Genomic DNA, 56403 nt, shown 5'->3' on the forward strand with positions numbered 1-56403 from the left:
GACTACTTACCCAACATGCCAGCTGATAACATTTGCTGTAGTCTTCTGTTATTTGAATGGTTGTAACAACATAAAAGGAGTAGAGAAAAAATCATCTGCTTTTTTCTCAATATGCTCTCACAGTGTCTACAAGATGAGTCATCAAAAGACTTTGCTTTCAGTTCATGTGACAATTATCCCAAAAGATCCCTTTTAAAATGTAAAATAGAAAGAAAAAAAAAAGTCAAACAAGCTTAGAATATAAACAAAGAAGATAGAAGAATTGAGAATATCTGACAACATTTTAAGGGAGAAAATAAAAGGACCTATGAATTGAAATACAGTTAAAAAAAAAAAAAAATCCCAAATGAGTCTCTTTTGGATTTGATGTCTCTAAAACGGCAATCAGTTTTTTTCTTTAAATTATCCATCTCCGTTCACACAGGATTAGGGCAGAACTACTCCTGATAAAAACATCAAACCTTCCAGATTTAACAGCAGCTCAGAAATCAGCAGCCACAACCCGATGAGCACTAATGCTCACAGAGCATTCAGACTATTTGTATACAAAACTGAAAATCAAAGTTTGAAAGGACTGTGAAACATCATAGTTTCTTGGCCTACCAAATTAACAGAAACATACTTCCTGGTATTAAAAGGTAATATACCAGAGGCGCCTGGGTGGCTCAGTCGGTTGAGCGTCTGATTTTGCCTCCGGTCATGATCTCCCGGTTTGTGAGTTCGAGCCCCGCATTGGCCTCCGTGCTGACAGCTCGGAGCCTGGAACTTGCTTCGGATTCTGTGTCTCCTTCCCTCTCTGCCCCTCCCCCACTTGTGCGCGCGCGCTCTCGCTCTCTCTCTCTCTCTCTCTCTCTTTCAAAAATAAATGTAATAAAAAATTTTTTTAATATAATATCTCATGAATCAACGAGAAGAAATCACACTCAAGAGAATCATAAGATAAGCGACAGACATTGGGAGAAAATATTTGCAAAAGATACATCTGATAAAGGACGGTATTCAAAATATACAAAAAACAAAGACCTTAACAGACACTTCACCAAGGAAGGGGACAGATGGGTGCTCCACATACCATGTCATCAGGGAAATGTAAATTAAAGCAACGAGATATTGGTACACACCTAATAAAATGGCCAAAACCCACAACACCGACAACATCCAATGCTGGTGAGCATGTCAGAGCAACAGGAGGTTTCCTTCACTGCTGGGGGGAATGCAAAATGGTGCAGCCACTTGGGAAGACAGTTTGTCAGTGTCGTACAAAACTCACATACCCTCTACTGTGCGCCCCAGCAATTTTGCTTGTTGGTGTTCACCAAAGGGTTGGAGACTTATGTCCATACAAAAACCTGTACAAAGATATTCACAGAAGCTTTATTCCTCATTGTCAAAACCTAGAATTAACTGAAATGGATAAGGCGCGTACACCCTGTTGAAAGATACACAGAGATATATTAAACTTGTGAAGAGTTCAACAAAAATCTGTTGGAACCCAGCAGCATCCAATCTAACAGATAAAAAGGAGCACTGAGGAGCCGTACAACATGAAAGACATAGACAGAAGGAAGCAGGAACAAGGGACTTACACCAGGCAAAAAAAAAAAAAAAAAAAAAAAAAAATCGGGTTGGTTATTGCAAGGTTATTTTCCTTTAGGGGATGGAAGGGGTCCATCAGGCAATTCCTGATCAACTAGCTTCAGATTCCATTTCCGGGAAAGCCGAACCAGTAATGGTGAAGGGAACTGGGGACTTAGCATAAACGAATTCATTTGGGGCCTAGCCTTGTCTTGTTTTTAACAATCTAGACAAGGGAATATTATTCAGCGCTAAGAAGAAGTGAGCTATCAAGCCATGAAAAGACATGGAGAGACTTTCAGCGCATCTCACTAAACCAAAGAAGCCAATAATGAAAAGGCTACAGACTGTATGATTCCAGACTGTATGAGATTCTGGAAAAGGCAGAACTATGGAAATGTGAAAAAGATCAGTGGTTGGCGGGCAGGGCAGGATGAACAGGAGGAACACGATGGGTTTTTAGGGCAGTGAAACTACTCTGTGACACTATACCGGTGGATCCATGTTATACATTCGTCCAAATCCACAGAACATGCACCAAAGTGAACCCTGATGTAAACAACAGACTCTGGGTAATGACGTGTCACTGGTGGTTCATGGATTATAGGTAACGTACCGCTCCCAGGGAATGTTCATAGTGGGAAAGACTACGCGGGAGTGGGGGTGGGGTGTCTGGGAAATCTCTGTACCTTCCTGTCAATTTTGCTCCGGAACCCAAACTGCGCTAACAATTAAAGTCTTTTTTTTTTTTTTAGGGGCACCTGGGTGGCTCAGTCGGTTAAGCATCGGACCCTTGGTTTTGGCTCAGGTCACGAACTCACCTGTGAGGCTCGAGTTGGGCTCTGTGCTGACAGTGCAGAGCCTGCTTGGAATTCTCTCTCTCCCTCTCTCTGCCCTCTCTCGCTCTCTCAAAATAAATATACTTTTAAAAAAAAGTATATTTTTTGAATATGTAAAAATAAGTCTATTTTTTTAATTCAATAAAGTAATTTAGTTCTGTTTAAAGAAACGAACAAAAAAGAAAACACACAAAACTTTAAGAGTCAGAGTATTTGCATGGAATGTTTCCATATTTCTTAATATAGACAATTCTCTTCTTAAGGAATAGGAGTTGTAGAGAGGCGTTGTCTGTATTTTCCTTGCTCCGAACTAAACCAAAAGAACCCAACCAAACAAGCCAAACAAAGCCATATTTTAATGAGGCATTAGCTTTTCAAACCTAATTACCTCTTTGGCATTACATCTGTCCCACTATTTGGCTGGAATTTGAGCCACTTTGCCCAAGACATCCATTTTCTTGGAAGACCAAAAGTAAGGCAAGCGGACACTTATGCCATATGACAAAGAATATTTTTTTCAGTTACAAAATCAGTGTCTCAGGGGCACCTGGCTGGCTCAGTCAGTAGAGTATGCAGCTCTTGATCTCGGGGTTGTGAGTTCAAGCCCCAGGCTGGAGTCTGCTTAAAAAAAAAAAAAAAAAAAAAAGCATAAAAAATAAAACATCCTTGAGGACAATTCGAAGGTCACCTGGGACAAAACCCTCCAGGGAAATCTCAGAACGGGAGAAATTGGAGACGCCCCCCTTTTAGAGTCAGGCATAGATACAGTTCTCAAGTACAAGCAAGGCACAATAGTTCTGAGTGTCGTGGCCCCCAAAGAAATGTCTGACTTTAAGCCCAGGGCTAGTTCATCTCAAGACCTTTCTCTCTGTAGGCTTTTCATCGGTGACGAAGAACGATTCCAGCCTTGTATTTTTTTTATTTAGAACTTTATTTATTTTTGAGAGAGAGAGCACACGAGGGAGGGAGGGAGAGAGAGAATCCTAAGCAGGCTCCACAACTGTCAGTGCAGAGCCCAACACGGGCCCCATGAACCGTGAGATCAAGACCTGAGCTGGACCCAAGAGTCAGATGCTCAATGAACTGGGCCACCCAGGTACCCCGTCCAACCTGATTTCTTTTTTTTTTATTTTTTTTTATTTTTGGGACAGAGAGAGACAGAGCATGAACGGGGGAGGGGCAGAGAGAGAGGGAGACACAGAATCGGAAACAGGCTCCAGGCTCTGAGCCATCAGCCCAGAGCCTGACGCGGGGCTCGAACTCACGGACCGCGAGATCGTGACCTGGCTGAAGTCGGACGCTTAACCGACTGCGCCACCCAGGCGCCCCCAACCTGATTTCTAAGACCCTACTTCACACTGCCTTGGGCTTGCCCTACAGGATTAACACAGCGGGCCTGAGACCACCATCTTTGAAAGGCTGTTGGACAGATTTGGTCCTTGACTGGCATGCGGGCTCTCAGAGCATTTCTACCCAACAGTTAATGGTGAGGGTGGCTCAGTGTATCTGGACTGTTGGGGCAAACGATGTGGCTTATGCTATTAAATGAATGCCAGTTTTCTCTCCGGGGGTCTGGGATCTCCATACGAGCCAGGCAGAGAGAGCCTGTGTGACCGGTGCCCAGTCAAATCCTTGGGGGCTGTGTCTCTAGCGGCCTTCCCTGGGCAGAAACTTTGCACATGGGCCACCACATTTTCCACGCTGGGGAAAGTGTGAGCTCTGGGTGACCCCTCAGGGTGAAAGAGGAAGTCAAGTCAACCACCTCCATCCCGACTTCAGGCGTACTTTCTAAGTAAGATCTCCTTTCTAGTGTATTCCTCCTACTCAGGCAAAAGGTCCTGCAGGCAAAGCATCCCAGGTGGAAACAGAGAACTAGCCCCTCAAGCATGAGGACGGCCCTAAGCCAGCAAGACCCCATGTGATTAGCCGCAATGATCAACCTGGCCTTCACTGCCAACCTGCACGTACCCACTGACCTCTGTTCCGCCTTTTCCTTATGCAAACCTGGAAGAGTTTTCAGCACTTTGGAGACACTGTCTTAAGAGATGCTATCTTCCTGCGGTGCTGGCCTCACTGAAATAAATTCCTTGTTTCCCCACAACTCATTCCTCTGGCTCTGGATTTTGTCAGCAGCAAGCGACCAAGCCTGGTCTGTTTGGGACCCCCAGAGCCCCAGCTACAAGGGGAGGGAAAGCGGAAGGAAGCCTGTGCCTGGATTCCTCCAGACTCTGCCTGGGGCTTTGTCCCCTGTGACCCATCCTTTCCACAGCACCATGATAAACCTTAGCCATGGGATGCTGGTAAGCTAAATCCCATGATTCTTTCTAGTAAATCTTCCAACTTAGGGGTGGTCCTGGGGTTCCGTGAAACACACTTAGGTAGCTCCCCCTAGTTTTTTATTATTTTTTAAAAGGGGCGCCTGGGTGGCTCAGTTGGTTAAGCATCCGACTTCGGCTTGGATCATGATCTTGCGGTTCATGGGTTCAAGCCCCGTGTCAGGCTCTGTGCTGATAGCTCGGAGCCTGGAGCCTGCTTCCGATTCTGTGTCTCCCTCTCTTTCTCTGTCCCTCCCCTGTTTGCGCTCTGTCTCTCTCTCAAAAATAAATAAACGTGAAAAATTTTATTTATTTTGAGAGAAAGAGCAGGGAAGAGAAAATCTCCACCATTCGTGGGGCTCAAATTCACAAACCATGAGATCACGACCCGAGCCAAAATCAAGAATCTACAGATTACTAGAGATCAGGCTATTGATGGGATTGCCTTTTTCCGGGAAATTGGTGGAGACTCTTACCAGTTTAACCCTTTCTCTGTCCTTTCCTTTGTCCTTGGGCAGCCAGAAGTGCCCGAGGAACATTTTGCCCTCAGGCTGCCTCACGCTGCCTCATCAAGTAGCATTAAGTACATTCGTGTTGTGCAAAAAGCAAAATTCTTGACTGAGTACATTTGAAGATCTACTTGGCTTTATCAAGAGATTCACAAACCAGGCAGGATCCCGTCCAGCAAGCAGAGGATTGTACAAAAAGAAAAGGTTTTTATGGGAGGGAGGGTGGGGCAAGAAAGTTGTTAGCAAAAGAAAAGGATTGTTTCAGGCAAGATCACCTTCTTTAGCTGGAAGGGCAAGCGGTCTCACCCTGGCTCCCTTCCGGGGTTTGGAAGAGGCCCACGTGACAGATGACCTCACTGATGCTGATCAGAAAATTCCTTACTGACGGCTAAGACAGCACTTGTGGGGAAGGTGGTTAGGTATTAAGTCCAGACTTGGTTCACGTGATGCCATTTTGGGCCTCTTGTTTTCTACCACCGTTAAACGCAGCTCCCCATTCCTTCACCCGCCTGGGCCCTGGCAACGACTCTTCTATTTTCGGTCTCTATGGATTTGACTGTTGTAGGTATTTCCCATACGTGAAATTGCGCGATACCTGTCCTTGGGTGACACACACGTTTCACCTAACATTCTGTTCTCCAGGCTCATCCGTGCTGCAGGGGCCGATACTTCTCACCCTCTAATATCTGAATAATACCCCGCCACGTGGGCACATCAGTTTTGTTTATTCACTTATCTGTCGATGGACGCTTGGGTTGTTTCCACCTCTTGGCCACTGTAAATAATGCTGCTATGAACATGCTACAAGTCTCTTCAAGTTCCTAGTTCCTGCTTTCAGTGGTCTGGGGTACGTACCCAGAAACAGAATTGTTGGGTCATACGGTAATCCTAGTTTTAGTTTCTTCTGGAACCACTAGTCCATAGAGGCTGCACCATTTTATATTCCCACCAAGGGTTCTCAAGCATTTGGGGAGGGGACAACTCTGAGGAGGGAGGAGGAGGGGGCGTTCTTCATACTAAGGGCGAAGACGTCTGTGACTCAAGAAAGGTTGCTCAAGGTCTGACCCAGTTTCAATATACACCGTGTGAAATGTTCGATGAAACACCAGCACATCCAAATTTACGCGCACACACCCCGCCAGGAGAAACCGAGCTAAGATTTTTTCTGCCCACAGATATGAAGATAAAATTATTTAACAGACTATATGGGACACGTATAAAAGTTAAATTCTTTATTTCATTCACGTTTCCTTTTTAGCTCAAATAACGAAAAAAATTTAAAAGAGGAGCTTCATGTTACCCATCGTCTAGAGAGACCGCCGAGATCGACACTATGTATAAACATAAAAAAAAAAAAAAAAAAAGAAACTGAGTAAAAGCCAAACCCCAAGAAACTGAACGCGAGTACAGAATTTCAAGCAGGTACTACCACACAGATCCATGGGACCCAGCCCGGAAGTCACATTCCTGGCCACGCACCTCCCTCCGTTTCATTTCCTTCTTGAGTTCCCAGGAATCCTCCCAGTGGGGACGAGACATAACGGCTTTCTTGGCGGAGGGCAGTCCGTGTCGCTCACGGAAGCTACTTAACCTCCTCCAGCCTCATCGTGCAGACCCGTTAGGAACACACGGGGCCAGGGATGTGGGAACGCAGGGCCCAGTGTGAGCTTAACTGTAAGAGTCTAAGCCGGGTGCGATAAGCAGCCTTGGACGATGGCGATGGTCCCGGGGGGTCCCTGACTCGCGGTACTCCCTCCCTGAGTAATACTCCCCTCCAGAGCTGGTGACTTGTGGCTAACAGAGAGAGAAGGGGCGGAACTGTCTCTAAATTTAGAGATGCAGTTACCAAAGACTGACCTCTGTCTCGCTAGCATTCCCTGGCTTTTCTCGTGTGCTTTCTCTGATGAAGACAGCACCCTAACGAGGAACAAGAGGGGTGGCCTTCGACCAACAGCCAGTGAGAAATGAAGACCCTTATCCAGCGGCCTGCGAGGCGCGGACTCTTGCCAACAACTGCAACAGTGAGCTGAGAAGAGGGTCCTTCCCCAGCTGAGCCCAACCCAGCCCCGCGACAGACCCTGAGCCCAGGACCCAGCCTAGCCACGCAGATCCCTGACCCACGGAAACCGAGAGATGGCAAGCGTGCGTGGTTTTAAGTGGCCAAGTTTTCGGGTCATTTGTTACACCACGATAGAAAACTCATACACCTGGGTCAGCGGTCACGTGCGTAAGGAGACCGCAAAATCATTTGTATGAATTCTGAAATAGCACTTACAAACTATTTATGTAGCATCAACGAACAATGGAATTTATCTCAACTCGGAGAAAGAAAACCAAAACTTTATACAACCAGGAACAAAGGAGCGCAGTGCTCCACATGAATGAAATTTCTCTAAGGATTCTGGCGAACTCCAAGGGTTTCTGACTCCCTGCAGTCTGAAAATCATACTCCCATCGAATTTCTTCGGGTTCGTATGCCAACTATAAACATCTCTAAATTTCTAGCAGGTTTTTAAAAAACAAGAGGAAACAAGGAATCATCTGTCCTCTTGGCTGAACGGACCTTGCCGTAAAACTTCATTTGTACAGTAAACCATCACAGTTAAAAGTGAGCTCTCCCGTTCGTAAGAAATGTCCAAACAGGGGCGCCTGGGTGGCGCAGTCGGTTGAGCGTCCGACTTCAGCCAGGTCACGATCTCGCGGTCCGTGAGTTCGAGCCCCGCGTCAGGCTCTGGGCTGATGGCTCGGAGCCTGGAGCCTGTTTCCGATTCTGTGTCTCCCTCTTTCTCTGCCCCTCCCCCGTTCATGCTCTGTCTCTCTCTGTCCCAAAAAAAAAAAAAAAAAAACGTTGAAAAAAAAGAAATGTCCAAACAGGCAAATCTAGAGAGACGGAAAGCACAGGAAGGTTTGCTAGTGCTAACCCAGGCAACGGGGAATGACTGCGAAAAGGCGTGGAGTTTCTTTTTGGGGTGATGAGAACGTTCTAGAATTAGATCGTGGTGATAGCTGTACAACTTTGTGAATAGACTTAAAAAAAAAAACAAAACCCACGAAACTACACTTTCAAATGGTGAATTCCATGGTTTCTGAATCATATGTCGATTAGAAAGAAGCCGCAAGCAATCTCTCACGGAGGAAAGTTAACGTTTCCATGTAAGCGTCTCCCCAAATAGCCGTACGGCGTTAGTCGTGGTGTCTGCTCTCTGTGACGGGAGCCTTGCTACCACAGAACTGCTGTCGCTTTTTTTTTTTTTTTTTTTTTTTTGCATTGCATCTTCTAGGACAATACTAGCCAAAATCCTCCTCTGGTAAATGTGTGTGTGTGTGTGTGTGGGTGTGTTTTCAATGCATTTTTGTTCATTTACACGTTAGATTCATTTTTAAGACTTTCGACGATTCTTACCTCATTTTATAATAACTAGCCAGTCCTTGCTATGAATGACAAGGTAGGACAACTTACCAAAACAAAACATTTAGGGAGGAAGAAAGTGCAAATCTTGTCAAAGATCCCACGCCAGCATCTCACGATTTATTTAAATGTCATTCCCAGACGCACATGTGGGGTGAGCATACGCTCCTATTATTACATAGTAGCACATACTCCGTACCCAGCAAGGATCTTCATATGACATATGGCCTCGTATCCTGAATCGGGGCAGGATCTCTCAAAGAGAACAGGAGGGAGAAGAAAACATTTACATTCTCTAACATGATTATAAGGAACTTGAGACAGATGAATGGAAAAACAACATCTTTGAACAATTATAATGAACAGAACGAGTCCCCCTCGTTCTGCTCGCTTTAAATAGCTGATCTCTGTAAACTTGAATACCAACCCTGGCAGATCGAGCAGTCTTAATTCCTTGATTTTCCGTACTGAATACCGTCCAACGCTCGGCGACGACGACAGGTGGCTACGTCAGCCGGGCCGTCGTCCGGCTGTGCCGCCCGGAGGGGCCCCGGATCAGATACTTCGGTAGTCAGAGCCCCGGGCTACGATGGCAGCGGCATCCCACTCCACGGAGAAGAACGAGATAGTTCCAAAAAACCCAAATATCACCATGACCAGGAGTTGCCAGTGAAGGAGAAGGTAGTTACTGTAGAAAAATGCCACGGCTGCGCAAATGGACTGAGACAGAACAAGACGAGTCAGAAAATGCACACAGATGGCCCCACGGCGCCACAAGGAGCCCACCACCCTCCGCCCCCTGGCTTTCTTTCTGTGACCGGCGGCGCACCTGCCCTTCCCGCATCCAGATAGGACTTCATCGGTCACTAGCTCGCAAACACACACCACATACTCCCGCTGAGAGCTGCTACCAACCACGTAAGCTGCGACCTGTCATTTAACGTAGTGTTTTTGGGAGGCGCCTGGGTGGCTGCGTCGGTTAAGTGTCTGACTCTTGATTTTGGCTCAGGTCATGACACCAGGGCCGTGAGATCAAGCCCTGGGTCAGGCTTTGCGCTGAGTGTGGAGCCTGCCTAGGATTTTCTTTCTCTCCCTCTGCTCCCCTCTCTTGCTTGTGCCTTCCCTCTCTCTCTCTCTCTCTCAAAAAAAAAAAACAAAAAAGTATCTTGTGAGAAACTGAGTAATAAAATAATGTACATATGCAGCAGAAATATGCTTGTCTGTATTACAAAGGAATTCGGGTATCGAAGGCAGGAAGCCTCTCATCTGAGAGGTTAAGACCGGAGCGTAAAATGGGGCACCTGGGTGGCTCGGTCAGTTAAGCACTCGAGTTTGGCTCAGGTCGTGATCTCGCGGTCTGTGAGTTCGAACCCTGCGTCGGGCTGTATGCAGACAGCTCAGAGCCTGGGGCCTGTTTTGGATTCTGTGTCTTCCTCCCTCTCTCTCTGCCACTCCCCTGCTCGTGCCCTCTCTCTTGCTCTCAAGATCAAACAAACCGGCGAACAAAACTTTAAAGACCAGAGTGTGAAACCTCTTAAATCACACTCCTCTCTGCCTCCTAGTTCCAATCAGAAATACCTGACAGGCTGTCCCTGGCTGTCATTTAAGAACCATTAGAAAAACACGGTTAAAAGCACTAAACAAAAAAGGGGAGTCCACTTAAGGCCAGTCTGCAGAGGAGCTTACCTGAACAAACTTGAAGATCGCGAAGGCTGGAGCGCTGTCTTCCGAATAGAGGAACCCTAAGATACTGAGCAGCTGGGTATTGAAGCAGCTGTCCCCCAGACCCAACAGGAAACTGCAGAAGATGGCGACCTCTTTGCTGCACAAAAGGCAGGCGGATTCAGAAGGGGCGCTCTGACCATTCTTGCTGGAGCCACTCCCAGTGGAAAAGCCACTACCCCACGAGAGCATCTCACTTTCAGGTTTTACGCACGATGGGACAAGAAGTAAACACCGGAGTCCCCAAAGTAAGAATTTATGCTCAGACACGCTCAGCTTCAGGGTCTGGCCAACGCTGGCCAATTAACTCTTTGGGAGCAAACACTGTGTTTGGGCAGGGCCGGCCCTGGATGGTGGATCTGGACCCAAATGTCTACATCTACAATGAATCTGAGTTGATGGCGATACAGTAAGATCCTCAAAACGGACAAAACCGACTGTGCACGGACTGGACGGCCCACCCAGCTGGCCGATCACCCCTCTCCTCACCACTCTTCACCACTCAGAAAGCAGACACATAAAATCACATCAGGTACTTATACGCTCTTTCACAGATCAAGAAAAACATCTAGGTGCGTCGAAAGGTTAAAACCGACCGTTTCAAAAAGAACTTGGGATTCTTCCTATGAGCTCCTATTTAAACTAATTCTGGTTCGACACTTGACAGGTCACCTCATAAAGATAACAGATTTTCAGATCATGATTAACTTCTCCGTTTTATAAAGATCTAGCCACCCGTTACCTGCCACCCTTCCTTGAATTACCAGAAAAACGACAGTCATCGCGTGCCTGGGTGGCTCAGCTGGTTCAGCGGCTGACTTTGGCTCAGGTCACGATCTCACTGCTCGTGAGTTCAAGCCCCTCGTCGGGCTCTGTGCTGAGGGCTCAGAGGCCGGAGCCTGCCTCGACTTCTGTGTCTCCCTCTCTCTCTCTGCCCCTCCCCCACTTGCCCTCTGTCTCTCTCTCTCAGAAATAAACAAACATTAAAAAATAAAATAAAATGCCAGTCACCATACCTGGATCTGATGTAAGCAGTACTATCCGTTCCTTCGACAGGAGCAAGAGGGGCGTCCCCAGGCATGTTGAGAAATATCAAATAGAAAGCTATAAAATGCACCACGATGCCCAACAACACAACTGGATTTCTACCAAAGCGATTATTCTTGCTCAGCAGGCCAAAGAGGCTTCCACCTACGGAGCCAATGACGTAGAGGACAGAAAAATTTAGTAAGTCAAATTTTTGATTCTTTGAAAAAAAATAAACCGATAAACCAACAGCCCATTTAATGAAGGGGTAAAGAAAGCACGGACACTAAAAGTAAAAAAAATAACCGTTGAAATAGAAGAAATTTTAAACGTCAGAACCGACTTCTAGGTCAGTGGGGTAACAGGGAGTAGATTTACCACCTGCCTAAAAAAGTCCAAAGTAATAATTTTGAAGACACAAGCTATGAGGTGACAAAGGGGCAGTGATCTCTGAGGTGGGGGAGGAAGCAAAGGAGGTGAACCCAGCTACTGCCCACCGGCTGGTCGAGAGAGAGGTTTAAGCTGGGCTGCAGGGAGGGGTGGGGAAGGCAGGTGGATCCCACAGCCTCCCTGAGAGGAGGAGACCAGAGCTCAGGGTCTGGGGATACATGGGTGGCTATAGAGTTCCAGAACAGGCTATCATTAGGGAAAGCTGCCCAGAGGGACAACTCCAGAGACCTACAGAGGGTCCCCCCTGAGTCTTCCCTAAGTGCCGATCAGCACTTAATGGGAGTAAATTAGCAGAGGCCCGCAAGAGAACCATCCAGGAGGGTTAGATGTATTAGCGCCCCGCCCTGGGCCAGGAATAGTGCCTCGTCCCCCCAGCCAGACAGGAAATCTTATGACTCACAGGCACTGGGTGTGCACAGAAAGGTCTTCCCTCAGGAGCGAGGAATAATTAGCCCTGCTCTGGTCCTGTCCAACAAACCTTAAAAGCAAGCCCTGAAAAAGTCATACTGTTTCCAAGTAAACGAACTGTAGCCAAGAACAAAGCTCGAGAATATTCACGAGAATAAAAAAACAGGCAGCACCCCACAAGGTTAAGTTCACAGAGTCTGGTGTCCCCACTGTTCCCAAGCAAAGAGGCATGAAAATAGGACCCATCACGAGGAGAAAAAGCAGTCGGACGTGGAGTTGTTATACGACCCAGCAATTCCAGTCCTAGTTACATACCCCAGAGAATTGAAAACGTTATGTTCACACAAAAAGTATACATACATGTTCACGGCGGTATTATTTACAACGGCCAAAAATGTGGAAACCCAAATGTCCATCGAATGGTGAATGGATAAGTAAAATGTGATCTACCTATGCAATGAAATATTATCTAGTGAGAAAAAAAGGATGGAATACTTCTATGTGCTAGAATATGGAAGAACCTTGGAAACGTCCTGCGAAATGAGAGAAGCCAGACCCAAAACACCATACGTTTTATGATTCCATTTCCATGAAGCGTCCCGAATAAGCAAATGTACAGAGAAAGGGGATTAGTGGTTGCCTGGAGAAGGGCAATAAAAATGTTCTAAAGTTAGAGGGTAGTGATGACTGTAAACCCCTGTGAACATACTAGAAAATACTGCCCTGGACGCCTTAAGTGGGGGACATATACGGCATGTGAGTTATATCTCAAGAAAGTTGTGTAAAAAACCAAACAAAACCAAAAAAACAAAAAAAAACCACCCCAGAACCGCCACAGATACTAGGATGAGCAGAAACATGAAAATCCATAGAACTGTATTCCACATGTTCAAATACATCTAAATACCTGGTACTGTTCTAGGTGTGGGCAGCAAAGCAGGACACAAAAAAACACTCAAGTCTGCTCTCTCCATAGTGTGATCCCCGTTGGCCATCCTAAGGGTCCTGTGTTTTTTTACGGTCTGGGTCTTTCCCCAAGGCCCTAAGTTTCACGTGGACAGGAAGTCTTTTCTTCGTGCAGTGGATGCACAGTTATCTGATGAATCTGGGAAGTTCCTCGTACGTGACAATGTCCGATACACGGGTGAAGGTCTCAAACGACCTTTGCCCGATACGGAATAGCCGCACTTGTGACGGGCACCGGGGAGCTGAGGGGAAGTGTTCAGCCCCTACACTGTACTCCTGAAACGAGTATGACACTGGATGTTAACTAACGGGAGTTTGAGAATATATATAAAAAGAGGAATCCCTAGTGTGACCCAGTAAAAACACACACTGATCTTTGCCTTGTTCCCCCTTCCTCCCCGCTTCCTGGCACAGAGCTCCTAGAACCCTGTGGCTTTCCTCGGTGTCAGGCATGTTTTTCGTTTGTGCTCCCTCGTACCTCCCTTTTGACCGGACCAGAGCTTATGCGAATGAGTTGGTTCTTCAGGGGGTTTAGGGGTCGTGTAGCTAGCCGGCTTCAGGATGCCCGCTGATTGCCAGAAGGACCAAGACTTGATCTGAGGGTTGGAATTTTCAGGGCCAGCCCCCAGGCTCAGGGCAGGTGAGGGGGGGTTGGAGATCCAGTTCGATCGCCATTGGCCAATGATATCATCAACCCTGCCTCGCTGATGAAAAGTCATAAAGACCCCTCAACGACAGGTTTGGGAAAGCTAGCCTGGTTGGCTGGTGGACGCATCCACGTACTGAGAGGGTGAGGTACCCTGACTCCATGCGGACCGAGGTTCCCACGCTCAGGACCCTCCTGGACTTTGCCCACGTGCCTCCTCATCTGGCTGTTCATTTGTATTTTTTATAAAAAGCTTTAACAGTAAGTACAGCATTTTCCTGGGGGCTCATGGGAACCTCCCAACTCATAGCCAAGTCAGACAGAAGTGCAGGTAGGTAGCCTGGGGACCTGGGACTTACAAGTGGCGTCTGAAGTGAGGGCATCTTTGTGGGACTGAGCCCTCGGACCTGGGGAGTCGGACGCAAACTCCAGTACTTAAGAGTTAGAAGTGAATGATCGTGCTGGACATCCAGCTGGTGTCAGATTCAGAAGGACAAGAAAGTCAGGGATTCCGAGACATTTTCCCGAAGTGTCTTAAGAGAAGAAGCTGGGAGGGACTGGATGTGTTTTCCTATTTACGGTTCTGTCTGTGAATCACATGGCAACTGCCTCATTTTAGAACAATGATAATAAAAAAACAAGGACATACCGATGTGAGTAGAACTAAGCAAGGAAACTAAAACATGAAGACAAGGAAGTGAATGAAGTACACTTACAGTATCTCTGATGACTACAAGCAACGGGTTTAATGCGAAAACCCACGGTTTTAAACCAACCTAAAATTTCTCCAATGCCAATGAAAATGCCAGAAAGTCCAATGAGGCTTTTCTCTTCTGTCCCAAATTTATTTACAGCACCAATACACGTTCCGTAGACACCAGAGAAGAAAGTCAATTCCAGACCTTTGGAGGAAACAAATCAGATTTAGTTACACATCCACAACCTCCGTTTCCTGGTTTTCTCCGTGGCTGGTGGCATTTGAGCTATATATGTATACGATCAAGTTCCCTCGGGGGACGGGTTACTCCCCCGTAGATGCCACAGAGCTGATGCAACGGAATTAGATGTTTGACATTTATTCTATTTCTCCGAAAAAGGTGTTTATACGTACAATGCATATAAAGGCAAAAGTAATCACTGGCACATTGCAGCGTCTTTTTTTTTTTTCTTTAAAAACATGACAGCCCTTCAAAAAAAAAATTTTTTTTAATGTTTTATGTTTGAGAGAGCGTGCGAACGAGTGGGGGGGAGGGGGAGAGAGAGAGAGAGAGGGAGACAGAAGATCCAAAGCAGGCTCCACGCTGACAGCGGCAAGTCTGAGGCAGAGCTCAGACCCATGAACTGCAAGACCACGACCTGAACCGAAGTCAGATGCTCAACCGACAGAGCCACCCAAGCGCCCCGATGGCATTTTTTTAAAAGGAAACCGATTTCCTCATTCTTAAGACCTCAGAGCGCTCCATCTACTCTCAGGGTTAAGCCACAGAGCTCGTTCTATTTCATTAGAAAGTATATGGAATCTATACAAAGTTACAAGGATTTACCCATGGTTATTTTCCGGACTGCTCCATTTTGCCCTAAAATCACTGGTTGGGATGAACCGGTTTTCAACCCCTGTGCAGAATTCTCCCACACTGAATTTGGGCCGACCCTGTGATATGCTTTCACCAATGAAATGCAGTGAAAGTGGCACTGGGCTCGTGCCAGGCCGAAGCATTAAGAAAAGCCTGGTCCTGGGGTGCCTGGGTGGCTCAGTCCGTTAAGCGTCCGACTTCAGCTCAGGTCACGATCTCGCGGTTCTGTTCATGAGTTCAAGCCCTGCACTGGGCTCTGTGCTAATAGCTCAGAGCCTGGAGCCTGCTTCAGATTCTGTGTCTCCCTTTCTCTCTGCCCCTTCCTCTCTCACTCTCTCTCTCTCAAAAATAAAAACATTTGGGGCGCCTGGGTGGCTCAGTCGGGTAAGCGGCCGACTTCGGCTCAGGTCATGATCTCGCGGTCCGTGAGTTCGAGCCCCGCGTCGGGCTCTGTGCTGACAGCTCAGAGCCTGGAGCCTGTTTCAGATTCTGTGTCTCCCTCTCTCTGACCCTCCCCTGTTCATACTCTGTCTCTGTCTCAAAAAAATAAATAAACGTTAAAAAAATTTTTTTTTTTAAATAAAAACATTAAAAAAAAAAAAAAAGACCATCAGTAGAACTATTCAGCTGAGCCCCGTCAGTGCACAGAACTGTGAGAATGAATAACACAGTGGTTATTTTCGGTCCTCACTGGCATTATGCAGCAACAGAAAACCCAAACCCCGTCATGAAGCCCATTACCTGTATAAGCAGTTGTAATACTAAGAAGGAGCATCTCCCTGGTGACACATAACTTAAGAGACTTTCCTGTAAGAAAGAAAACAATTTAGGAGTACTTAACTAGATTTTACTTACTCAAACAAAAATTCTAAACCATTTACTCAACCCAAACACCCCTCATCGATAATGCCAGGAGACAAAAAACAGTGGGACAGGGGCGCCTGGGTGGCTCAGTCGGTTAAACATCCAATTTTGGCTCAGGTCTGATCTCACCATTTGTGGGTTCGAGCCCCGTCTCGGGCTCTGTGCTGACAGCTCAGAGCCTGGAGCCTGCTTCAGATTCTGTGTCTCCCTCTCTCTCTGACCCTCCCCCACTCGCACTCTGTCTCTCTCTCTCTCTCTCTCTCTCTCTGATAAACAAACACTAAAAAAAAAAAAAGTGGGACAGAGGTTAATGATTCAGATGCTTAAGGGATGAACTACATCTGCCCTCTAAATAAAATGTTTATTTCAGCTGCGTAAATACATTCTAGAGTTGTGTTTTCCCCCACACACTCTCCAGCTCGGATTTCAAAAAACAACACGAAACGGAGAAAGCAAATAGAATCAAACAAAACGAGACTTATTTCAACGGACTTGACTGAAGGTTAGGCTGAGTCCACGGCTGGCAAAGCGCTAATGTACCCAAGGAATTATCGCAGAGTGGCTTGAAGACTGGACTAGATCAGGGAGGGAGCTTTCTGAGCAGACAGGCTGCAACACCACTTCCTGTGATTCTCAGTTCTCTAGATCTGAGGACTGAAACTTTAGTTCTTGGTGTTTGTTTACGACCACTTTAATGTCTGTTTTTATGCTGTTCAACGCAGTTGAAATCTGCAACGGAAAATGCATGTCTACAAACTGTGTATTTTTTTAAAATTTATTTATTGACAGAGAGGGAGAGAGAGAGAGACAGAGAGAGAAAACGACCAAGCAGGGGAGGGGCACAGAGACAGACGTAAAATCCCAAGCAGGCTCCACACTGCCAGCACGGAGCCCAACGCAGGGCTCAAACTCACAAACCGTGAGATCATGACCTGAGACGACACCGAGAGTCAGACCCTGAAGTGACTGAGCCACCCACCCCGGTGCCCCACACAAACTGTATTTTAGAACCTGCTCACATTTCATAATTTAAGGCCAATGACCTAGTGTCTTCAATGAACAGTCAATCCAGATTTTAAGCTCTCGCTCAACAGCTGACTACAAACGTTACACAAGACACGTACGCACGGTCCCGAATGTCACCGCCTGCAGAAGAGGATACCCTGTTCTCTAATTTCACTAAAATATGGTGAGACTAATACAGTGAGACATTTCACCACTTGCATGTATCTCCAGGAAAACTACACCATCAGTATGACGTTTAAAACAATTGTTTTCCTTTTTTTTAATGTTTTTCCTTTTTTGAGAGGAAGAGACAGAGAGTGAGCGGGGGAGGGGAAGAGAGAGAGGGAGACACAGAATCCGAAGCGGGCTCCAGGCTCCTGGCTGTCAGCACAGAGCTTGACGTGGGGCTCGACCCCACGAACTGTGAGATCATGACCTGAGCTGAAGTCAGACACTTAACCAACTGAGCCTCCCAGGTACCCCTAAAACAATTATTTTTTCTAAGTTTATTCATTTATTTTGAGAGAGACAGAGACAGCACGAGCAGGGGAGGGGCAGAGAGAGGGGGGGAGAGAGAGAGAATCCCAAGCAGGCTCCACGCTGTCAGCACAGGACCTGACGTGGGACTTGAATTCACAATCTGTGGGATCATGACCTGAGCCACAACAGAGAGCTTGACGCTTAATCGACTGAGCCACCCGGGTGCCCCAAAACAATCACTTTTAATAAAAAATAATTATATTAGCAAAGCACGTTCGTTTCTGAAAGATCGGAAGATTTAACAAAAAGAAATTTTAAAACATAATCCAGAGGGGCGCCTGGGTGGCGCAGTCGGTTAAGCGTCCGACTTCAGCCAGGTCACGATCTCGCGGTCCGTGAGTTCGAGCCCCGCGTCGGGCTCTGGGCTGATGGCTCAGAGCCTGGAGCCTGTTTCCGATTCTGTGTCTCCCTCTCTCTCTGCCCCTTCCCCGTTCATGCTCTGTCTCTCTCTGTCCCAAAAATAAATAAAAAACGTTGAAAAAATAAATAAATAAATAAATAAATTTAAAAAAAAAATAAAAAAAAAAATAAAACATAATCCAGAATACTATAACAGCAGCTACGTGTCATTACGCATTTGTCCCAACCTGTAAGAGGTACAACCTCCAAAAGCGCGCCCCCATGTGAGCTGTGGATTCAGGAGGATGACTGTGTGTGATCGCAGGTTCATCAACTATGCCACTTGGGTGGGGGACGCTGCGCACAAGGTGGGGGGGCCTATGGGAACTTTCCTCAGTTTTGCTGTGAACCTAAAACGGCTCTGAAAAATGAAGTCTACGAACAATAACAACAACAACACATCATCTATCTACAGAAATAGATACACCGATCCTAAAATTCACATGGCAATTCCAGGGGCTCACAACAGCCAACACAATCTTGAAATGGAACAAAGTTGGAGGGCTCACGCTTCCCAACTTCAAAGCTTGGCAGTAATCAGTGGATTACTGGCGTCAGGTCAGACACGTACGTCTAGAAATAAACTCTGCCGTATACAGTCAATTGGTTTTCAACAAGGGCGCCGATACGATTCAATGCGGAAGAACCGTCTTTTCAGCAGGACAACTACGTGGCCCCATGCAGAATGAAGTTGGACTCCTCCCTCACAACGCGCACGACAATGAACTCAGAATGGACCCTCCACCTGAAGGTAAGAGCTACAAGTATAAAACCCTTAGAAGAAAACACAGGAGCAAATCTTTGTGACCCAGGGGTCAGGCAAAACCTTCTGAGGACACCAAAGACACATGCAAAAGGTAACACAGATAAGTCGGCCTACGTCAAAAATGTAGGGCTCTTGTGGTTTAAGAGACACCATCAGAAAACGAAAAATCAATCGAAGGAATGGGAGAAAATACTTGCAAATCACATATATATGAGATTTTTTATACGGAATATATAAAGAGTTCTCACAACTCGATGATAATAAAAAGACACTCCAATTAAAAGCTGGGAAAAGGACCCGAGTAGACGGTTCTCCAGAGACGTGATGCAAACGACCCGCAAGCATGTGAAAATATGCTCCACGTCCTTAGCCACTAGGGAAATGCAAATCAAAACCACAGGATGACACTTCGCACCCACTTGGACAGCTGTCAACAGAAAGATAGTAACTCAAGGACGTGCAGAAACCGGAAGCCTCAGACACTGCCGGTGGGAACGTAAAATGGTGCAGCCGCGCGAGAAAACATCTGCTGGTTCCTCAGAAGGCTGAACACAGCGACCACGGGGGCGAGCAACCCAGCTACGACCAAGTGCGTGCACGGAGATGTGCAGACGAACGTCCATGCGAAAACCTGGACACGAATGTTCACAGCAGCGTGACTCGTGCCACCTACGAAGTACAAACAGCCCGTTGTCTATAACGCTCTAGAACACGGGGCGAGCCTCGACACCATGACGCTGAGGGCCAGGTCACGAAAGAGCGCACATAGCATGATTCTATTCGTACGACGTAATGTCCAGGAGAGGCGAAGCTCGAGACGGAAAGTGGATTAATGGATGCCTAGGGTAAGGGACGGGGGGAGTGGGGAGGAAAAGGAAGTGACTGCTAATGGGTACAGAAATTCCTTCTGGGGTGGACAGGTTCTATAACCGTCTGTGGTTAGAGATGCACAACTCTAGAAAGATACTAAATAGGACTGAATTGTACCCTTTAAGTGGCCGATCATATAGCATGTGAATTATAGCTCAATAAAGCTATTCTATTAAGGAAGAAACCCCACAATCTAAATAATGGGTCTCCGTCCGGACTTAAAAGGTTTTTTAATAAAAACAAATTTTACGGGGCGCTTGGGTGGCTCAGTCGGTTGAGCGTCCGACTTCGGCTCAGGTCATGATCTCACGGTTTGTGAGTTTGAGCCCCGCATCGGGCTCTGTGCTGACAGTTCAGAGCCTGGAGCCTGCTTCGGATGCTGTGTCTCCCTCTCTCTGCTCCTCCCCCACTCATGCTCGCTCTCTCTTAAAACTAAATAAAGCTTAAAAAAAATAATTAAAAAAAACACAAATTTTACTGTATATAAGTATATACATAGTATATGTATATAGTATGTAGTATATATATATACACATACACTATTTCTAAGTTTGTTTTCACATAAGAGAGCAAATATTTCCTAACATGCATCAAGATCATTTTTATGGCTAGGATAATCCGTCGTATAGATGTACAAAATGACGCCTTGTAGATGAACATTTAAATCACTTACATAAACATCTTAGTAATTAAATCTTGACAAAAATGCTTAGTTATTTCCTGAGGATAATCTTATTTGTGGAATTGCTGGGGTAAAGGTACAAACATTTCTAAGGCTTCTGACACTTGCAGACAAATTGCTCTTCAGAAAATAATACGAACGGGGGCGGCTGGGTGGCTCAGTTGGTTAGGCAACCGACTTCGGCTCAGGTCATGACTTTGAGCCCCGCATCGGGCTCTGCGCTGTCAGCTCGGAGCCTGGAGCCTGCTTCGGATTGTCTCCCCCTCTCTCTACCCCTCCCCTGCTCATGCTCTGTGTCTCTCTGTCTCTCGATAAGAAATAAATGTTAAAGAAAAAAAAAATTTAAAGAAAGTAACACGAATGTGTATTCCCATCAGCAGCATGGTCTTATGCGTGTTAAGTACTCACCATCCATAATACAGATGATTATTTTTTTTATCTTTTGAAATCTGATGGAAAACTTTCTTTTTTGATGCAACACTTTTAAATTTGCATTTCTTATACTTAAACAAATATTTTCCCTACCATTTTAACTCCATTAGGTTGTTCTGATACACTGAAGTTTTCCACTTTAAGCAACTTGAAAAGGGCATTCTTTTCCCTTATTGTCTGAATGACCTGTTTAAAAGGCATTGCTCTACCCAATTAGTCTCTTCAATTACTTTTGTAGTTTCATTTTTACATCGAATCCACCTGGAATGTTAGGATATATAAAGTTCGAGTCTATATTTTTCTACACTGTCTGCTCCCTAACTTCGCTTAAGAGTTTCTTTTATCGTATTTATTGTATTGCGGACAGGGGCCTCATTCTAGACTTTAGTTCTACTGCTCCTTCTACTCCAAAGTCTTCAAATGAATTCACAGAATTTAACATTTATTAGGGAAAGTCCTTTTTATTTTTTTTTTTTACTTTTAGAGAGCGAGCAAGCATGAGTGGGGAAGAGGGGAGAAGAAGGAGGGGAGAGGAAGGAGGAGGGAGAGAGAGAGAGACAGAGACAGAGACAGAGAGAGACAGAGAGAGACAGAGAGAGAAAGAGAGAGAGAGAGAGAGAGAGAGAGGGAGAATCTTTAACAGGCTCCACGCTCAGCACAGAGCCCAAGGCGGGGCTCGATCCCACCAACCCTGGGATCATGGCCTGAGCCCAAATCAAGAGTTGGGACGCTCACCCAGGCGCCCGTTAAATCCTTTTCAAAAATTCTCTTGGCTATTCTCAGACATTTATGCTTCCAGAGGGACTTCAGGATTGTTTCCTCAAGACCAAGAAATAAATTTTTAAAAATTTCAATGAAGTGTTCCAGAATCCCATTAAACATACACGTCCAGCTGAGGAATGGAGTGCTTTTTAGATGAACAGAAACCGTTTCTGCCCCCCATTCATCACAGCATCAACTGAAGGCATCTGATGAGTAAACAACGGATGACAGATGACTTAAAGCTTGGACACTCTTCTTTCTGTGCTCTCTCTGGCTTCCGCGCCACCTCGTTGCCTCCCGCCGCTCCCCACGGCCCAGGAACCGGCTCCTCAAACTGCCTGCCCTGTAGCACCTTTCTGGCTGCCCCTCCTTTCTCCCCAAACTAGACGGCACAACATCCCATCAGTCCTGAACTCTGCTCAGCAACCAACTAGTTCCATGACGAAACCGTGTGGTCCTAATCGTGTTAGCGCCTCATTTCACAGACAGGCTGAGGCAAAGTCTGTACATCCGGGAGAGACATCTTGAATCTGGTGTCAACAGGCAGCCAGGGAGAGGGGGGGCTGCATCGAGCCTCACCCAAGGCTGGACGGAACATCCCATAAGCCTGAAGATCACCCAGGCTAGCCCCTTTCCCTCGACTCCGTGGCTCGCCAAGTTAGCCATAGGGGGCTTTCTGGGCCCCGGATCACAAGAAGGGAGTATCTATGAAGGGGCTCGCTAAAACATATTAAATGCCATCATCAATGGTTCAGTTGTGACTTCTGTGGGTTTAGCTTGAGTCCTTTCCCCTCCGGCCCCTCTGATCAATGGTGGCGCTCATGACAGACAAGTTTCTAGGTCTGCAAAGCTGAGAGTCAGACCTCTGACTGCAGTGACCTCCCATCCTGCTGGGGGACAAGCAAGCTACATCCTTTCTAATTATAATGGGTAGCCCGAGTTGTAATTACGAACGCATTCCCGAAATGTAAGAAATACGTACAAGAGGGAGGGCAGGGTGGGTGATGGGTATTGAGGAGGGCACCTTTTGGGATGAGCACTGGGTGTTGTATGGAAACCAATTTGACAGTAAATTTCATATATTAAAAAATAAAAAAAAAATTAAAAAAAAAAAAGAAATACGTACAATAAAAGCCTGATTAAACAGCCTTAACAATAATATGCCATATATTCAAAGCTCAGAATACCACACCCCACAAGCCCTTTCTACAAAAGGAGACTACAGGAATTGCTGGCTAAAAGCTGGGTGCTTTCGGTCATCTGACTTAGGCCATGGCCGATTCGACCAAGAATTTGCACCCTGGCCCGAGGCAACCTGTCGGCTGGCCACAAGCACAGAAGAGCCTAAGGCCCAGGGTCCTAACTGAAACAACGTGGCCCCAAAAGGCTGCTCCCTTCTAGACGGTGTCAGAGTCTCTCCTTGGGAGACAAAGAGGCTGCGAGGGCTCCAGGCAGAAGCAAAGGACTGGCCCACATCAGGCCTTGTTAGAATCGGAAGCCGCGTCTGCCGCTTTCTGAAGGAGGCACAAGATGACCGTTATGGGAATCACTGGCTTTGCCGGTCACACCCTCTGGGCTCCGATCCCAGCTCGGCCGCATCCTAGCTACTTGACCTTGGGTAAATCATTTCTCTGAGCCTCGGTTTCCTCTTCCATAAAATGGAGAGAATGACAGGCGTGCGCTGTGTGACACAGAACCGTCGTGAGGAAGGACACGACGTGAACACGGAGGGAGGCCTGGCCGGGAAGAGCCCTCCGCGGAGGAGCACGACCGCGCCGACACACTCGGTTGAGGGGACAGCCCGTGCGTCCTCGCCTCCTGGCATCGAGCTCCAGCCCCCAAGCGCTCTGGCCCTCCCCGCGCCACCCCTGCAGGGCCCCGTCCACCCCGCGCGCCCCCCCAGTTCCAGAGGTACTGGCTGAGAAGACTAGCACGCTCCGGGGCGGCATACCTGGAGACACGGAAACACTGGGGGATCGTCAATCCAAAGTTAGCGGGGGGAGGGGGAAAGGCAAATGTCGTAGTTGTCCCCGAACAGCTCTGGCATTTCAGACCCAGTGTTTTCTAATACTTACTAAACGCGTCTACTGCCTTTGCCATGGTGTTCTGGGCAGACCTGAAAACATAAAAACAAGAGATCAAAGTGACTTCCCCTGAAAGCTGTAAAGGGAACAAAACAGCGATCGCGTTTTCACCGACGTTTGTCACAACACCGTCCTCTATGAGGTCTGGCAGATATTTCCGTTGCCGCACAATATGGGACCCTGTCCTCGCTGCAGAGGACGAGGGGAGAGCGTCCAAACCTGATTCTCTCATGCTAAATTTGTGGCTCACATCCACACACGTCCTGTTCAGAAAGGATACTTCAGGCGGGACAGAAGTCTGCCCACCCTGCTATTTTCATACTGTAAAAACAACTAGTAAAAATTCAATTTCCCTCCACTCTCCTTTGTTATTTTTTTCATGCTTATTTTTGAGAGAGAGAGGGGGGGACAGGGAGGGAGAGAAAGAGCACAAGCAGGGAAGGAGCAGAGAGAGAGGGAGACACAGAATCCGAAGCAGGTTCCAGGCTCTGAGCTGTCAGCACAGAGCCCGACGCGGGGCTCGAACTCACAAACCACAAGATCACGACCTGAAGCGTCCAAAGTCGGAAGCTTAACCGACTGAGCCACCCGGGTGCCCCCACTCTGACTACGTTAAATTTTTTTTTTTTACGTTTATTTATTTTTGATAGAGAGAGAGCACAAGTGGGGGAGGGGCAGAGAGAGAAGGAGACAACAGAATCCGAAGCAGGCTCCAGGCTCCGAGCTGTCAGCACAGAGCTCAACACGGAGTTCCAACTCAGGAGCCATGAGATCACGACCTGAGCCGAAGTCAGACGCTTAACTGAGTCGCCCAGGTGCCCCATACTTCTCTGGCACCTTCAAATAATAATATATTTTTGAAGTTTTTATTTATTCATTTTGAGAGGAAGTGAGAGCAGAGGAGGGGCAGAGAGAGAGGGAGAGAGCGAGAATCCCAAGCAGGCTGCTCCACGCTGTCAGTGCAGAGCCCGATCGATGTAGGGCTCAAACCCACGAGCCGTGAGACCATGACCTGAGCCAAAGTCGGCCACTTAACCGACTGAGCCACCAGGCACCCCTTTAAATAACATTACTTACAAAAAAGAAAAAAAAAAAAAAGAAACCTCATGGAGATCCAGTTGACTTATATAAGTGAATTACTGACACAAAAAAGGTAGTCTGTTCTAACGGACAGGAAAACCTCTTTTCACCATAAAAACGCATGCCTTGCCTGGAGGCAAATACTCTTCAGATTCCAAATGACTGATAGGACGCTTGTAGATGGATAGGCTCGGATGTAGGATTTTAGTATTTTACATTTCAGTACCCAAATAAGTAGGAACTGATTTATATACTCTCTAGCCTGTTAAAATACAAGCGAGCCAGCCAGCACTCGGGTGCAAATCAATGACCTATTAAAGGAAGCCATTTCTAGTAGAATTCTGAAATAAGACGAACCCCAGGTCCCGCAAGGAACGGAGCGGGCAAGAGTACGATCACTGCTAACCCCTCTCAAACCCTTCGACACCTTCCCATCTCATGCCCAGCCTACCTCTTTAAGGTCCTGACTTTGAAGAGTAGCAGAACGGGTCACCCCAAAACATGCCGCTTTGGTACACTGATTATGTCGAGCGGTAGGCACTAGAAAAACAGCACATGCGGGGACAAGCTTTCTCGGAACTTCCCTCATCTGCCTAAAGACAGATCCTCTAGAAGGAACCCAAATGTTATAAATCACCTCTGGAAGTTTCATCACATAGGGATGATGGACTCTTGTCACCAGAGGGGAGACCAGACATGGACAGCTTGTCACAAACTATGTCTCCCATCTATTCTTGCAAGGGTCCGCTCATCCTTCCGAGAAATCATTTACTCTCCCCTAAGACGCCTCTATCCTCCTCCCCTTTCCCGATTTAGACGGGTATTTAATGCCTAAATTCTGAGCCATCCAGGGAAATCACTCATTTTCCCCTGGGGTTTCTTCACGTATACACGAACCATACGTGTTAATAAGTTTCTGATTGTTTTTTTTCCCTCGTTCATCTTTTTTTTTTCAACTTTTTTTTTTTTTTTTAATTTATTTTTGGGACAGAGAGAGACAGAGCATGAATGGGGGAGGGGCAGAGAGAGAGGGAGACACAGAACCGGAAACAGGCTCCAGGCTCCGAGCCATCAGCCCAGAGCCTGACGCGGGGCTCGAACTCACGGACCGCGAGATCGTGACCTGGCTGAAGTCGGACGCTTAACCGACTGCGCCACCCAGGCGCCCCTCCCTCGTTCATCTTTTAATACAGGGGTCTCAGCTAAGGACACGAAAGAGTGGAGGGAAAATGATTTTTCGTCCCTGCGTCTTAAATGTTATCTTCTCAGCCTTCTCTGGCAACTCCATCTACAATTTTACGTGTACGTCGTACAAATTACATACACGTAACTACTATATCCTAGAATTGCGAAGCATCCCTGCCCCCCCCACCTCAAGCCCATACTTCTGTATCCTGCTCTGTTTTAGATTTCTATTTTCTAATACTGGATTGCTAAGAGGTACAGGATTCTCTGGGAGGAGGGTGATAAAAACATTCTAACATTGGTTGTGAACCTCGAGATCATGACCTGAGCCGAAGTCAGACATTTAACCGATGGAGCCCCCCAGGCGCCCCTCCTTCAGTGGCTTCCAATCACACCCAGAAAAGAACCCGCACTCCTGTCGCAGCTTCCCAGAACGGAATCCCTGCCTGCTGCAGACACTCCTACCTCCACTCCCTCCCTGGGCTGACTCCCACGGGCCTCCCTGCAGCCCTGGCACCCAGCACACCCCTGTCTACCACCTGGTCTTGGCAATCAGTGGCCATCAGCTGATCGTCCCTCCTCCCCAGTCAGGCCGCAGGGAGCCACCCAGCTCCCCACCCACCAATCCCCTTTCACTGCCTTCTTAGCATTTCCTTTGCGGTTTTACACACATGGAGTCTACACCCCCTCTAAAATGAAGTCCCTCCAGACCGGGGACTTCTCTGTCTTGTTTGCTGCTGTATCCCTCAGGTTGAGAGGGGGGCTGGCAGAGAGTCGGTGCTGTTTATAGACTAGAGACAAGGAAGCTTCAAGTTGGGGAGACCCTTCAGGAAGAGAAAATGCTAAAAAGGCTGATCGGCACTCCTCAGTACTGTGCCTTATCAGTTACACGATCCTCCGTCAGGGAAGTTCCCTAGAAAAAGGGAGGGGATTCTTTTTGTCTGCACAGCACACACAGCTGACACTTGCTAAAAGAACAGGTGTTCAATTTTCACTGAATCTGTGGTGTTCACGTTCATAGAATCTCCAACATCAGTTTATGCTTGGTATATACGTATACAGTTTATGCTATACGTACATGTTATATATATACGTATACATATGTACACATACACATGCATAAATACAGGTGTTCAAACCAAGGTCACGCCTCTCTTTTGCTTTAAACAAACAGTGAAATTTTGAGTGCTTAATGAACTGATGACTGGAGAGGTTTAGGCCTTTTGGGGATTAACAAGGCAGCACAGAACGCCCCGTGCAAACGTTCTAACAATACAGGAAGAGCAATAAGGCAATCTTCACAATTTACTGACTCACACACAAAGCAAAACGAGCCTGGCAAAGATTTCTCATTTCCTTCTCCTCCAACCTGGATGGTACCTGCAGAGAAATCGTCTGTGATGTTTTAGTTTTACTTATAACTGAAATATACTCAAGTTAATTTACAGTTTGTAGAAAAACACAAGGCCATTTACTTGTTTCCCCACTGGGACCACCCTGGGGAAGACCACCTACCTGTATAGGTTAGCACAAAACCAGGCACCTCACGTAAGAGACTGGGTGTGACCAACTGTTGATGGCCCTGCCACTCACATGTGCCACAGGAATGGGGGAATTTTAGGGGTTGGACCACGCAAACCATAACTGAGGGCAAAAACTGTCTCTAATGTAACTTGATAAGGCTGTACCTTTGCACATTAAACACACGGGACACCGGCTGAACTGAAGGAGGAAACTGAGACCCAGAGGAACTAAGGGGATTATTGCTATTGTCCAGGGTCATATAATTTGTCAGCCGCAACCTGGGATTGGGCTCAAATCCCCTGTAGGCTCTCCCCCTCCCTCTTCTGCCTCTCCCTTCCTTCTCCTCTTCCCTTCCTCCTCCCCAGAGCTACCCTTTATCTTCATTCTCTTGGCTTTAAAACTCTTTCCTCAGGGCACCTGGCTGGTTCAGTCAGTACAGCCTGCAACTCTTGATCTCAGGATCTCAGGGTCATGAGTTCGAGCCCCACATTGGGCATGGAGCCTACTTAAAAAAATAAATAAATACAAATAAAACTTTTTCCTCATGTCTGCCCAATGTTGGATTATCAGTTAGGATTATGAAAAGGTTACTAATCCCAAAACTAGCTCTACTCAAAATATATTTTTGGGGCACCTGGGTGGCTCAGTCAGTTAAGTGCCTGACTTTGGCTCAGGTCACGATCTCATGGTTTGTGAGTTCGAGCCCCATGTAGGGCTCTGTGCTGACAGCTCAGAGCCTGGAGCCTGCTTCAGATTCTGTGTCTCCCTCTCACTCTGCTGCTCCCCTGCTCACGCTCTGTCTCTCTCAAAAATAAATAAATATTGGGGCGCCTGGGTGGCTCCGTTGGTTAAGTGTCCGACTTCGGCCCAGGTCATGATCTCACGGTTTGTGAGTTTGAACCCCACATCGGGCTCTGTGCTGACAGCTTGGAGCCAGGGGCCTGCTTTGGATTCTGTGTCTCCTTCTCTCTCTGCCCCTTCCCTGCTTGCGCTCTGTCTCTCTCTCTCTCTTAAACATTAACAGGGGTGCCTGGGTGGCTCAGTCGGTTAAGCGTCCGACTTCGGCTCAGGTCATGATCCCGCGGTTTGTGAGTTTGAGCCCCATGTCGGGCTCTGTGCTGACAGCTCGGAGCCTGGAGCCTGCTTCGGATTATGTGTCTCCCTCTCTCTCTCTGCCCCTCCCCCGCTTGTGCTCTGTCTCTCAAAAATGAATTAAGTGTTAAAAAAAAAATTAAAAAAATAAACATTTATATATACACGTATACGTATACATGTTTTTGTTTTTTTCTAGATAGAAAGGAACATGCCAACTTCTTACTCGTTGACTTCCAGGTCCTGCTCATCAGAAGACTCATCTTCTCCCAGGACATTTTCAGACTCTGGTTGCCGAATGAGAAAGAAAAGAACTGTCCCCACCAGGCTAATCACCGTCAGGGCAATAAACACTGTTCTTCGGTCACTCTCTGGAGAAAAAAAGAGAAGAAAGCAGATAGCACCAACCGCGCACAATTTCAGAGTCCGTATTGTGTTCAGAGGCTGTTTATGACCATCCAAACATTTCCTCGTTAAATGTTTACTGCGTTAGTGAAAATCTCAAATAAAGAACTAAATAGAATACCTCCACCTTTGTCTTTCGGTTAAAGGAATACCAATAAGCCAAAAGAAAAACAGCACAAGAATTTTAATCATACTCTGTAGCCAAAGAAGCGTACAAAAGTCTAACATTATGGTCATACACAGCATAACCTTCTGTACCTTGAGACGCTGCTTGAGGCACAGGCCACGCACTAAAATCCTGGCTTAATACGAGGAAGAAAAGTTACTAACAGGTAAAATCTGAGAGGACTTCAGGCAGCACGGTTCACTGCCACGATACGAACAAAGCAATAATGGATACTCTGTGCATCTATCATCCTTGGAACATGTCTGAATAAAGCAAAGTGAATAAACAAACCTGATATGTGAGTTTTCCCTTGCCAAGCAAAATATATGTAGAGATTTCCAAAGAACAAGCTGGGGGAAGAAAAGGGAGAAGAGGATGTTGAGGACTTATTTCCATATTTACAGTTTTTAAAGCAATGTTTCCATTATTTGTTAAAAAGGGGGGGGGGCGGGATATATAATTTTAAAAGTAGCTACCTGCCTGGATCATTATCGACTCCACCTTGACCCTTTTCTGAAAACTGTCACTGACCCAGATGGAATTCAGTCTCCTCCCACGTGACAGTAACCTGATTCAGAACCACCCTACAAAGACTTGACTCGCTCTGAAACATGTGATTTATTGGCACTCTGGAAATGACTATGTGGAAGCAGGCTTATGCTACTTCTGAAATCCTGTATTTTAAAGAATCTCCGAAAAAAAAAAAAAAATCCATGATTTAGTCACCTGCATCTAATCAGATGCTTTACTTAACATACTTTCCTGGAGAAAGAACCTTTCGCTTACACTCCGGTTTCTTAACATACACCCCTTACACTAAAACATCTGCATTCGTGAAACCTTACCAACACCCCCATTTTGGGTGATATCCATGAGGGTAAATCCTCAGGACAGATTCCATGATAAAATGACTGTTTTTGCTTTCTACTTAGGAAATATATAACATGCTGTATGTTGCTCAGTGTTGATATAATTAGACTCACTTTTGAATTTTTTTAAATAAAATGTATTTATTTTTCAGTAACTCTACACCCAACGTGGGACTCGAACTCACAACCCTGAGATCAAGAGTCGCATGCTCTACTGACTGAGCCAGCCAGGCGCCCCTCACTTTTGAACTTGTTAATAGCTATCAGGTGTAGCTCAGTGGGAATGCCATGGTCTTTGGAATCCAGATAAGGATGGCTTAAATCACATCAGTTACCGGGACGCCTGGGTGGCTCAGTCAGTTAAGCATCCGACTTCAGCTCAGGTCATGATCTCGCGGTCCGTGAGTTCGAGCCCCACGTCAGGCTCTGGGTTGATGGCTCAGAGCCTGGAGCCTGCTTCCGATTCTGTGTCTCCCTCTCTCTGACCCTCCCCCGTTCATGCTCTGTCTCTGTCTCAAAAATAAATAAACGTTAAAAAAAAAAATCACATCAGTTACTGCACTTTTAAGCCTCTGTTTTCTCATCTGTAGAACAGAGATAATACTTTCTGGTGTCATGAGGTGGTGAGGATTACTGAAATTTAGTCATGAAGCCAACAGTCCCTGCCTGAAATATAGCAGGCGCTAAATACGTTATGGTTGGTATTATTTTCTATTTACTCGTCATGAATTACAATGAGGTAGGTCCATGCGTTTACGTAATTCCGTAAAATTTTTAATTTGAATCATATGCAGCTACAAACTCAAGTCATATAACACGGAAGATCTGAATTTTCAATACAACAAAGATCTAAAAAATGGTGTGGCAAAATAATTAAAGGAAAGATTAAGCTCCGGAAGGATTATTACCTAGATTGTAAGAGTGCCCAGAAAATTCCACTGTTTCTCCCAATAGTGTGCTCATCTGAATTGATTGTCAGGCAATTTCCTTGTGCCGTCCAAAGCACTAAAATTCAAACCGAAAGGTTATCAAGAGAATGTAATCACTTAGCTTTACATACTAAACACACGATACTCTTGGATAAATCCCAGAAGACAGAGAAAATAAGCATCAAGTAGCTTACCAGCAGCTGCGATCCCAATGAAGACAGAGGCTGTGTAGAAGGACCATGGGAAAGGCTGGATAAAAACGGCAATGTACATGCTAAAATATAACAGGTCAATGTATTACAGTCAAACAATACCTTAAATAGAATGCCAATTATGCCTTCTAGGAATCAATTTTGAGGATTCTCTCTCTCTTTTAATTCAACCTGTAAAGGACTTCTCCAGTGGTGGGGAAAAAGGGACAGACGTGACCTACTCATTTATTTATTTATTTTTTGTCTTTTAATTTTTGAGAGAGAAAGAGACAGAACGCGAGCAGGGGAAGGGCAGAGAGAGAGAGGGAGACACAGACTCTGAAGCAGGCTCCAGGCTCTGAGCTGTCAGCACAGAGCCCGATGTGGGGCTAGAACCCACGAACCGTGAGATCATGACCCGAGCCGAAGTCAGACACAACCGACTGAGCCACCCAGGCGCCCCGTGACCTACTCATTCTTAATTTACTGTTTCAAGTTTGTGAGATCAGACACTTGAACGAAGGTTTGTTTGCAATCGGCGTCTGCCAATTGCTTAGCACATGCTGGGACTGTAGTTCTACAACCCAGAAAAAAAGCTTAGTTCTTTCATTTGAACGAGATCTCTTTCACAGAAAGAGATTTTTGGATACTATTTTTATTAACAGTAAAACAAAAGGAAACACGCACATGTCCCAGGACATTTAAACAACATGGTATCCCAGGGCATCAAGGAGAGAACCAAATCCCTAAAATACTGCCTGTATTCTATGTAATCCAAGTGGGTAGATTCTTTTTTTTTTTTTTCTTTAGGATCTTTTTTTAATTTTTTTTTTTTTAAAGTTTTTTTTTTTTCCCAACGTTTTTTATTTATTTTTGGGACAGAGAGAGACAGAGCATGAACGGGGGAGGGGCAGAGAGAGAGGGAGACACAGAATCGGAAACAGGCTCCAGGCTCCGAGCCATCAGCCCAGAGCCTGACGCAGGGCTCGAACTCACGGACCGTGAGATCGTGACCTGGCTGAAGTCGGACGCTTAACCGACTGCGCCACCCAGGCGCCCCAGGATCTTTTTTTTAAATTTAAGTAATCTCTACACCCAGAGCGGGGCCTGAATTCACAACCCCGAGATCAAGAGTCGCACGTCCACCGACTGAGCCAGTCAGGCGCCCCCAATTTGGCACATTCTTGTCAAATATTTCCTACGTGTTTGAAAGGTGCTGAAGGTGTTTGGGTGATATGAAAGAAAATCATACTACTCACCTGTAAAATAAACCACTTGCAAACATAGAGAGCTGAGGTCCTACAATGGCAACCACTGATGGTGTAATCAAATTTGAAGCGGAGAACACTCCATAAATAATTGCCATGCTGTGCACATAACACATAAAAGGAAAAAACAAAACCCTTGAATCACTGTCTCAAAAGTGCACTTTTTCAAATCTACTTAAAGTGTATGGGTTTTTTTTTTGACATAAGCATTCATTTCTTTAGTTAGAGTTCATAATAATTCTCTCATTAAGCTGCATCTCATAATACAGTTTTCACTTATGCAAAATCTTGGGAGTCTCATCAAATTTCTCTTGGAATCAGCGTGCCCTGGACAGTAGTTTTTAATGCCCTGGTAAATTGCAATAAAAGCTAGCAGCGTGCCAAGTGTTTTCCATGTTTTCTTTATTAAACCTGACAGCTCTGTGAAGACAGTATTATTATTACCCTCATTTTACAGAAAAGAAGACCGGAACACAAGGGGGTTAAGTTACTTGCCAAAAGTCCAGCTGGATAGCTGGTGAATGGTTGGAGCCAAGACACCATCCCTGGTAAGCTCATTCCAGAAGCCCTGGTCAACAGTCTGCTCTACACACTTAGCTTACAACTCCTGGCAACAGCATAAAATTTCGCTGTTATATAAATAACAAGCACCGAGTTATCACTTGCTTAAACTGGAACTTATTTAACTCAACCTAATGGCCTCACTTGAACATCATTCAGCTACCGGAGACCCAGCCCTAGTATGTGTGTCTTGGAGCAAAGTATGACTGAAACCATTTTGAGGGTCCTCAACTCATTTACTAGCCTCTATTCATAAACCCAAAGTAAATTACTCTTTGGCTTCCATGAACCTCAAACAGCAAGCGTTCTTTGAAATGTACATGAAGACAGAGCGCTACAAAAAAACTACGGTATTATTAACCACTGAGAAAAATGGACATTAACATTGTTTTATTCTCAAATATCATACAGAAGATCCGTTTAGGATAGATAATAAAGAACCAAATAATAAGAGTTATGGGGGAAGGGGGTGTTGGTCATCACCTGAGAATTACAGAGAAATTAAGAAACCCGTATGCGTTTATATCCACGTATGCGTTACATTCCCCGCTCGGATCACAATGAAGGTCTTTTCATTTTTTTGTAAAATTGGGACTAAACACCTTAATAGAAATTCTAAAAGCTCCTGATGGCAGCATGTTAATCATTATGAAATTACAAAAACAGGAGGACCAAATGTTTCAAGAGTCGTATAAAACCTCCTCCGTTTAGGATTGAGAAGACATAATTAACGACAATACTTGAGTGTTTATTAAGTGCCAGGCACTGTGCCAAGAGCTTTACACGCGTCATCTGAGCAAGGAGATTGGGCTCACAGACAGAAGTAACTTGCCTAACATAACGCAGTGATTAAGTCATGAAACCAGGATCTCAGACCTAGTATGAAATTCTAGTGAAACCTGGACTCATCACCTTTATCCTACTATGTTCTCCCAAACAGCCCAGGGGCAGAGAAAAAGCAATCACTACCAATTCAATCACAACGTAACTGCCGTAGTATATAAAATAGAGCCGATCGCACGTACAGTACCTGGTATATCCACTGCCGTGAAAATCTGTGCTATTTAAGCTCCTGATGACAGTTTGCTGTGTGGAAGATAAAGCTAATCAATGAAAACACTTTGCAGTCTCCCTCCCCATCCCCACCAAAGTTTGTCTCCAAGAACTGAGAACGAGGTACTCGGTAAAATAAAATTCGGGATGCACCATGCCTGAATACTGAAAGTCAACCATGAGAGATGAAAAGGACTGCAAAACAGGAAAAGGCAAACCGGTGACAGGGAAGGGGGCAAAGAGCAGCTGTAACTATGCCTTAGTACTAGTACCCGTAGTAGTTACCAAGTATTCTCCCAGTACTAATGCAAACCTTAATACAGACAAGAAATAACAGGTCAACACATACAGACCCCAAGTCAGATCAGAAGAAGACCATACTGTTGAACACCCCGTCCCGATACCCTATTATTAGCAAGAAATGTCTGACACATCAAATTAAACCTAAGCATAAAAACGAGGAAGGGTAGGGCAGAAAAATAAAAGGTGCCGTTTAAGCGCGCTGTCCGATGTAATTAACGTTCATCACCATCTTTGGAACGCGTTTATGGTAGGCACTTCAAAGGAGGGAGAACAGATCCCGACTCACCGCCACATTTCCACAAGTTTGAAAGGCGGTGAACATAAACATAAAGGCAATTCCTAAAATAATAATGTTGAAAAGCTTTTTGGATTCCGGGGACATTTTGGCTCAACTCTGCCAGAGGTCAGCAGCGGCCCAGGGCGGTCGGCTCTCCTCGGGGCGAACCCACTGACGATCCTGGGGAAGGAAATGAGGCGGTGAGAGGAGCGGACGGATCCGGGAGCAAGGCTGCCGAGCTGTCAACTTCAGTTCTCGGATCAGAATCCCCGGCCGAGGGTGAAGTTGTCCCCACGGGCAATTAGGACATTCCTAGAGTCCGATCCGAGTATGGACGAGCCCAACACTCGGAGAAGTGCCAACAACGTCGCTGCTCCAGGTTGAGGGGCCCGCAAGGGGGATTAGGGGGCCACGGCCGAGGTGCAGCGGCCGGCGCGGCCCCGCCCGCCCGGCCCTGACTCACCTCGGGCCACGCGACCCGGTCACCTGACCGCAGCCTCGGCGCCGGCCGCTCGGCCCGCTGGGAAATGTAGTCCTGCGCGCCCCGAGACGGGTAGGGCGCGCCGGGAGGGGAGCGGGGCCGAGTCCGCGCGCCCCAGCGGAGGAGGGGCTACAAAGCGGAACCCGGCGGAGGAGTCGGGAACTGCGGGAGGGAGCCCGAAGGGCGACGGGGCCGGGTCTGAGAAGGCTGGAGACAGCGGGGCAAACGGGGGCGGGGGGAGACTCCCCCCCCTCTCCGAGAGAGGCGAGAACGTTCCGCGGGGGCCGGGGCAGAAAAGCTTCGCGGAGCCCGGATACGGGCATGAAAAGGAGGCGGAGCCTACAAGGGGAGCGCTTCCTGCCCCAACTGCGGGAGAGCGCCCGTCCGGCCTCGCTGCCGGAAAGAGCGTTTCGCGGGCTTTCCAACCGCTCGCCAATTCCGCTCCCCCCTCCCAGCAACAGTGACTCCGCGCTTTTCGGCCCGCCCGCCGGGGTCTGCGCAGGCGCGCCGGACAGGGGCGGGGCGCGTGGCCGCGGCGCGGCGGGGCGGGGCGGGGCGAGCCAATCAGGGGATTCATTTCCGGGTGGCGCGGGCGCCATTTTGTGAGGAGGGCTATAAACGGGCGCTGGGGCCGACTGCCCGCCCAGTTGTTTCTCTGGTGGAGTCGGCTCCGTGGGTGGCTCGCTCGCGTCGCCCCGTCCGGCCTCTCCCAGCGTCCCCACGCGGGAGCCGACTGCCAGAGGCGCGGCGCGGCGTCGCGTCGAGCCGGGCTAGTCCGAGGAAACCGCCGTCTCCGCCGCGCGCGCGGGCCCGCCCGGGGCGTTCGTTTGTCGGCGCGCAGTCGCGGCCCCCGGCCGACTCTCCAGGGCCATGAGTTACGGTCGCCCGCCTCCCGATGTGGAGGGCATGACCTCCCTCAAGGTGGACAACCTGACCTACCGCACGTCGCCCGACACCCTGAGGCGCGTGTTCGAGAAGTACGGGCGCGTGGGCGACGTGTACATCCCGCGGGACCGCTACACCAAGGAGTCCCGCGGCTTCGCCTTCGTCCGCTTCCACGACAAGCGCGACGCCGAGGACGCCATGGACGCCATGGACGGGGCCGTGCTGGACGGCCGCGAGCTGCGGGTGCAGATGGCGCGCTACGGCCGCCCCCCGGACTCGCACCACAGCCGCCGGGGCCCGCCGCCCCGCCGGTACGGGGGCGGCGGCTACGGGCGCCGGAGCCGCAGGTGAGCGGGCCGGGGGAGGGGGGGGGGCGGCGGCGGCGGCGGGCGGGGTCACAAAGGTCCGCGGGACACGTGGCGGCGGGCGGGCGGCCGCGGCGGGGAAATGGCGTCCGGGCGGGCGGGCGGGCGGGCGGCGCGGTAATGGCGGCCGGGGCGGGCGGGGCGCGCGGCCCGAGGCCCCGCCGGCCGCCCTGACGCCCCGCCCGCCCGCCCGCAGCCCTCGGCGGCGCCGCCGCAGCCGCTCCCGGAGTCGGAGTCGCTCCCGGTCCCGCAGCCGCTCCCGCTACAGCCGCTCCAAGTCCCGGTCCCGCACCCGCTCGAGGTCGCGGTCCACGTCCAAGTCCAGGTCGGCGCGAAGATCCAAGTCCAAGTCGTCGTCGGTGTCCCGGTCCCGTTCGCGCTCCCGGTCCCGGTCCCGGTCCCGGAGCCCGCCGCCCGTGTCCAAGAGGGAGTCCAAGTCCAGGTCGCGCTCCAAGAGCCCCCCCAAGTCTCCCGAGGAGGAAGGAGCGGTGTCCTCTTAAGCAAATGGTAATGTCCGTGGGCGTCCGAGGCGCACGCACCTCCCGAGCGCAGAGATGGGGTTTGCGGTAGCCGTTTGTGGTCCGTGTTGGTGGAAGAGCGACTCCCGACGTCGGGGGCGCGGCCGTGAGCTAACTCGGCTTTGGGAGTGATTCTGAAGAGAGGGGTCTGCAGAGAGGATGTGCGTGAAGCGTAGATAATAATGGCTGTGTCGTGAACTGTTTGAGACCTATTAATGAAAATGACTATTTCTTGCTGTTTTTATCCAACGTCTGCATTTTCCCCCTTTAAAGCTGCGGTCTCCTGTTTGATAAAAGAATATTGGCCAGTATTGCAGATTTTAACTGATTTGGCTGATCCTCCAGGGACCAGTTTCTGTGGGCGTGTATTGGAGCAGGTTTGTCTTTAAATGTTAAAGATGCACTATCCTCTTAGAGAAAACAATCAGTTCAACTATTGTTGTACTGACTGGGACCTCGTATTCTAACGGATGTGGCAAACGAATTGCAAAGCGGAGCAATGAACTTTTGGAACCCCAAAAAAGTTTACAGGTATCGCGCTGGGTGGGGAAAGGATAGTGTGTCTTTAACTCTTAAATTGTTTGGTCCTATTTTTTAAAAGGAAAGGGCCCTAAGTAGCTCGAGATATTTAAAGCCTTTATTCTCAATTGACAAACGTTTCATTTGAAAGCTAAACGTTTATCGTAAAATAGACTGTCTGATTTCAAGTTTTGGTTTGGATACGGTCCTTTTTTTTTTTTTTTTTTTTTTTTTTTTTTTCCTCCTGCCCCTCTCTCTTCCTTTTTTTTTTCCCCCTTCCCCCTCCTTTTTCTTTTTCCCTCCCTTATTTCTCACCTTGGTTATTTGGCCAAGATTGCATAAACACAAATTTGTAAAAGCGGATGGTTAGTCTTTGTGAAAATTTCCCAATTGGGCCTTTCTTTAAAAACACTGATAATGGCTGGGTGGAACCTTTCCGTAACCTACTTGTTTCACCAGAGCCTTAGTCAGTACATGCCTGAAACTGAAACCATGTGCACTTTGGGTAACTTCATAGCGATGGAAGGTAAACTGAACTTTTTTCTTTTCAAACCTAGATGTGTCCTCGAGCAGCGTAACTAAAGGAAGACTTGGGGGAAAAGGACCACCTACTCAGTCCATCGAAGAGTCCTTGGAACAAGCAACTGGCTATTGAAAAGGTTATTTTGTAACATTTTGTCTAACTTTTTACTTGTTTTAAAGCTTTGCCTCAGGTGGCAAACTTCATTTTATGTGCCATTTTGTTGCTGTTATTCAAATTTCTTGTAATTTAGTGAGGTGAACGACTTCAGATTTCATTATTGGCTTGGATATTTGAGGTAAATTTTCCTTTTTGTTTATATAGTGCTGACTTTTTTTGTTTGAAATTAAACAGATTGGTAACCTAATTTGTGGCCTCCTGACTTTTAAGGAAACGTGTGCAGCCATTACGCACAGCCTAAAGCTGTCGAGAGATTGACTCAACATTGCCTTCATTCCTTAAAATTAAAAAGCTACAAAAGTTGGTGTCAGTTTGTTTGTATATGTTATTTACCTTCAGATCTAAGTGGTGATCTGAACCCAAATTTGTGTAAAGACTTTTCAGGTGAAAAGACTTGATTTTTTGAAAGGATTGTTTACCAAACACAATTCTAATCTCTTCTCTTGTGTATTTTTGTGCACTAGGCGCAGTTGTGTAGCAGTTGAGTAATGCTGGTTAGCTGTTAAGGTGGCGTGTTGCAGTGCAGAGTGCTTGGCTGTTTCCTGTTTTCTCCCGGTTGCTCCTGTGTAAAGATGCCTTGTCGTGCAGAAACAAATGGCTGTCCAGTTTATTAAAATGCCTGACAACTGCACTTCCAGTCACCCGGGCCTTGCATATAAATAACGGAGCATACAGTGAGCACATCTAGCTGATGATAAATACACCTTTTTTTTTCTCCCCTTCCCCCCAAAATGGTAAATCGGATCATCTTCATGTATGAACTTAAAATGCGGAAAATGTTAAGGAAGCAAATGGTTTGTAACTTTGTAAGTACTTATGACATGGTGTATCTTTTTGCTCATGAATATTCTGTACTATAACCGTTGTTTCTGTAGTTTAATTAAAACGTTTTCTTGGTGTTAGCTTTTCTCAGAATATGTCTTGGTCTTTTTTTCCCGTTTATTTGAAAGACCTGTGCAATTATCTTGTGAATTGTTACTGACTGTTGTAGTATGAGAGCGAAATGTTTAGTACTTGACCTTTTTTTCCCTAAGTTAAAAAGTGGAAACCCCGTTTCAGCACCCACTACCCCTAAAATCCATGCTCTAAGGTAGCACTTTGTGGAGGTTGTGGGTTACCCCCCTTCTGTCATAGTCTAATTTATGTCGTATTTTTATTGATTTTTAAAGAACAGTCCAAGTCCTTTTTCTTACAGGTGTGTTTATTTTTGTTTTCATGGCTTTGTAACCCACGAGTGTTGTCCAGGTGACCCACCACAATCTTTTCAGGCCGACAGATCTGACCATCTTCAAAGCCAGTGCTTGTACTCGCTCCCAAGAAGCTAAAATGGTCTGAGTTCTAATTGGCACGATAGGTTGCAAATCAGTGTTGACATTGCCCCAGAACAGCCTGTGTATGTAGGTATGATTCAGAGACTGTCCTTTTTTGCAAAGGAGATGACCAGCATTTCAACAGTATGTCTTCCTGGGAGGGCAGATTCTGCTATATCTTCCTTGTCTGCACCAAAAGACTCCAGAGGAATGTGGACACATTTCATATCCCACTTGTAGAGCAAAGCTTCAAGTGACCAGTCAGCACTGAAAAAGAAATAAATTGTTTTTTTGAAATTCTGCTTTTCCTGTTTTGCTTCAGATATATATATATATATATTTTTTTTTTTTTTTTTTTTTTTAAAGGTTTTTGTTTGTTTGAGACACAGAGTATGAGCAGGGGAGGGGCAGAGGGAGAGCGAATCCAAGCAGGGCCTGAACGTGGGGCTCGATCTCATGGGCCCCGGGAGACGGTGACCCGCACGGGGAATCCAATTCAATCTTTAACCCAGAGTACAATTTAGAGTAAAGCCAGGATTATGCAGGCTTACCTTCTTACCTGGTAAGTAGACCACAGTTGGACCTTGGGGTTCTTTTGCATCAAAAAGTATACTGTAGTTAAGATGTCTTCAAAGTCTGGGAAGAAAGGACTTTCCTTAAAAGAACTTAAATCACCTTCGGCCAAATTTATGACTGAAGAGCAAAAACACGTTTACCTTCTGGTTCAAAGAACACATCAGATGCGAGAATGATGTCTTGTGGTGGCAGAGCCAGGAGATCGGGACATACGTGGCCCCACGTTAGTCCTACGACACGCACCTGTGGCAGGTTGTTCATTTCCCGGCTCTGACGGCATATTTCTAGGCAGTGAGGCAGCTCCGGACTGTCGGACAGTATTACCTCGGCGCCACATTTTGCAGCCACGATTCCTGGAAGGCTCACTCCGGCCCCAATCTGATGAATATAAAAGATCGCATTTCAAAGTTTTCCTTAGCATCGCAGGGAATTTGGGGTTTTAGTTTCCCTGAGTATAGGGTCAGGGAGTTCAGTATACTCTTGAGCTCATGTATGCACAGTGTGCCATAGACATTGCCTTTGTATGTGAAGCTTAGGTTTTTGGGTTTGTAGAAATCAAGTGGTGTCTCTTAATTGGATTGAAAGGTTAAGTCCCATACAGGGCCCTAAATTCTGCAACTGACAATATTGCCTCCAAATTCCCATGGGCATCTCTGGCAGTTTATTGCTGAATATGCCCCAGGCAGTTTGGACACTAGCGGCATTTAGTTCTCTCACAGTCCATAAAAGAGCTCCTAATTATATGGGACACTGGGTCTCCAGAAGCTTGATGGGTGACTTCCGTGCATACAGCCATTCTGGCTGTTACTACCAATTGTAACCTCTTTTATGTGGCTCTAGCCTGACCGATCTTCAGGGTTCATTACTAAAGGGGATTTTCCAGTTGGGACTTCAAAGTGCTGAAGTCTCAAGCATACTAAGGAATAAGGAATGCCTTTAGTGTGTATTTGGTTGAAGCACAAGTTTCCCATTTTCCAGTTTTAAGGCCAGGTGGGGAGATTCTCAATCCGAATGTCTACAAATTGCCAGGTACAGCATGCCAAGTCCCTTCACGCCATTCATTTACGTGGTTCTGCAAAAGTTCAGAGGGGTGACAGGTTTTGGATTTGTCTTCAGCCTTAGGGTTTAAGCATTGTACCATCTGCAAACTTGACAAAAGTTTTTTTTCTCTAAGCCGTCCGTGGTCTCAAGTGGAGTGATAAGGAAAAGTAGAGGACACTCAAGATTTCCAAAAATGGAAAGGGCCGTTTTTTGAGAAACTGCGCATGTCACAGTAGACCCCAAATGACCCAGTTGGGACACCCTGGAAAGAGGGCCTTAGGGATTGCTTCCATACCAAGATTCTAGAACTGAAATTAGTCAATCAATGGGCTTCACTTAGAGTAAGGGTCGGCAAACTGTAATGGGCCAGATGAGAAGTATTTTAGTCTTGGTGGGTCTCCTGTGGTCTCTGGTATACGTTCTTTTTTTACACAACTTAAAATGTAAAAAGCGTTCTTAGCTCATAGAACTTACAAGCGGGCCAAGTCATCCGATTTTAAAATATTAAACAAAAGCCAGTAACCAGCACATAGACTTAGATCTGAACATAGGATTCTTGGAAACCTCAGGGGCACTTGTACCTCTAAGACAGCCTTGCCTGGCAGAGATCTTCTGTGAAACCACAGGTACTGAGCCAGGACCACCGCACAGGGCCACACATACATTCCGTACTGGAGGTGCAGGACCTGAAAAGAATTTTTTGTAAGCCAAAAATAACTCATCTGCTGGAAGTTGGAATATTTATTTTTACAGCAATTACTGAGTGCCTGACACTGGCATCTATTACAAAAACGACTCCCTGCTGTAAAGTTCACATCCTATGGGGCATATAAAACTGCAATACCACAGGATAGCCACTCTCATTCACTCAACAAGCATTTATTTCAGGGACTGGGGGTGATTTAGTGGGCTATGGATGTAAAGCTCATGGAATACACATGTACATACCCTACTAGGAAGAGACAAGCCACAAGTAAGCAAATATGTTTTTGGCTGGTGTGGATGCTAACACAACAAAACCGGGTGATGGGAGTGGTGGGGGCAGGGAACAATGGGGGGGGGGGGGGGGACAGTGATCACAAGGTGGCTGTCCTAGATAGGGAGAACGGTTCAGACAGCACCCCCAGCAAGCGCATGGGGGCTGGAGGCAGGGTTGTGGTAGTACAAGCAGAGGTCAGAGGGAAGGCAGGGACCAGACCTGTGTGGTCTTCTGGGCCACAGGAAGTTTAGCTTTTACTGTAAGTGCAGTAAGAATGTATCCGAGGATTATAATCACAGGCACAATTTGGTATGGTCCTGGGAAACAGGCTAGGGAGACATTCCAGAAGAGGTTTGAGTGCAGCTCAGTTCTGGAGTTAGGAAGGCAGGCAGCATACAGAGCCTTTGCAAAGACACAGAATTGCGAGAGGCAAATTAAACGGCTCACGCCTTTGGAACGAGCCTGCCTGAGTTCAAACTCCAGATATGTAACTGACTACCTGTGGGACCTCACCTGCCATTCAGCCTGTCCGTGCTTCAGTTTCCGCCACCGCAAAACACTATCCCATAGGGTGATGGTGGAAGATTCGACGCAAACTTAGTACAGCACCAGGCACAAAATGAGCGCACACCTTGAGCGGTTATTAAAAGACTGCAAAACCGCAAGTCTGTTTTCTAGAGCAAAGGGTGCTGCCAGTGGTTGGAAAGGGCGCTCAAGTTTTCAAAGTACCAAAGGTGAAGGAACTGGAAGTTTGAACTCAAATCATTCAATTCACTCTCCAAAATTTTAGTGCCTAAAATATGCTAGGCACTGGTTCTTAAGTGTAGGGAGTGCATGGTGAATAAAATGCCTGCCCTGGTAGATTTCACCCAAGATACATTAAAGGGTTTCTGATCACAGCAGTTGAGTTTGCCGATTTGGGTGTAAAGAGGTCTTTCTTCTCACACGGAGTATCTTCACCTCCTAAATGCAGGAAGAAATCAAGTGGGTATTTCAACGGGAAGGCATTTAAAAACTATTAGAAACGGTTTCACTCGAGACTTTACCTCCTCTTAGCCATTTATCATCTTTAAAATATTTATCTATTTTGAAACAGAGAGACCGCAAGTGTGAGTGGGGGAGGAGCAGAGAGCGGGAGAGAGAACCCCAAGCAGGCTCTGAGCTGAGATGACGACCCGAGCCCAAATCAAGAGTCGGACGCCCCTTTGAATTGTTTTGCTAATACCTACCTCACACACTGCTGTTAAAATCTAAACACGGCCACGTCAAAATGCTTCGAAAAACCGGACGCATAAAGCATTACTATTATTACTGAGAGTTTGGGGCAGCTGTAAACCGGAAGGAACGGGTGCCAACCCACGGAACTTTATTCGGATAGTGAGGGTAGAATTCCCGATCCTAGATAAAGCTGAATTAAGAAGCCCTTCTACTAGGTCAAAGGAAGTGTCCGGTGTCCAAAATGTCACTTTTCGGGCAGGAAATATTTGATGCGGAGGGCTCTCTTCCTGGCAGGACCCCCAAGTTTCTTACTTCAAGACTGTCAGAGGGCTTCCCACCGCGATCCTTCCCGCTCGGAAGCCCTTCCTCAGGCAGGGTAGCCGCCAGAGCCCGTCCCCCACCCCCTCCCAACACCCCCCCCCCGCCCCCCCCCCCCCGGGCCGCTGAGAACAGCTCCTGCCCCGGGCGCCACCGCAAGGGGCCGGAGGCGCCCCCCGGCGGGTGCCGCTGCACGCACCTGCGGGACGCTGACCTCCAGCACCGTCCCCTCAGCCCCCAGGCCCGGCTCCTCTGAGAACCGAAAGCGCTGGGCCCGAACCACATGCCCTCGAAGGCCACGCTCGCCCGTGGGGGAGTCGGTGGCCCCCCGGCGGGCCGCGAGCAGCGGAGGGCGCCAGGTTGCCAGGCTGCGCACGCGGGGGACCCCGGGGCCGGCTGGAGCCGCCTCGCCGGCGCCACGTGGCCCTTCGCGGGCCCCGTCGGGTCGCAGCAACGGGACAGCAAGGGCGGGGAACACAGCCCTCGGGGGACGATGTGGCCGTGCGGCAAGAGACCAGAGACCTGGCAGAGAAGACGGGAAAGACAGGTGGCCTCGGCTGCTCGCACGCCGGAAACGGGCGGCGGAGTGAGCGCCCGCTTCCGGAAGTGACGTACACAGCGGAAGCGGGCGCGGGAGAGGCGGGACCGCAGTGAGGAGGCGCCTCCATCGGCCTGACCTTCCCAACATGGCGGCGAGCCGGGGAGTGTGAGGGCGGACCCCGGAGGCGCCCAAGCCAATGGCTCACCGCGAGAGGCCCGGGGGCGGGGAAGACGGCAGCCGCGTGCCCAACCCGAGGCCCGGGAGGTGGTTGCGGAGTGAATCTTCTGGAAGGCGACTTTAAAGGCGCCGGGCCAGAGCGAAGGGCGTTTCGGTGCCGCCGCCGCCGTCGCCGCCGCCGCCGTCGCCGCTGCCCGGGCCGGGGAGGGGGCGCGTTGGAAGCAGAAAGCGAGCTGCGCCGAGGTGGTCGCGGGAGCAGCTGGTGACGCGCTCAAGATGAACCACAAGAGCAAGAAGCGGATCCGCGAGGCCAAGCGGAGTGCGCGGCCGGAGCTCAAGGACTCGCTGGACTGGACCCGTCACAACTACTACGAGAGCTTCTCGCTGAACCCGGCGGCCGTGGCGGTGAGCGGGTCGGGGTCGCGGGCCGGGCACGGGCGTCTCCGGGCGGCCGCCGACCCCTCCGGGCGCGTCTCCCCCGAGTTCCGATGGGCTCACCCGCACCCCGCGGAGGTCGGGGTCATCGGGGGCCGGATTCCAGGGCCGACCTCCTTCCGCCCGCGCCGTGGCCGCCGCCTGTCCCGGGGCAGCTGGAGGCTGACGCCTCTGGCGCCCTCAACAAGAGCTGTCGCCCCTAGACCCCTTTGGGCGGCGGCGCCCTCTGGGACCTGGCTGTCAAGGCCCACGAGTGGGAGCTGCGTAGCCCCCCTTCCCCTGGTGGGGCGGCGCTGGGTGCGACGTGTCAGTCCGCACGCAGGTCCTTATCCTTTCCCCTCCATCCCACCCCCCCTCCCCCCGCAAGATAAGCCGGAACAAGAATCTGGCTTCTTAGGTATGTCATAGCTAACCGGACCTGGGGGACGCCGTCTTCTACCGCTGGACTTTTTGTTTTGTTGCTTTTGTCTTTTTCTAACTGGATCGGCCTTTTCTGATTCCCCCAGGATAACGTGGAAAGGGCAGACGCGTTACAGCTGTCCGTGGAAGAATTTGTCGAGCGCTACGAAAGACCTTACAAACCCGTGGTTCTGCTCAATGCCCAAGAGGGCTGGTCTGCTCAGGAGAAATGGACCCTGGAGCGCCTCAAAAGGAAATACCGGAACCAGAAGTTCAAGTGCGGTGAGGATAACGACGGTTACTCCGTGAAAATGAAGATGAAGTACTACATCGAGTACATGGAGAGCACTCGAGATGACAGCCCCCTTTACATCTTTGACAGCAGCTATGGTGAACACCCCAAAAGAAGGAAACTTCTGGAAGACTACAAGGTGCCCAAGTTTTTCACTGATGACCTTTTCCAGTATGCCGGGGAGAAACGCAGGCCCCCTTACAGGTAAAGTACTTGGGGGTGAAGCCCTTAGGCTCTCCTGTAGGACAGGATGTGCCACCTGAGCGCGGTCAGCCGACCTTTTTCCAGAACACTGAGTGGTCCTCCTTGGCTGCACATGGAACTTAGGGGGTCACTGCTGCCTGACCAGGCCCTGCCGCCACAGACGGGTTTCATTGGTTTGGGTTGCCCCCTAGGCATCGAGATTTCAGAAGGCTCCCCAGCTGACTCGAACATTCAGGCCGAGTTGAACCACTGATCTTTAAGGGTGGCTTCTAATTTTTTTTTTTTTTTTTAACGTTTCTTTATTTCTGAGACAGAGAGTGAGCAGGGGAGGGGCAGAGAGCTGGAGAGACAGACTCCCTTGCAGTCTCCAGGCTCCGAGCTGTCAGTTCAGGGACTTAAATCCACGAACCGCGAGATCATGACCTGAGCCGAAGTCGGATGCTTAACCGACTGAGCCACCCAGGCGCCCCAAGGAAAGTTTTAATAGTTAAAGCCCAGTAGGAAGCCACATCAGTGATTTTTATTTTTTCTGTTATAGAGCACTCCAGGCACGATTCGTTCAGCGTTCCCTCGTGGCAGGGTCTGCGTGATCTCTGAAATAGAGGTCACGTAACATGTTTTACGAGACCAAGAACTCACGGTCTTGTAGTATGTGTGTGCAGAGTCAGTTTATCCTTCACATCTTGGACGTTTCTGTCCTTCAGGTGGTTTGTGATGGGGCCGCCACGCTCTGGAACCGGAATTCACATCGACCCTCTGGGAACCAGTGCCTGGAACGCCTTAGTTCAGGGCCACAAGCGCTGGTGCCTGTTTCCTACCAGCACGCCCAGGGAACTCATCAAGGTGACCCGTGAAGAAGGAGGGAACCAGCAAGACGAGGCCATTACCTGGTTTAGTATCATCCATCCCCGGACGCAGCTTCCCACCTGGCCGCCCGAATTCAAACCCCTGGAGATCTTACAAAAACCAGGAGAGACTGTCTTCGTACCAGGTATAGAGGAACTGAGAGAAAGCACATTGTTTGGTTTGTTTTATTTGTCATTTCGGAGCAGAAGCAAATGCAGAAGGAGTCAAAGAGATCCCCCTGCCTGCTGACTCTAAATGAACGGACTGGGGCCCGCCTCGGACAGTGAGGTCTGTCGCTGTGCCATCAAGCACTTAGGGGGCTGCTGTCCACATTTCTTGTAACCTGAATCTATAGTGGCTGTCGGGAAATTTCCCGTATGTAAAGAGTGTGCCCATCTCTGTCCCTGGTAGTTCCCTAGTGTCTTTGTGACTTGTGTGTATTTCTGCAAATCGGGTTTTTAATACAGTGTAGCACTGGCTGGGTTGAGTCAGGAAATAGGAGCTTGGGGCCAAGATGCAGGAAGTCCCATACCTGAAAACTACACTTCAGAAAAAAACAAAAAAACGACATTTTGTTATGATAGGTTAAGTGTCGAGGGCAAGGGTGTTTAATATTTAAGATAGGTCTTATGGGGTGCCTGGGTTGTTCAGTCGGTTGAGCGTCCGACTTCGGCTCAGGTCATGACCTCACAGTTCGTGGGTTCGAGCCCCGCGTCGGGCTCTGTGCTGACAGCTCAGAGCCTGGAGCCTGCTTTGGATTCTGTGTCTCCCTCTCTCTCTGCCCCTCCCCCGCTCATGCTCTGTCTCTCTCTGCCAAAAAAAAAAAAACATTAAAAAATAAATTTAAGACAGGTCTGAATAGGTGTTGAGATAGAAACTGAAGAACTTACTGCTTTTATAGTTTTGGTCACAGTTTTGGATCAGCAGGGGTCCACACGCTTTTTCTGTAAAGGGCAGAGAGTAAATATTTTAAGCACGGGGGTTGGGGGGCAGACAGTGTTTATTCCAACTGTTTAATTCTGCCCTTGGAGCAGGAAAGCAGCCACGGACAGTCTGGAAATGAGCAGGCACAGCTGTGCTCCAGGAGAAGTTTACACGGATTAGTTGTGATTCCTGGATCAGGAGAAGCATTTACCACTCTGGGTCTTCTGTCCCTGAGTCCCTCCCCGTAGATTGGAACCTGCTGTTGGCAGGGTTTTTGTCATTCGTGATTTTGTACGGAACCCAGCCCTGTTTAACTGCTCATTTGTTGGATTTCAGGAGGCTGGTGGCACGTCGTCCTTAATCTTGACACCACCATTGCCATCACCCAGAATTTTGCCAGCAGCACCAACTTCCCTGTTGTATGGCACAAGACGGTAAGAGGAAGACCAAAGTTATCGCGGAAATGGTATAGGTGAGAGACGTTTCCTTCTTCTTTTGCTTTGTTCCAACTCCGACCCCAGAGGCGAAGTAAAAAAAGTCCACTGCTGCAGTAACGTGTGCTGGTCTGAGGCCTGGGAGAGCTGGGGCTGCAAAACCTCATGGGCAGAGGCCAGGGGGTCCAAGGTCAGGGCTAGTTCTCAGGATGCTTGCCAGCCTCGAGGCGACAGGGTAAGACTCTGCATGTTTGATCAAAGTCAGTCCGTCAAAACATGGCCATGATCGGGGTGTTTCTTTTGTTTTCTGTTTTGTTTTGTTTTCGATTTTTGTCCTCCCCCCCCCCCGCCCCCCCAAAGGCTAGCATTTAGCAAAGGAAGCCATGTTGTTTGGGTTTTATTTTGGTTCTTTGTTTTTCTTACCCAGAAGCATTATGCCCCTTTGAACTTACTACCTTCAGTTCTTGTGAGCGAGGTGACTGCCCTGGAGACTTAGCTCCTCTGTTTATCCACAGAACAGATACAGCACGGGCAGCGGCAGTGCAAGCCACCCCCAGCCACCCCGTGCCACTGTGTCCCAACCCTGACCTGGAGGGACCAGCTCTCGGGGTAAGAGAGGGATCCTGGCTTGGTCAGTGCTCAGCTTCCCTGCTGAGAGGGCCAGCAAGGGTGGTGGCTTTGTTCTCCCCGGACCCTCGGGCACCTGCGGCCCACTTACTTTGTCCCACCGGCCGCTGTATGCCGTGACTCGGTCGTTCTAAAGGCCTTAACTGCACAGCAGGTGCTTTGTCCCTGGTTAGTGCGGACGCCAGATTAGGTCCCTGAGGGGAGGGTTCCCGCCTCTGAAAGTCCGGTTCAGGTTTGTCTTCGAGCGAGGGGAACCCTCTCTGTTACTCGACGCTTCTTATTTCTTACAAATCTGATTGTTTCTCCGCTTACGAAGGGAACTTAACCGAGCCCGACTGCAGTCACTAAACGCTGTGTTGTGGAAAGGAAGGGTTTAGAAAATCCACTAGGAAAGGTTCAGGAGGAAACAAACAGAAAAAAACCACAAGGAAGAGAGACTTTTTCTCCCAGGTGGACGAAAGCGCAGCCTGACTCAGGGCATCTGTGCCTCACACGTTGGCACTACGGCCGGCTCCTTCGCGAAGGTCAGAGTGAGCCGCGAGCAGCCAGTTCGCCTTTCCGGAGAGCCTGGGCGGCAGGCACGCGGGGGCTTCTGCTCCCGGCCTGCGGGTGCGTGTGTCCTCACCACGTCCCCGTCCGGCACTCCCGGGCGCTCCCGAGAGAGGCAGGCCTCAGCTCCGGGTTCGGGGTTAAATGTGCTCGGTGTGCTCGCCGGTCCCAGCGCTGGGAACGATGTTTCTTGTCTCTCAGGATCTTGAAGCAAGAGCACCCCGAGTTGGCGGTCCTGGCCGACTCGGTTGACCTTCAGGAGTCCACGGGGATCGCATCTGACAGCTCCAGTGACTCCTCCAGTTCCTCCAGCTCCAGCTCATCCGACTCGGACTCGGAGGTGAGGCCCTGCTCCCTCCCCAGGCCTCCCGGGAGGTCACTGGCAGGGGGACTCATCTGCAGCCTTCCCTCCTCCTGGCCCAGAGGGAGAGAGAGCCGATTCCGCCAAGAGCTCCGGCTGCCACCCTCCCTGCTGTGTGGTGAATTCCGCCCAGTTTGTAGCCTCGCGCGTGCGTGGGGGGTCATCGCAAGAATTTTGGGAGGCGAACGGAGTGTGGGGGCATCTGGCTAAGTGAGCGGCCCAGGATCACACGGCTAGCAAACGGCAGCATGGGCGTTCGGACGCAGAGCCTCGCGAGCTCAAAGCCCGTGCTGAGAATTTTCCCTGCGGATGTAACCCGTGAGCCTGGGATCCGCGCAAGCTCAGCGGCTTGTTAAAAGCTAACGGGATACCGGGGAAGAGGGACCTGTGCCCTCAGCGGGCGAAATTGCCGTCCTACCGCTTCGCAGAATCTGTCGATTTGGTGTTGCCCAGGGGGCGGGGGAGCGAGACTGTGAAGGGCCCTATGTCCCCTCTCTCCCGCCTCGGGGTCTGTGTCCGCGCAGCGGGATCGCATAATACGGCGTCAGAGCACCGGCGGTAGACCGTCCTTAGAGCCGCGTCTTGATTCTAAACCCGTAAGCCCCCCATCAGAGAACGCTGGCGGGCCCTCCGGCGTCTGGGGGCAGCCGCGGTGTTTGCGGGGCCGTGTTGCGGAGCCGGCAGAAGCGGCTGCTTCGCTTCTGGGAGAACCCGGACATTTGTGCCGTTTCTGGGGGGTGGAGGTTTGTTGACAGACCGGGTTGCATCCGGTCGAATTCCTGCTTTTCTCCTTCCGTGTCCAGTGTGAGTCCGGGTCTGAAGGGGACGGGACGACGCACCGCAGGAAGAAGCGGAGGACGTGCAGCATGATGGGAAACGGGGACACCACCTCCCAGGACGACTGTGTGAGCAAAGAGCGCAGCTCCTCCAGGTGACCACGCACGGCCGCCGTCTGCGTAGGAGGGACGTGGCCACACGAGGGGCGGGGCCCTGGGGAGGTCAGCCTTTCGGATCCGCGGTCAAGGGGAGGGCCGGACAAAGGCAGAGAATGAGGGCGCTCTCGGAACACGAGTCCGTTCACTCGGCCTTTGCTGCGGTGGCTTTTTTCACCGCTACCGGTGCAGATTAACGTGGCTTCTTTTACGCGGAAAGGCAAGAATCTGTGTGGATGGTGCCAAGGACACCCTTAATGTTATTTAATAAAAATTAAATCCGTTTTCTATCCTTGCCATTTGTTCCCCTCGAGAATACCAGAAACCCCCCCCCCCCTTGTTATTCTCGCGGCCTTGGGGGACAGCAGGGACTCCGCTGGCGTGCGCGCTCGGCAGGGAGGCGATGGTTACAGCTGTATAGGCGGCAGCGCGGGAGAAGCTCCCCGTGCCTCCTGAGGGCCTGAGGTGTGGCCTCCTGGCGTTGTCCCCCGCTGCCGTCGTCCCTTTGAGCGCTCACACCGAGGGAGATGGCGGTGCAGAACTCGGGTGTTTTGTGAGGTCTCTGGCCCGTCTCCCACGCTCGTTCAAACCAGAGTGGATCTCAATAAGCGAACGCTTAAAGTCACTAAGGTCATTTCTGCCGGTAGTGGCCCTGTGCTGGGCACCTGACGGGCTTACGGGGAGGGGAGTTGGTGGCTGCCGTGCGCCCCGGGGCCCGGATCCCAGAGCCCCTTGCCACGGAGCGAGTTGCAGTGCGTCTGCAACGGGGAGACGGGGAGACGTTTCGGGAAGGTAGTCAGATACTGAAGCTCCCATGACTTTTTAAGTGTCTGAGGCCCCGGCAGTGCCGCGGACGACGTCCCTGTCGCGTCCTTTGTATCTCTGAGCAGAGTGTTGTCTTCGGTGTGTTAGGAAAGTTTAGGACCCGTGTTCCTTTCTGTCTGTTTCCCTCGTCCTCTGCAGTCACACTGGAATCCCACGAGAAGTTCAGGTGTCCTGTTCACCTGAACTTGTGGGACTAGAACGTGCATTCCTCGACCCCGTTGCCCTCTTCGGGCCGCTCTTAGATTTCACTTCTTGCCTTTTTAAGGCGTCTGTGTTGTCGCGGACTCACTCCTACCTGCCCCCGCCATGTGTGACTTTGTAACTTGGAAGGGAAGGTCGTAGGGACAGCCCTGCCCTTAATGCCACGTGGGGTCCTGGGGTTCGGCTTTAACGTTTCTTTCCAGCTTTGCACCCGCTGTGCCGCCTACATGCTGATCACAGGCAGTCGTACTTTCCTTGGCAGGATTAGGGACACTTGTGGAGGCCGGGCTCACCCCTGAGCAAAGAGAGAGACTGTCCCTGAGGTGGTTCCTGCGTACGTGGTTGGCGGCCACCTGACTCAGTTTTCACGTCTTCTGCTCCCTCCTTCTCCTCTGTCTTCTTTGAATTTGGATCATCCTTCTCTGGTCCAGGCTTCTGTCTTCGGTCAAATGCTGTTTTCACTGCTTCCTAAGAATAGATGGCCAAGAAGTTTAAAAGCTCACGACCCTCAGTGAAACCCCGCAACGCTGCAAGCCCGTGGGCTCCTGGGTGACAAGGCCTGTGCTGTCTCTGAACCACGCTGCTCCGCCCCGAGGCCGGAGGGCCGCCATCCCGGGAGCGGCCGGCTGCGTCTGACCCCTCACCGACCGTTGGTGCGGAACCTCTGCCGTCCGAGAGCCGGCTGCCCACCAGCGGGCCCTGAGGGGCGAGCGGACTCGGATTTGCGTGCGAGCCAGTTACACGTACGAAGTGCCGCGTGTGCGCCACCTCCCCGTGTCACCCTTTGTCCGAAGCCGCGTGGCGGTGACCCAGCCGGCACGTGTGGCACCGCTCACCACCGCGAGCACTGTCTTGTGACGCGTTCCCTTCTCTCCGCCGTCGGAGGGCCTCGTGCGTCCCGGCGGTGTGTGTGTGCCGAGCGTCCTGGGGGGAAGGACACCGCGTCGGGGTTTGGGTTGGGGACAGAGCAGGAAAGGTGTTCAGTGCATTCTCATCACGGAACGTGAATGAGGAACGGGGCTGCCACCTGACAGACGTGTCCTGGTCTTTCCTGCCGCGTGATCTGCTCCGCGAGAGACGTCGCGATGAGTGTCCCCGTTCGTTTGACCGGCAGACACGAGGTGGGCGCCTCGGGCTGCACGTCTGGAGTGAGGTTGTATACGGTGCTTCTCGCCTTTGGGATCTTGTCTGGGCTTCCAGACGACTCTGCCGTGAACGCTTGGGGATTGACCAGCAGGTTCCACGTCTTGCCCTCTTCATTCTTATCTGCTTGCCTTAATCCGTCCCTGAATTCAACTAAACTTAAAAGTAAAAGGGGGCTTGGCAGGGACGTGCCGTCTTCTGGGTGGGAACGCGGGCCAGGGCACGTAGCAGCCGGAGGGCAGAGGAGCGAGCGCTCACCGTAGTCTCCCGGGCGAGCCGCGAGGTGTGTGCACGCATCCTGGAATCGTATGGTGTCGCCTCCCCCAGATCCTCCCGACACGTGGATTTAATCTGGGGGACCCAGGTCTCTTCTGTGCAGAGGTTACATTTTTAACAGAGTGGTTGTCATTTCTTGACACTAGGTCGGTCGAGTGGCTTTACTCTAGGAGGTTGGGCCCCTATTTTGTGTTTTCTGCATCCTCAAATGCCAATCCAAAGAAGCGGCCGGATGGGATGGAGAACGTCTGCCACCTTCCTCAGCGCTGGCGCCCGTCACCCGCGCTCCCTTCCCCGCCCAGCCACGGGGCTCAGGCGGCCCCGGGCTCCAGGGTGTGTGTGCGTGTGAGTAAAGTCACACACGGAACTTGTAACCTGTTTGTATTAATACCTGAATGGTGTTCCTCCTCCTTTTTAAAATTTTCTTGCCATCTTCAAAATAATTTTTTCATCTCCCCAGTATTGCTACGGGGCGATCGCACCTTCCTCTCAAATTCCTACCAACTTCTCTCTAAGCCTCGGTTTAAAGGAAAACCAACAAAAGCAAAAGGCTATTTGCCGCCAGGGGGCGTGTAGTGGCTGCGACGACAGGGTAGTTTAAATTGGAGAGATTAGCCCCCCCCCCCCCCACCACCAGAGGCTCCAGCGATGGGTGATTCCTGTTTGACAAACAATACTCAGAAATAAGGGATCCAGCTCATCTGGCAGGCTCGCAGTCCCTTCACCTGAAAGCATCTGGCTCACACAGATTACATGCTGCCACTGGGCTCTCGCCGGCCCATGAATGACCATGGGACAGTCTTTGTTTTAGCCAGGCCGGGATTCAGCACCTCCCACGCCTCCCCTTTTACTGTCACCGTGGGCCAGCCGAGCACACCAGTATGGAAAGAAAGCAGGGATGGGGTGCGGAAACTGAGAAAGGAGTGGAGTGATGGCCGGGTGCTCAGGACAAGGTAGAAAGTGGGGACCAGGGCCATCTGTTCTGACGTCAACCCTTCTGCCCTCGTGGCCTGAGCTACTCCGCGTGCCATCAGCAGTAGTGAGAGGAGGATCCGCATGAAGCTATTTTCTAGGGATTCTTCAACTTAAAACCCAATGCGCTGGGTCCCGGAACGAGGGCTCTTGGGCCGGTAACTGATGGGAGCAGGTGGATGAAGACACTGGGGGGGGGGGGGGGGGGGGGGGAGCCTCTGGGGCTTCGGGAGTGAGCACCAAGGGTTCTACCGTCAGCCTGAGTATCCAGGGCCGCACACAGGTGCCTCTGGGGTCATCAGTAGTGCTGGGATATTCAGGGTGACACCTTTGAGGGGAGAGCCACCAAACGCAGGGACGGTGTTCACATTTGGCTCAGGCTCGCAGATGCCCATTGATTAGTCATTCTAGCACCCAGCCTGCGTTTGAGTGCCAGCCACCGTCGTAGGTGCTGGAGATGAAGCAGTGACGAGTCCAGGTCCCTCCTCTCGTGGAGCTAAGGGACAGTGAGTGTGCCGTGGTTCCAAGGGTCGCTGGTCGGGGTAGGTAGAGTCCGGCATATCCATTTCCACGGCCAGAAAAGCAAGTTCAGACTTTACAAAATACAAGTTTATGAGCTCTTCATAAAAGAACGTAATTAACATCATAGCCGTGTTCTTAGTATTTGGTTTCTCTTTCTAAATTAGCTAAAGCTATCTGAAGGTAAGCAAGAAAGTTGCTGGTGTAAGTTGCTTCATGAATTTATTAGAGGTTCCGCCTGGATGTGATTTAGGGCCTCAGATGAGCGTGTGGGACAGAGCGGGAGTTTTGCGGTAAGTGTCGTAAAAAGTGCTTTCTAAGGACGTAGGCGTGTAAGTGCGCAGCTGTAGGTTCCTCGAATCCTGTGTAGCGTTTCCACAAGTAAGTCGTTTGTCACGTGTGCTGGTACTGTCGATGGTTCCCCGCGGAGTCTGGTTCCTCCTCACACTCCCCTCCCCGCCTTCTGCCACAATGTTCCAATGATGTCACATTCTGTACAGCCAAACTAGACAGACCTCGTGCCCCGGCCCCTCAGGTGGTGGCTGTCATCGGTAGTTCAAAAACGTGACACTCCTCGTGTCCCCTGAGCACTGGCCCGGCCGGCTGTCTCCAGGGTGACCGGACAGTGCGGAAGGCCGGGGACCGTGTGCCGAGTTGAGTCCTCATGCCTCCTGCAGCTGTCACACGCACCCAGCAGCCTCCTACGTCTGCTTTCATCTCGCCGTGGGCTCCGCCACCAAATGCCTGTGGCTCTGCCATTTGACTGGTATTTTTAACTTTCACTTGGATGAAACTTGGTCATCATTTTAAATAAAGCAACTTGATTTGGAGTTGGGTTTTTTGCATTGTTCTGTTCTTGTTTCTTTCTGTTACTCATCTGAGAGTTGATACAGAACGTGACCGAGTTTGCACAACGGGCCCTCTTACGTAGCAACTTTGAAACAGTCAGGACAGGGGACAAGGAAGAAGACCCACTTAGCCCATAAGTCCCCTTGTGGTCAGAAGCCAGTAGCTAAGACCTAAGCCCCACTCCACATTTTGCAGTTACGGGCTGTTTTTCATCGGTCACCACTGAAATTCCTTTTGCTTGTACCTTCATATTATGTGATGCGGCAGGATTAAGCTTGCCTTTTGCCCGTTGGTCATAACTGGACCAGGAGGAAGCCTGAGCACATGCTAGCATCTTCCACTTAAACAGCACTCCATCTAGGGGCACCTGGGTGGCTCCGTTGGTTAGGGACCTCGGCTCAAGTCATGATGTCACAAGCCGTGGGTTCCAGGCCCGCGTCGGGCTCTGTGCTGACAGCCTGGAGCCAGGAGCCTACTTCCAATTCTGTATCTCCCTCTGTCTCTGCCCCTCCCCTGCTCATGCTCTGTCTCTCTCTCAAAAATAAATAAACATTAAAAAAAAATTTAAACAACACTCCATTCTAGCTTCTTGGCTCCCACCAGATGTCAGCTCGGGCACTGTAATTTTTCCAAAACAGCAGTAAATGTATCCAAAGCAAAAACCGGCACCCTGTTTTTTCAGCTGGTACCTGACACACTTCGTCCGCCCTGTGTTTATTGGGAGCGGGGGAGAAATACTGTTTCGGGTTACAGCGTAGTCATCTCAAACACACACTGTTCAGCAACAGAGCCCTGGAAGGATCTGGAGGAACAAAACCAGCACACTTCCCTTCGTTCCACCTTCGCTACCTTCCAGAATTACTCCAAGAGGAAGAGCCAGTAGGGGACCAGAGTGGACACAAGGCACCTGGAGCTGAGTTCCAGAAACAGCCTTTGGGGGGCAGCCACGTTACAAGGACGCCCGTGTGGAAGGCTGCTGGGTCTCAGCCCAGAAGGGGCATCCAGCGGCCAGGCTCGGGCAGTGTCCTCTGAAAACGCTGTGGACGTGTCCGGGGAGTGGCCGGGAGTAAAGCGGGATTGACCTTCGCTTTGCACCATCTTGCCGGCAGTCCAGGGCCACGGTTTAGGCGAGCCTTCCGGCCTCACCGGGCCTCGGCATTCCGCTGGCGGTTCCAAAGTGCTGTGAGATGGCCTTCTGTACCGGGCGGAAATGCTGCCGAAAACGACGGTAATCTGAGGGC

The 56403-nt window shown here is 49.3% G+C and overlaps 4 protein-coding genes and 1 long non-coding RNA gene across 20 annotated transcripts; 3 read left to right on the forward strand and 2 right to left on the reverse strand.

Annotated features, from left to right (window-relative positions):
- Positions 1–7756: 7756 nt before the first annotated feature.
- Positions 7757–8320, forward strand: LOC131497339 (uncharacterized). The gene is made up of 2 exons (XR_009254906.1): positions 7757–7891; positions 8123–8320. It is a non-coding gene; the product is annotated as an uncharacterized LOC131497339 (long non-coding RNA).
- A 425-nt stretch (positions 8321–8745) lies between these two features.
- Positions 8746–35692, reverse strand: MFSD11 (major facilitator superfamily domain containing 11). Of its 7 annotated transcripts, XM_058703534.1 has the most exons (14): positions 35210–35692; positions 34756–34926; positions 34144–34199; positions 32544–32651; positions 31288–31367; positions 31073–31169; positions 29587–29645; positions 28951–29095; positions 23835–23875; positions 16181–16246; positions 14642–14767; positions 11386–11560; positions 10334–10469; positions 8746–9367 (listed from the first exon to the last, which is right to left on the reverse strand). In XM_058703534.1, the coding sequence occupies exons 2-14, from the start codon at positions 34849–34851 to the stop codon at positions 9203–9205; spliced, it is 1350 nt and encodes a 449-aa protein (XP_058559517.1). In that variant the 5' UTR covers positions 34852–34926; positions 35210–35692; the 3' UTR covers positions 8746–9202. The 7 variants fall into 7 exon arrangements, with proteins under 7 accessions (XP_058559517.1, XP_058559516.1, XP_058559519.1 ...); XM_058703533.1 differs by lacking the exon at positions 35210–35692 and having other exon boundaries at positions 34756–35203; XM_058703536.1 differs by lacking the exons at positions 34144–34199; positions 35210–35692 and having other exon boundaries at positions 31288–31342; positions 34756–35203.
- A 153-nt stretch (positions 35693–35845) lies between these two features.
- Positions 35846–39116, forward strand: SRSF2 (serine and arginine rich splicing factor 2). 7 transcript variants are annotated; one of them, XR_009254904.1, is made up of 4 exons: positions 35846–36459; positions 36674–37372; positions 38072–38173; positions 38679–39116. XR_009254904.1 is itself a non-coding variant. In XM_058703546.1 (3 exons), exons 1-2 carry the CDS (start codon positions 36098–36100, stop codon positions 36975–36977), a joined length of 666 nt encoding a protein of 221 aa, XP_058559529.1. In that variant the 5' UTR covers positions 35846–36097; the 3' UTR covers positions 36978–36984; positions 37269–39116. The 7 variants fall into 7 exon arrangements, 3 of the variants coding, with proteins under 3 accessions (XP_058559529.1, XP_058559530.1, XP_058559528.1); XR_009254903.1 differs by having other exon boundaries at positions 36674–36984; positions 37269–37372; positions 38072–39116; XR_009254905.1 differs by having other exon boundaries at positions 36674–36984.
- METTL23 (methyltransferase 23, arginine) lies at positions 37764–44259 on the reverse strand. Of its 2 annotated transcripts, none has more exons than XM_058703543.1 (5): positions 43856–44259; positions 41723–41827; positions 40241–40478; positions 40076–40160; positions 37764–39791 (listed from the first exon to the last, which is right to left on the reverse strand). In XM_058703543.1, exons 2-5 carry the CDS (start codon positions 41804–41806, stop codon positions 39623–39625), a joined length of 576 nt encoding a protein of 191 aa, XP_058559526.1. In that variant the 5' UTR covers positions 41807–41827; positions 43856–44259; the 3' UTR covers positions 37764–39622. The 2 variants fall into 2 exon arrangements, with proteins under 2 accessions (XP_058559526.1, XP_058559527.1); XM_058703544.1 differs by having other exon boundaries at positions 41740–41827; positions 43856–44258.
- A 259-nt stretch (positions 44260–44518) lies between these two features.
- JMJD6 (jumonji domain containing 6, arginine demethylase and lysine hydroxylase) lies at positions 44519–52434 on the forward strand. Of its 3 annotated transcripts, none has more exons than XR_009254901.1 (7): positions 44519–44779; positions 45316–45704; positions 46409–46695; positions 47811–47946; positions 48424–48517; positions 49286–49424; positions 50249–50375. XR_009254901.1 is itself a non-coding variant. In XM_058703541.1 (7 exons), the coding sequence occupies exons 1-7, from the start codon at positions 44651–44653 to the stop codon at positions 51700–51702; spliced, it is 1245 nt and encodes a 414-aa protein (XP_058559524.1). In that variant the 5' UTR covers positions 44522–44650; the 3' UTR covers positions 51703–52434. The 3 variants fall into 3 exon arrangements, 2 of the variants coding, with proteins under 2 accessions (XP_058559525.1, XP_058559524.1); XM_058703541.1 differs by lacking the exon at positions 48424–48517 and adding an exon at positions 51666–52434 and having other exon boundaries at positions 44522–44779; positions 50249–50376; XM_058703542.1 differs by lacking the exon at positions 50249–50375 and having other exon boundaries at positions 44520–44779; positions 48429–48517; positions 49286–49421.
- The last annotated feature ends 3969 nt before the right edge of the window (positions 52435–56403 follow it).

Source organism: Neofelis nebulosa, chromosome 16, assembly GCF_028018385.1.
Source record: "Neofelis nebulosa isolate mNeoNeb1 chromosome 16, mNeoNeb1.pri, whole genome shotgun sequence".
NCBI lineage: Eukaryota > Metazoa > Chordata > Mammalia > Carnivora > Felidae > Neofelis > Neofelis nebulosa.

Coding starts and splice junctions, on each gene's coding strand:
- MFSD11 (XM_058703534.1), bottom strand. CDS start 34,851: ATGTCCCCGGAATCCAAAAAGCTTTTCAACATTATTATTTTAGGAATT. Junction 32,652..34,143: donor CACGGCAGTGGATATACCAG/GTACTGTACGTG, acceptor TTATGTGCACAG/CATGGCAATTATTTATGGAG. Junction 14,768..16,180: donor TATTACAACTGCTTATACAG/GTAATGGGCTTC, acceptor TTTCCTCCAAAG/GTCTGGAATTGACTTTCTTC.
- SRSF2 (XM_058703545.1), top strand. CDS start 36,098: ATGAGTTACGGTCGCCCGCCTCCCGATGTGGAGGGCATGACCTCCCTC. Junction 36,460..36,673: donor TACGGGCGCCGGAGCCGCAG/GTGAGCGGGCCG, acceptor GCCCGCCCGCAG/CCCTCGGCGGCGCCGCCGCA.
- METTL23 (XM_058703544.1), bottom strand. CDS start 43,941: ATGTGGTTCGGGCCCAGCGCTTTCGGTTCTCAGAGGAGCCGGGCCTGG. Junction 40,479..41,739: donor TCACAGAAGATCTCTGCCAG/GCAAGGCTGTCT, acceptor TATATTCATCAG/ATTGGGGCCGGAGTGAGCCT. Junction 39,792..40,075: donor TCTACTTACCAGGTAAGAAG/GTAAGCCTGCAT, acceptor TTTCTTTTTCAG/TGCTGACTGGTCACTTGAAG.
- JMJD6 (XM_058703541.1), top strand. CDS start 44,651: ATGAACCACAAGAGCAAGAAGCGGATCCGCGAGGCCAAGCGGAGTGCG. Junction 46,696..47,810: donor AGAGACTGTCTTCGTACCAG/GTATAGAGGAAC, acceptor GTTGGATTTCAG/GAGGCTGGTGGCACGTCGTC. Junction 47,947..49,285: donor TTATCGCGGAAATGGTATAG/GTGAGAGACGTT, acceptor CTTGTCTCTCAG/GATCTTGAAGCAAGAGCACC.